The following is a 60,948-nucleotide window of genomic DNA, read 5'->3' on the forward strand; positions in this document are numbered from 1 at the left end:
TATTTTATTTAACCTCAGTAGGGCCCTGGCCTTCCTCGTCACTACCCGACCAAGGTTAGGCTTGTCACTTACTGAGTACTGATGTGGTGTACTCATGTCCCTTCTGCGCATGTTTTTCATGTGCAGATCCAGGTACTGCGACTCAGTTCTATCACCCGTGAGGCAAGGCGACTGCTCTAGAGACTTCGAGATACATCTGTCGCGTCCGCAGACCGAGGAGTCCCTTTCTATTCTAGCTTTTAACCATTTGCCCTTCTGTATTTCTTTCCCTTGTTGGATATTCTGGAGTTAGACATTGTAGATATCCAAAGGCTTGTGGTTCTGTGAGTTTCGGGGTTTTGGGATAGTGTACTTGATTCTGAGAATGTTGTGTTGTATATGCCGAGCGGCACTTTTAACACTGTTTTTATCACTTTCATTCTGTTTTAACTTGTTTTTATTCCGCATTTTGGTTATCTTCCACAATTTAGGCTTACCTAGTTGTAGAGTACTAGGTACTGTCACGATGGTTCACGGAGGGCGAATCGGGATCGTGACAACAACGCATAATCAATCCAGAAATCAAAAGCAGATACATTTAATAACAAAAACAAAGCTACAACTAGAGGGAGCAACGAGCATGATTCAGTAAGAATCTACGAACAATCAAAACGGTCAACAACAATAGAGTTTCAGCGGAGCAAGAGTCTTCATCGGAGTTTCGTTCTCTAGCCAGATCTGACAATATCAAACAAGTATTATATAAAATCCATCAAATTAGGCTTTTGCCTTTTGGCTGGATATGGTAATGAAGGTATGCAAATAGGAAAATAAGGAAGAAGGAGAAAACAGTGAAAAAAAGTTTTTAAGTAAGAAATACACATTTTAGGCGTCTGTATTTCACCACTTCACACGCATCTGGTTGTAACTTTTTAAGGGGTAAATAATTTTACTTTAAAATAGTTCAGGGGATAATAGGATCCCCGGAAGAAAAAAGGTGCAGATAATATGATCATAGGTGGGGAAGATTTTATGCATTATCCCTACATATTACATATTGTTGTTTGATTTAAATGAATTGTCTGTTTATAGTTTAGTGCATGTTTAGGATGAACTTTTTAAAATATAGTGTTTGTTTGTAACAAGCTTTAATTTGAAATTGTTATTCTGTTTGTTACAAAATTAAAATTGCATTAAATTTAGTTTTTTGTACTTTTATTTTTCACCAATTAAAACTATTTTAATATACTAACTAAATAATACTTATTGCCAATGCAAGATGTTAAAGTTATTTAAAATTTTGGTTATTTTCTATTACAAATAAGAATGTTAATCAAATAGAAAGTACATAAACTATATACTATTACTATGATGGGAGTACTATATTTTGCTTTGTTCACCTAGCCATCTCATATTCAGACAATATGGCAACAACTGTAAAATTACAAAATAATTAATGTATACTTATTAACAAAATACAAAAATATTCATCTGGCTGGGTAATAAAGATGCTTTTGTAACAAACGTTATTTAGCTTCCTTAATATATGTTTTCTTATTTGCTCAAAAAAAAATAGGTTAAGAGATTAAATAAATATAACTAAACTTTGATTGTTCCTCTTTCTAGATGAAAAAGATATCCAATCATCTAATTAAGCTGGATAAATCAGCAACCGTACAATCATTCGCACCGATCTCATTCACTACTTTATTTATTCATGTATAATAGTTTATTCAAAGCTTTTTCCAAAAATATATAATAATATCATTTTATAAAGTTATATTACATGACTCGACATACACGTGCAACGCACGTGCCGAGAAACTATCTCTATATTATAAATGAGAACACTCTAAGTTAAAGTTAAATTACAAATTTACCCATAAAAAATTAAGTTAGGATTTTGCCCTTACAATCAAATACTATTCCAACAACATTGGTGTACAAATAGGTAAATATACAATATAAACAATATTAAAAAAAGTTAAATTAGAAAACTTTCAAAGTATAGTGAATATAGCAGTTATAAACTTATAATTAAAACTAGTAAACTTACCCGCGCTTCGCACGGTAATAACGTTCACTAATCCACTACTTTTATTACAAATGGATTGTCTTAAATCATTTTATTAGATCCCTATAAAACAAAAGGATATCTAAAATTAAAATTTTGGTTTAGTAGCCTTTTTTTATATAAGCCAGTTAGTAGTTTGCATATTTTTATAGGTATTTCTGTCTGATACATGTCAAACACAATACCTTAAGAATAGTATGATATATACACCTATAAGTAATTAATATATATACATATAAGTTAATAAAATATTAGTAGCATTTACAATTTCATTTGCAAAAGTAAACCGTAAAAATATAACCGAAGTTTTTTAGACCTAAATTGAATTCTAAAGTCTTTCTAGCTTGATCTATAGAAAGATAATAAGGTGATCATCTAAAAAAGGCAATGATGTTATATGTTGTTTTATAAAAATAAGTTTTTGATTCCCTCACTCGATCTCTCTTCCCTCTACACTCTGTATTCAATGTTCATCCATTTTCCGGCTCCCTCTTCTGTTTCCTTCATTTTCTTATCCTCTTCACCAGATGCAACTATTTATAATCATTAGATAACACTAACATTGCTTCTCATTACAAAAAATTAGTAGAAGGAAAACTAATAACTGTTTGTAGTCATTAGACAACATATAAATGTTGTTTTTTTTTATTACAAAAAAAAAGAGGAAAATAACAATAGTGTAAACTCTTATTCTTGCAATAGGATTGAATACAAAATTAAAGAGAAACGTTAAAAATGAGGAAAACGATAAAATGGGAATATATCATGTTGAGTAATAATATCCTCTTGAGTACACAGTAATAGTAGTGCTAGTGCTACAAGAGAAAATATGATCAACAGGAGAGCTAAGCGATTAGTTCCATTGAAAATAGAGTTAACCTGCATACAAGAAAATATTTATCAATGAATGAAGACTGGACTTGGAGGGTGTTTGGATTGGCTTACTTTAAATGCTTATTGGCTTTTAAGCACTTTTTTTTAGTTTGTGTGCTGTTTGGCAATGATAAAAAATGCTTAAAAGCACTTACTTTTAGGCATAAAAAGTACAAAAATAAGCCAAAAGCTAAAAATTGGGTATTATCAACTTATGATTTTTGACTTTTAGCTTAAAATAGTACTTTTTATAAGCCAATCCAAATACCCTTTGAAACTTTAGAGTGTCTCATTGAGAAGAATAATGCATATCTCTAATTTTCTTTTAGATGAAGGAAGAATACTACTACATACTTTAATAATTAAATACTGCTTTAGGTATGATAGTGATGGCAAGATTATCATTAAGAGACCACATGGTGCAAACATTCTCTCTAATTATGTGTAATGGATGAAAATAGTTAAAATCAAACCGAATCAATCTGATCAATGCCACACGGGTGATTTTGCCACTAAATATGGATATTAAAACAAAGGAAGATGAAGGAAGAACTTGAGTACATGTGAGAATCTTTAAGAAAAAATAAAACGAAGAACAGAGCAAAACAAATTACGAAAAGCAAAATATGCTAGGTTAGAAATAAAAGTAAGGAACAAAAATGTACAAAAGAAAAACAAAAACAAAGAGAAAACGAAGGAAAGGCAGCTTACATGATTTGATTTTTGTTCTTCATTAAGCTTAAAGAATTTGGTTATGTGTGGGTAATATAAAGGGAAGCTAGGGTGATTCTTCAATGAGAATTAAGAGCAGAGGCGGATCCAGGATTTAATATTTATGGGTTCCTGCAATGACTTCGAGTAAATTTTCAATAGTAACTGGGTTCACATTTAAATATTTGTAGATATTTAATGAATTTTTAGAACACATTTATACTATTTGGACAAAAGCTACTGGGTTCACGAGAACCCGTAGATGACATGCTAGATCCTCCCCTGAATTTAAGAGGTACTATCGACCTCTTCATATTTTACCGTTTCAGAAGGGTACGTTATTGATTCAAATAAAAAAATTTGACGAGGAAACTAAAGAGAAGCTGAATCTTCTTCTTGATTAATACTGATATTTGGGGTAAATTGTTGCCTTTATTGGTATGTCAGTTTTTATTGCTATGAACATATTTAATAGAAGATTTACAGGGGAGGGGAAAAGTTTGAAAGAGGCAATAATTAGCTATTAAGGTATCTAATAAAGAAACGGTTATATGTAGTCTTATAAAGATTATTGGGCTACCAAAAATAAGATAAATGCAAAAATGAGGGGAAAAACTCAACAAAAAAAAAGAGAAAAAAGATAAGTGAGTTTCTTGGCCAAAGAGAGGTGCCACCTCACACTTCTATTTCCCACAATTATTGTGATGACCCAAAATGTCATCTTTAAATTAAATAATCATTTTGATATTTTTATGACCTTGAAAAGCGATATCAATAATTCCTCGACTTGTGTGTGCAGTCCGCATAATTTTCCGGAAGGTTTTTATGTGAAAAATGGATTAAATTGTGAACTAGAGCTTTAAAACTCAACTGAGTTACTTCGTCAATATTTTGAGCAAACGAACCCGGATAAAAGTTTTGACCATTCCGATAGTTCCGTATCGTGAATTGGGACTTGGTCATATGCCCGAAAGCAAATTTGGAGGTACCTATATCAAATTATCGTCATTTAACGGAATCTAGAAATCTAAGGCTAAAGATTTCTTAAGTTTGACCGGAGATTTGACTTTTTGATATCGGGGTCGAAATCCAATTCAAAATTTTTTTCATAGCTTCGTTATGTCATTTATGACTTGTGTGCAAAATTTGAAGTCAATCGGATTTGATTTGGTAAGTTTTTGCATCGAATATAGAAGTTGGACGTTCCTAGTTTCATTAGGCTTGAATTGGGGTGTGATTCATGGTTTTTAGCATTATTTGATGCGATTTGAGGTTTCGACTAAGTACATATCATGTTTTAGGACTAGTTGATGCATTTTGTTAAAGTCCCGAGGGCCTCAGGTGAATTTCGGAAGGTTAACGGATAAAAAAAAGCTGCTGAATTTTTCTCTTTGGACAATTGCTGATTTTTCTACAGCATGTGAATAGTACCCGTGTACAGTGACTGTAAACAGTACCCGTGAACAGTACCCGGTGAATAGTACCCCATGAAAAGTGTAGTAAATAGTATCGCGTGAACAGTACCGGAACGCGTGAACAGTGCCCCCGACATTTTCTGGACAGATTCTTAAGTTCTGAAAATGGGACTCGTCCCATTTTCCATTTTTATCAAATTGGAGCTCGGGGAGGCGATTTTCGGGCGATTTTCAGAGAAAACAATGGTGTAAGAGTTCTTAACTTAATTTTGGTTAGATTATTCGAATCTATTACTAGTTTTGGCATTAAATCTGTGAATTTAGTTGGAAGAGTTTGAAAACCCTCTCGGATAGATTTGAGGATTTGAGGGTCGAAATATTATCAAAATTTAGTAATTTTGGTATGGTTAGACTCGGGGTTGGATGAGGTTACATATTTCGCAACTTTAGTCGAGTTTCGAGACGTGGGCCCCACGGGCGAATTTTAGTGCAATTTCGGATTTTTAATGGAAAATGTAGAATTTCATATGGAATTAATTCCTATAATTTTTATTGACAAAATGAAATTTTTTATGACTAGATTTGAGAATTTCGGGCACGAATTCGCGAGGCAAAGGCTTGTTGGAATTTTGAATTGGTTGCAAAGTGAGGTAAGTGTTTGGTCTAACCTTAGCTTGAGGGATTAGGAGTTGTGTCTTATTTGCTACATGTTAATTGTGGAGTACGACGTATAGGCATGGTGACGAGTATCTATACGTTGGTGTCAGACATGCTCGTGAGTCTTGTATTATAATTGTTATGACTCCGTTGTGATTTATTGTGCTTCATATGTTACTATCACCATTGTTCCCTTGTCGGGATGTTTGTTTGATATTATTGTTCCCTTGCCGAGATGTTTGTTTTGATAGTATTGTTCTCTTGCCAGGATGTTGTTGAAATATCATTGTTCCCTTGCCGTGCCGCTGACAATGTGTTGAATTGGCAGGTTACCTGATGAAGAAGCTGGGAAGGTACCAGCTGCCTGCGTGGTGTTAAACCAAAATGCTAAAGAGAGCGAAGGGGAAATCATGAACTACGTTTCATGTAATGTAGTACACTATAAGAGAGTTAGAGTACTGCAGTGGACACAATTCAAAAATAACCTTAAGGAAAGGGCTTATATAAAATAAAGAGAAATTCAAAACAAGTTAGATGCTCGTGACCCACAACAACTAATAGGGCCAACATTTTAGAACTACTATTTTTATTTTTGCAACTACATACTTTCCTGGAATAAGAAAGCCTGAAGGTGACTTAACTACTTTTTGTTAAATTTTTCTAGTCTTCCAGGCGACCGAGTGCTCCATGAACAATGAGCGCTTCCTGCTCCGCCCGCAGCGCTTGCTGCCTCTCCTCCAAACCCTCTATGCGCTCTCTGGTAGCGCGAATGCGCGCTTCTTTCCTTGCAGGATCCATTGTTCTAACACTTCTCAAAAGGAAGTTTAGCACTCTACGGTGCTCTTGAATTTCATTTTGCAGTTGCCCCATTTCGGCAGCAATTGCAGAAAGCCTGTTTGCAGTATCCATAGCCATACGTGCTAGTACTCAATTTCTTTGAAAAGAATTTGATGAAGTGAAGACACTTATCGAGCCTCCATTTATAGAGTGGTAGAGTAATCTCGCCATGCGTCAAGAATTGGATGGCAGGCACAATTCTTACTAGTTCTCCGCACAACTTTTGTGCAGTTGAAGACTATCATGCCTGTTTAATGAAAAACTGGCTGGCTCTGACTACCTTGCGGAGCAAACAAAAGATCCCAAAATCACACTGCCTGTATGAACAAACAAACTTTGCACAACCAGCTTACGTAGAAAAGATTCCATATTCTATGCCAATAGATTCGTGACATCCATGTACTGAGTCGTCAAATGAGCCACGTTAAGAAAGCCCAAGCTTATACGCATTGGCCCACAGGGTGCCCCAATAGGGCCCGAATGAAAGACCCAAGCCTACATGAATGACATGAACCATCAAAGTCCTACAAATGAAGACTTGGCCCTATCAAGCCTGCTTTCCTCGATAAAAGCCCACAGAAGGGCCAAAGCACAACAAGCCTACTCATCATCAAAGCAAGTCCAAGCCCATGCAAAAATGACCTCATTGTCATGGGAGCCCTTTCCTTACTCCTCAATATAGTCGCAGGTTCTATACATTAAGATTTGCAGCACCTATTCAGGAGCTGGGGAATCGGCTTGCAAGGAAAATCTTGATTGAAAGTCCATATCTTTCTATTTTCCTCTATCTCCGGCTAGAAAAGAATGTATGCGTCAAACTTTGATGTCTCACTGGTTTAGATACGACGAGATAATCATCAAAGTTCGGGAATCTCAACTGGAATACCTCACTGCACCGGTACCGGTTATGAGCCACATTAAGCTAGCTGAAGATGCATAGAATGCCCTGTTAGGGAGAAGCCGATTCGCCACTTTAAGAAAGTATTTTCGAACTAATGCCACATCTTCTACTTCGACAAGGCAGGTGCAAAAGGAAAAGGAGTAAGGGCTTAGGAAGGTAGCGCAGTGGAAGCAGCAATCCCTATTTCGCATAGCCCTTTATTGGGTAAAGTGAATCAGAATAGGCGGGTTGACATTCAATTAGAATAACCGATGTTGTCTCTTTCCTGCTCTCCTCTGCTACAGAATCCAATGAAATGGGAGCGGGTGGTATTCCTACTACGAGATATAATGAAATGGGAGCGGGTGGTACGCCTACCACAAGATATAATGAAATGGGAGTGGGTGATACGCCTACCACGAGATATAATGAAATGGGAACGGGTGGTACGCCTACCACAAGATATAATGAAATGGGAGCGGGTGGTACGCCTACCACGAGATACATGAAATGGGAGCAGGTGGCACGCTTGCCACGAGATACAGGAAATGGGATCAGGTTGCATGCTTTCAACAAAATGTGAAAAGAAAGTGAAATCTGCTTTTGTTTTCCTTATTCTTGTTAGTGGTTGGATTTTGATTCCTTTATAATTCTCTTGATATTCTGTTTTTACCTTCTTCTTTTTTTATGTTCAATACTCCAAATTTCAACAATTGTTACATTTTTAACTCAATTGATATCTCAACTAAATTTTCCTTAAACCGTTTGAGGTTATACTTTACTTAAAAAGGAATTTCTACTATGTTTTGATTTATTGATTTCTCGTATTAAAGGTAATGATTCATTCGATATTGTACTTTAATTGAACAGGGTATCTTCTTTATCAAATGATTTCTAAAAATAACTTCATATTTTCTGTTGATTTCCTGATTGGGTTGGAAGCTATACTCTACTTTATGTTAAGTGAATGAGGCGTCACAAGGTGACCTTTACTCGAAAGAATTATATTCGAAAGACTCTTATTTGTAAGATATTTATTTGAAGGAAATATATTCGAAATATATTCATTAAAAAGCATATTATCTTAGAGATTATTACTTGAAAGATTTATATTTGAAGGACTTGAAAAATTGATTGCACTTGTATCTATTATTTGTTGAGAAACACTTAAGGTGTTCTTGTTGCCTGCTATTTATATCACTGGTTGATCATTGTTGCCATCATTGTTATCTGCTTCGTATTATTTTTGTACGCCATAACCCATAGGTTTATTTGGTAGTCTGGTCCTAGCCTCATTACTACTTCGCCGAGGTTAGGCTAGGCACTTACCATCACATGGGGTCGGTTGTGCTGATACTACATTCTGCACTGTGTGCAGATACTGATACTGGAGTGTTTGGACCGCAGTGAGGGTGCTGTCTTCAGCCCACACAGGCGACACGAGGTAGTCGTGCAGACGTCCGCGGGCCTTGGCATCACCTCCTATCTTTTCCTTTATCTTGTTTCCTTTACTCATTTCAGAAACAGTGTATATTTTATCTTTCAGACTTTGTATGTAGTATTATTATACTCTCTGTGAAGCTGTGATACTAAATTCTGGGTAGAGTTGTATTTAGACTTTCGCTGTTTTGTATTAAGATAAATTGTCAGATTTTGTCTTCCGCTTAATTATTTTTCGCTATTTGCATGATATCTACTCATCATTGATAATGGTTTAAAACTGGGAAAGTTTAAGTAATTAGGATAATTTGGCTTGCCTAGTTTTCACCAGTAGGCGTCATCACGGCTCTCGAAGGTGTGAAATCTGGGTCTTGGCAAGTTGGTATCAGAGCTCTAGGTTACATAGGTCTCACAGTTCATAGACAAGCTTAGTAGAGTCTGAGGGATCGGTACGGAGACGTCTGTATTTATCCCCCAGAGGCTATAGAGTTAGGAAAAGTTTCACTTCCATTCTTCTCTGTCGTGCGATTTTGTTCTCTCATTGCTAAATTGAAACCTCTACTCTTGTCCTTTCACGAATGGCAAAGTCACGTACCACTTCTTCAACCGAATAACAGCACAGACCGGTGATAGATCAACTACGTCTTCGGAGGCTTTGTGGAGGTTGGATAGGTTTCACCAAGCCCTTCGCTACCACTTTCAGCGGTGCATGTTTTGAGGACCCACAGGATTATCTTGACCGATGCTATGAAGTATTGCAGAACGTGAGAATAGTCGAAAGCGATGGGGTTGATTTTTCTGTGTTTCAGATGACAAGTAGTGGTAGTGGAAAGATAATGTATTTACTAGACCAGTTGTGGTTCCGACGGAAGATGCAGATGTATCAAGATATCACCTATGAATCATGTAAGGGTTCAACGTACCTTGACGTCTCATTGATTTATTTGAGTTGTGAAGGTCAAATATTGTGGATTATCGGATATTGTGACCTATGGCTTCGTGCCAAGTGAGGGGAGTCCACTATCAACGATCAAATTGCGGGGTCATGTGTTATACCAATTTTGGCCTGAGATGTATTTATGTGGTATTGAAAGGTTTTCCAAAACTTGTATATGATTAAGAGCTGATATTTGAATGTGATGATGATGAGACTTGAGATATTCCCGCGTCCTTAATAATTCTACATTTCAATATCAGTGGGGTCATGGAAACATATTCAGTATACTCGTAGTGCTTAAGTTAATCACAACACTCGTGTGGGGCAGTCATCTTTTAATGTACCAATGGCATGGAATTTCCTGCAATGGTTATTTAAGTTATCCGGTACAAACTCAGTATGAGCAGTCGAACTGCGGATGAGTTGCTATGAAAATGGTGATACTAGGAACATCCTGAGAAATTATCCTAGACTTGGGAGAGACATATTTCGTCAAAGCAGTCAGGCTACGTGCCCATTGCAGTTACTACTCCACTTACATGACCAACCATAGGTAAGTGTCAAGATATTAGAGGTGGAGGTGAGACTCCTAGAGGTGGAGACCCAGTCCGTTGATATATTTTCTATGGTATGGTTGAGGTTCCTACACCAGACGAATTGTTATAAGTGCGGTCTCGAATTATTATAAAGTCAAAATTTCCTTAACTTGATTCGTTTTGAGTATCGAGGAAAGTTCTCCTATTGTGCTCCATTTATGAGTAAGCTTCGTAATTCTTAAATCTACATATGTGAATACTTCTGTTGGGAGATTATATGGAGATAGTCATGTCTATCATTATGTGTTGGTCACTAAAAATAGTTGTGAGGTTAAAAGTGACTTTTGTGAATCAATTCAATGAGTTTGATGTAATTTCTAAATAATTGATTTTAGTTGTAAATTATATGCCCTACCGGTATGAGGGATCATTGTATGTTGTGATTTTGTTTAACCAAAATTATTTGAAGGAAGGAAGAAAGGAAATGAAAAATTTAGTTGGCACAATGTGAAAAATACTTGTGATTCAGAGTTGAGGATGAGATCCTCACATTTTTATATGATATGAAATATTTAAACCGGGCTACAAGCTGAGGCGGATGTTATATAAGGACGAGGTCCTGGTGGTGAAAATTTTATGTGTTTAAATTCTCCTTTTGTGAAATTAAAAATTTGTGCTATAGTACTTGTAGGGAGTCATCCCTATTAGGCTTATTTGAAAATTCTTGTATGAATATCTCTGTGCATAATTTGCCAAAATTATATTGTAACTATTGAGTTTTAGCCTACAAGGTGAGAGCCCAGGTGGCGTTAAATTGTGACTCGTTAATTCAGGTAAGTAATTATAAGATCTGCATGCCTTGTTGTTAGTAAACTGGAGGTTCGAAACGAAATTTTGTTAACATGAGATTAATTGGCGATGTTGTAATCTATTATGAACAACCATTAAGACCAGAGATGTGGTTATGGTCATACATATTATGTGTTTTATGTCAAGATATCATTGTGATAATGTCGTGCTTGTAATGCGGAGATTAGTGTTATTGATATATACGTTGTGGTGCGTTATTGGGTTGTGGACATGTTGTTAGGAGTTGTTTTGGTGTTACTCTGACAGGTGGATAGGCCCAATTACAGGAGAGACTCTGCCGAAATTTCTGCAAAATTTGGGAGTTAGAAAAATTTGGGATATTGAAATGTGCAAAGAAAGAGATAAGTTATATTATGTGTTGGAGGACAGACTCTACTTCTCATTTGAGAACGAATGACCCGAAGGCGGGGAGAATTTAATACCCCGTATTTGATGGGTACATAAGCACGAGTTGCTATAGCCATTCGAGACTAATATCATGTGTTGACGTGAAAATCAGACATTTCTGAAAATGATTGGAGTGTAATAAATTTGTTCTTCAAGTTTACAAATATGGATAAAGGAAATAATCTCAATTGAAATGGTGTTGTCGGACTTATGTCTAATGCGGTGATGTGGGATCAATCGCGAATATTTGTGTAGAAGTAAAAGCACCAATTTGGTTACCTGAGAATAATTCTTAGTACGTTCGAGGACGAACGTTTGATTTAGAGGTGGTGAATGTGATGACCCAAAATGTCATCTCTAAATTAAATAATCATCTTGATATTTTTATGACCTTGAAAAGCGGTATCAATAATTCCTCGACTTGTGTGCGCAGTCCGCATAATTTTCCGGAAGGTTTTTATGTGAAAAATGGATTAAATTGTGAACTAGAGCTTTAAAACTCAACTGAGTTGACTTCGGTCAAAATTTTGAGCAAATGAACCCGGATAAAAGTTTTGACCATTCCGATAGTTCCGTATCATGAATTGGGACTTGGTCATATGCCCGAAAGTGAATTTGGAGGTCCCTATATCAAATTATCGTCATTTAACCGAATCTAGAAATCTAAGGCTAAAGATTTCTTAAGTTTGACCGGAGATTTAACTTTTTGATATCGGGGTCGAAATCCAGTTCAAATTTTTTTCATAGCTTCGTTATGTCATTTATGACTTGTGTGCAAAATTTGAAGTCAATCGGATTTGATTTGGTAAGTTTTTGCATCGAATATAGAAGTTGGACGTTCCTAGTTTCATTAGGCTTGAATAGGGGTGTGATTCATGGTTTTAGCATTATTTGATGCGATTTGAGGTTTCGACTAAGTCCGTATCATGTTTTAGGACTGGTTGATGCATTTTGTTGAAGTCCCGAGGGCCTCGGGTGAATTTCGGAAGGTTAACGGATAAAAAAAAGCTGCTGAATTTTTCTCTTTGGACAGTTGCTGATTTTTCCACAGCATGTGAATAGTACCCGTGAACAGTGACTGTAAATAGTACCCCGTGAACAGTACCCCATGAATAGTGTAGTGAATAGTATCGCGTGAACAGTACTGGAACGCGTGAACAGTGCCCCCCGACATTTTCTGGACAGATTCTTAAGTTCTGAAAATGGGACTCGGGGAGGCGATTTTCGAGCAATTTTCAGAGAAAACAACGGTGTAAGTGTTCTTAACTTAATTTTGGTTAGATTATCCGAATCTATTACTAGTTTTGGCATTAAATCTGTGAATTTAGTTGGAAGAGTTTGAAAATCCTCTCGGATAGATTTGAGGATTTGAGGGTCGAAATATTATCGAAATTTAGTAATTTTGGTATGGTTAGACTCGGGGTTGGATGAGGTTTCATATTTCGCAACTTTCGTCGAGTTTCGAGACGTGGGCCCCACGGGCGAATTTTAGTGCAATTTCGGATTTTTAATGGAAAATGTAGAATTTCATATGGAATTAATTCCTATAATTTTTATTGACAAAATGAAATTGTTTATGACTAGATTTGAGAATTTCGGGCACGAATTCGCGAGGCAAAGGCTTGTTGGAATTTTGAATTGGTTGCAAAGTGAGGTAAGTGTTTGGTCTAACCTTAGCTTGAGGGATTAGGAGTGTGTCTTATTTGCTACATGTTAATTGTGGAGTACGACGTATAGGCATGGTGACGAGTATCTATATGTTGGTGTCAGACATGCTCGTGAGTCTTGTATTATAATTGTTATGACTCCGTTGTGATTTATTGCGCTTCATAGGTTACTATCACCATTGTTCCCATGCCGGGATGTTTGTTTGATATTATTGTTCCCTTGCCGGGATGTTTGTTTTGATAGTATTGTTCTCTTGCCAGGATGTTGTTGAAATATCATTGTTCCCTTGCCGGGAAGTTGTTATATTGCTCTTGTTCCCTTGCCGGGATTCCTTGTGTTTATTGTTGGCTTGTAACTGCGAGCGGGTGGTACGCCTACCACAAGATATAATGAAATGGGAGCGGGTGGTACACCTACCACAAGATATAATGAAATGGGAGCGGGTGGTACGCCTACTACGAGATATAATGAAATGGGAGCGGGTGGTACGCCTACCACGAGATATAATGAAATGGGAGCGGGTGATACGCCTACCACGAGATATAATGAAATGGAAACGGGTGGTACGCCTACCACAAGATATAATGAAATGGGAGTGGGTGGTACGCCTACTACGAGATACATGAAATGGGAGCGGGTGGCACGCTTGCCACGAGATACAGGAAATGGGATCGGGTTGCATGCTTGCAACAAAATGTGAAAAGAAAGTGAAATCTACTTTTGTTTTCGTTATTCTTGTTAGTGGTTGGATTTTGATTCCTTTATAATTCTCTTGATATTCTGTTTTTACCTTCTTCTTTTTTTATGTTCAATACTCCAAATTTCAACAATTGTTACATTTTTAACTTAATTGATTTCTCAACTAAATTTTCCTTAAACCGTTTGAGGTTGTACTTTACTTTAAAAGAAATTTCTACTATGTTTTGATTTATTAATTTCTCGTATTAAAGGTAATGATTCATTCTATATTGTACTTTAATTGAACAGGGTATCTTCTTTATCAAATGATTTCTAAAAATAACTTCATATGTTCTGTTGATTTCCTGATTGGGTTGGAAGTTATACTCTACTTTATGTTAAGTGAATGAGGCGTCACAAGGTGACCTTTACTCGAAAGAATTATATTCGAAAGACGCTTATTTGTAAGATATTTATTTGAAGGAAATATATTCGAAATATATTCATTGAAAAGCATATTATCTTAGATATTATTACTTGAAGGATTTATAGGCGAAAGATTTATATTTGAAGGACTTGATAAATTGATTGCACTTGTATCTATTATTTGTTGAGAAACACTTAAGGTGTTCTTGTTGCCTGCTATGTATATCACTGGTTGATCATTGTTGTCATCATTGTTATTTGCTTCGTATTATTTTTGTACCCCATAACCCATAGGTTTATTTTGTAGTCTGGTCCTTGCCTCATCACTACTTCGCCGAGGTTAGGCTAGGCACTTACCAGCACATGGGGTCGGTTCTGTTGATACTACACTCTGCACTGTGTGCAGATACTGATACCGGAGTGCTTGAACCGCAGTGAGGGTGCTGTCTTCAGCCCACACAGGCGACACGAGGTAGTCCTGCAGACGTCCGCGGGCCTTGGTGTCACCTCCTATCTTTTCCTTTATCCTGTTTCCTTTACTCATTTCAGAAACAACGTATATTTTATCTTTCAGACTTTGTATGTAGTATTCTTATACCGTCTGTGAAGTTGTGATACCAAATTCTGGGTAGAGTTGTATTTAGACTTCCGCAGTTTTGTATTAAGATAAATTGTCAGATTTTGTCTTTCGCTTAATTATTTTTCGCTATTTGCATGATATCTACTCATCACTGATAATGGTTTAAAACTGGGAAAGGTTAAGTAATTAGGATAATTTGGCTAGCCTAGCTTTCACCAGTAGGCGCTATCACGACTCTCGAGGGTGTGAAATCCGGATCGTGACAATTATACATATATATAGATTATATATATATATATGTTATTCATAGTTAATGGGTGTGAGAAAGAAATTTTCGTCTTCTACTAATTAATGTCAGCCTTTCTCTCCTTTTTCATTTTTTGGCCGTTATTTAAGAAGTGGAAGAGGCGTTATGCCTATATTTATGACTATACGAGTGTTACTCCGTAATTGAAATCATTACACTACCTTAATTTGTGACCATAATTATTATTATCTCGAAGTAGTTCAATGTTGAAACGGTGCAAAATAACTAATGAAGAAGATTTATTAGCCTTTAACAGATGGACACTATTATGAAATCATCCAAATTAAAGAATGTTGAGACTCAATCTTTCCCTATATATTTTTATAGACATATATACTTTCAAAATAGCATGTATATATATATATAAGCATGCACAGAGTGTTTATAATTTTTCTATAATTTCAAAGGCTTTAAAATAATTTAATTCTTTCCTTTTTACTTATAAAATTTTCAATAATTATCCTTAAATTTATTGTTGTGGTAATTTAGCCATATAAAATCTATATTTATGCCAAAATAGTGCTTAAGTATTTTTAGTGCATTTTTTATAATTGCATTTGCATTTTTAAAAGTAATTTGCATATATTTGCAATACTAGCCCTATTAACGCATAATTACATTTATATGCATAAATGATCTTCTATTTTTTTAAAATGTTAAATATCTATTTTAAATTATTTTAGTATAGGAAATTATTTTTTAGAAATCATATATTATTTATTATAAATTATATAGGTTTAATTGGCTATTTAAAACTACGCCAAATTGTATTTCAATTTTAGCCTAATTTCAACCCAACACCTAGCCCAATTCTTAATTAAATTACCCGACCCAGGCCCCCTAACCCTAATCACTTCTCTACATCCACCGCCCTAAAATCCTCTGCTCTCAAAATACTCTCAACCTAACCCTAATCTTCAACCGCCGACCTCCTATCTCCGGCCATCTCCGGTGACCTCTCATCGTCTCTTAAGCCTCCAATGGCTTCTCTCATGTCATGCTTGCCTTCTCTAAGGTTTTCAAGGGCCCAGGGCCATGACGACTTGCATCTAGGGTTCATCTCGTGCCTGTTATTGGCTATTCCAGTGTGATTTCAAGCAAAATCATTCTATATTTGCTACGATCTTTGGGTTTCTGGACAGGTTTCTTCATCTCTATATGGGTTCTTTCGAAACCCTAATTTCTTTTCTACACCTCCTAGATCTGTAGGGATTTAGGACGATTTGAGTTTGTTTCTTGAATGTTTTACACTGTCCTTGAGGTTCTTTACAAGAATCATATGATTTCAAGTGTTTTTCATCTTCTTCTAAAACTAGGGTTTTCGGAACTTCTTTTTAAAACCTTGTTTAACTGATTCTTTGTGTTTAAACTTCTATTTCTCACATATCTTGACTGATTCTATGAGTTTACTACATCTTTAACTCGTCTATGTTGAAAGCCCAAATTTTTTAGGGTTCTTCATTTGGTTCTGTGTATCAGCATGACTGACCGGTTCTCGTTTTTGAGTTTCTGTGATTTCTAGTGACTATCTTGCCTTGATATGTTTCTACTGAGTTTCTTAGCCTGAATTTACACTGATTCTATATGCTTATGTTCATCTTGACTGTTCACATCAAGACTTGTATCTTTCTCACTAAATCAGTATTGTTTAACTTTCATGTTTGCTAGAGTTGCATGTCGACTCTTGACTATCCAAGTCTTACTTTATTTATATGCTAAACAATGACTCATAACTTTCTTTTTGATTGATTCTGAATTCCCTGTTTCTTGGTCTGATTTGAACACTGTCCTTTAAACCTTCGATTCCTACCTTTCTACTCAATTTGATTGATTTTCTTACCTTGTCTGCATTGGTACTTGATTCTTACTGACTATCTCTTTAATTAGAGTTTTTTGAACCTAGCCCTAATTGTTTACTCTATGCCTACTATGTTTGAATTATTTCCCTTGTTTGTTATGCTCCAGTTACACATTGATTTATTTCCTTATTTGTTACTTGTTCTTACCGTTTGAATTGATTCCCTTAATTAAGGGAGTAATTGTACTAATTTTACTCTAATTGGTTTTGAGTTCCATAATTACTATACAATTGTGATTCTTGCCTTATTTTACCTAGTTTCGAACTACTATATATATGCTCTCTCATTAACAATCAAAGCACACGAACATATTGGTTCAAAAAAAACTCTCTCTCACACACTCAAAACTTTCTGCTCTCTTGTGTGTTACTTACTACTATTCTAAGTTAGCCGGCTGCAAGCCAAGGCTAACTATTAGGCTCTCTTTCACGTTGTGCTTGCTGTTTTCTTCACTGGTATGTGCTGATTTCGATTCCAGTTTCAAAACAATATGTTTCTTCTACTACTTCAGTTTGTCATGTTTCTAATATGCTTCTGTCTATGGTCTTGTTGTTCAACCTGCAACTAACATGTCTACTTCACTGTCTTCTTTACTGCATGCTTCTGAATATGTCTAACCCCCTTAGGATTAGCCTGCTCATGAATCCCTTTCTAGTATACCCCCCAATGTGACTCTTCTTTACTTATGTTTCTCTGATTTCTGGCATGCACCTTCCTGTGTAAAGTAGTTGGCTATCCTAAGTCTGTCTGATTCTGTATTAATTCTGAAGTTCATGCTATACCTTAATCTCTAGAACCCCTTTCAGGACTTCTCTGATTTTGTACCTATGTGCATCTTTGCCTACTATATGCCCTTTACTTGCCCCAAATCCCCCATTACCCCTGAGTGAATGTTTGTACCTGTTTAAGTGCTGATGAACCTCTTCTGGTTTTGTGTTTGGTTTGTTGTTTGTTGATCACCTTACCTTTTTTAAAATTGTCTTATTGAATAACTCCCTATGTTGTTTTTACAAAACTATTTCAAACAAGTATCTTTTAACACTGTTTTCTTACTAAAACCCTTTCAAACTATGTTAAGCACCCCACTCTACTCTTAGGTCCTTAAATTTTGCCCCTCCAGTGTGTGACTACCTTGGGATCCCTATGAGATTCCTCTGAACTCTAACACACTGGATCTGGCTCTTCCACACTACACTTACTCAGTTTTGGTTATAAAGTCTAGATGTGAGCACTGCCCGGGATCCTTGAGATCCTTAGGGAACTCTGACGTACCTAGACAATGATATTGTCTATGGAATTTGGCATCTGAGGCTATTGAAGGTTTGGGAAATCACTTGGGCCTGCTTTAGGCTCCCTATAGTGTAACTTCTTCTTTTTCTTTTATCTATTTATATAATTCATTCATCTGGTTTGTAATAATTATTTGTAAATAATTATTTGGGTGATTAGTGAAAAGTGGTGGGTAGTTACATATCTGTGGGGTAGTATGGGTAGAAACCATGCCTATAGAATTTTATACTTGTTATATGTGCTTTACCATGCTAGAAACCATGCCTATAGGACCATATTAATATACTTGTTATGTTTGCCTTACCATGCTAGAAATCATGCCTATAGGGTCTTGTAACGATCCGATCAGTCATTTTGAGCTTTTGCACTTTGCTCGCCAGTTCTCGGGCATGACTTGCCCCGTGTGATGTATTATGACTTATGTAAATCGTTGGTTTTGATTTTCAGGGTAATCAGAATGAATTTGGAAGAACAGTTCTCAGTTTGAAGCTTGAAATTTGAAAGGTTTGACCAAGATTTGACTTATTAGTATATGATCGCGGATCGGAATTTTTATGATTTAGATAGCTCCGTTAGGTGATTTGGGACTTAGGAGCATTATTGGAATGCATTTTGAAAGTCAGTGGAAGGTTTTGGCTCGAATTGGCAAAATTAAGATTTCAGCATTTTTCGGTTGATAGGTGAGATTTTGATATAGAGATTGGAATGCAATTCCAGAAGTTGCAGTTGTTCCGTTGTGACATTTGGATGTGTGTGCAAATTTTCAGGTCATTCGGACGTGGTTTGGTTGGGTTTTTTATCAAAAGCGGGATTCGGAAGATTTTGGAATCCTAGGCTTGAATTTGATGTGATTTTGGTGTTTTAATGCGGTTTTGAGCATTCTGAAGGTTGGAACGAGTTTGAATAAGGTTATGATATATGTTTGTGCTTTTTTTGAGGTCCTGAGGGCCTCGGAGTGATTTTGGATGGGTACTGGAAGGATTTGGAATTGAGTTTTGCAGCTGAAGCATTTGGTTCTGTCATAATCGCACATGCGGTTGGGAGACCGCAGGTGCGATGATCGCAGAAGCATAAGGCAGCCACAGATGCGGCCAATGTGAAGTCCTTCAAGAACTGCAGAAGCGGTCTCGTGGGCGCACCTACGATAGCGCAAGTGCGAGTTTTTAACCGCAGATGCGGTGGATCTGGTCGCAGAAGTGGAAAATGGACCTCAGGTGCGAAAATGCCTGGGTCAGAAAGTATAAAAGGTTCTCTTCACGATTTTGAGTGGGTTTTCACCATATTTCATTCGGGAAAAGGCTTTGGAAAGATAATTGAAGAGGGAATTCAAGAGGGTTTCGTGGAGGTAAGATTTTTGGATCTTAAAATTGTTTCTATGATGATTTTAACATTGTAAGCTTGAAATCTATGGGGAAATCAGTGCAAAAGTGGCTAATTAGGGCTTGAGATTAAGAGACCTTTGAGTGGGGATTTGAGGAATCATTCGAGGTCCGATTTTGATGTTCTTGAAATGTATAGACTCGTGGGAGGATGGGGATTCTATTGATGTTAATTTCGTCGAATTCCGAGACGTGGGCCTGGGGGCTAGATTTGAGCAATTTCGGGATTTTTGATGTAAATTGGATATTTTTGAGTGGGCTTTGTTCCCTTAGCATATTTTAATGGTTATGTACTGATTGTTGCTAGATTTGGAGCATCCGGAGGTCGGTTCGTAAGGGCAAAGGCATCGTGGGCTAGAGTTTGGACCGGATTGAGGTGAGTAATGATTGTAAATGATGTTCTGAGGCTATGAAACCCCAGATTGCACATCATTGTGCTATATTGAGGTGACACACACGCTAGATGACGAGCATGGGGTCGTGCACTATTGGAGATTGTGACTTAGTCTGTCCCGAATGACTATTTTACCGCGTATTTGACTGAAAATATATTTAATATCATCATGTTTTGGGCTGAATGTCATACTTGGGCTTCGTGTCAACTATTAGAACCCTTAGGGGATTTTATTGATATTTCCTCACTATCTTGACTTTATACTTGAACTCAGTCATGCTATATTTTATTGTTTTCATAACTCGGCCATGTTTACTCTGTTTTAATATATCAAATAATATTTTGGGCTAAGTATCATGTTTTACTGTTGCTCGAGTGGCTTATGTGATTTTGACTGAGTAAGGCCGAGGGCCTGTGCTGTGAGGATACTTTTGGGTCGAGCTGCACGCCGCAACGGTAATACACTGATTATGATTATGAGGTCGAGGGCCTGAGATATGTATGCCCCGAGGTGGCTTGTTGATATGAGGCCGAGAACCTAGTGATGATACCACGAAATGGCTTGATATTGCGCTTGGGCCGAAAGGAGCCCCTCCAGGAGTCTGCACACCCCCAATGAGCGCGGGTACCCATTGTGATGTGAGATATAGCCCGAGGGGCTGGTACTGTTGACATTGTGCCCGAGGGGCAATCCTTTATATGCTTACCTGTCTTATTTGTCTGTCATTTACCTGTTTAATTGCGTATTTGTGCCCGAGGGTCGGATTTTCTGGGCTTATCTATTCTAATTGCTTTGCATTCAATTGCTTAATTGTTGAAAAGTCATTTTTAAAGAAGTTTAAACTAAGCTAAGATGCTTTAAGAGATTTCACAGCTTCATTGCTTTCTTACTGGTTTTGTACTACTTCTATACAGCATATTAATGTACTTTTCGTGATTTCCTATCACTCAGTCTTTAGTTATGATTATTACTCACTGAGTTGGAGTACTCACTTTACTCCTTGCACCCCGTGTGTAGATTCAGGCATTGCTGATACTTTTAGTGCGAGTTGAGAGCTCCCGGCAGACTTCGGAGTCCACGAGGTAACTGTTTGGCGTCTACAGTCCCGTATTTCTCCCCCTTTATCATTTCTATTTCTTTATCATACCTTTTGTAATAGCTTATAGACTTTTCCAACTTGTATTAGGATTAATAGATGCTCATGACTAGTGACACCCCGGTATCGGGCTGTGTTGGGTTGTATTCCGCAAATTATGCTATTATCTGCTACTTTGAGGTTCTATTTATTATGCTTAGACTTATTCCTTATGGTTTAACTGTTAAAAATTAAAATGGGAAGTGTCGGCTGGCCTTTTCTTCATGAGAGAAGCCATCACGATCGGGTCCGGGTTTAGGGTCGTGACAGGTCTAAGTGGTTCCAATAATAGAAATCATGTCTATAGGTTTAAAAATCAACTCCTTAAGTAGATACCATACTTATAAAATGTGATCAGGTTCAGTTTCTATTACCACGGGTATTTACATTTGTTTTTAGTAGATATCATGCCTATAAGTTTCTAACATCAGTTCTTAACAATTAGATACCATGCCTATAGAAATTAAAAATCAGAAATCCTGCCTATAGAAATTAAAATCAATTTAGTTATATAAGTCAGTCCAATTCGTGTTATTGGTTTAATCAATTGTTTACTTCTTTAATCGATCTTTTAAACATTGCATTCATTCACTACTGCTAAAAAGCATGCCTATAGGAACTCAAGAGTCTTATCATGCTCTTAGGACATCACTATTCTGCGTTTAGGCAAGCCTATAGGGCGATTTTAAATTCTGCAACTCTGATAACTGTATCTTTTTTTGCTATTTAAAGTTGTTCAGATTTAACAGGTTTAAACTCAGTAGGGAAACCGATTAGAACCTTACTGTCAAGTTTATAAAAAACAAGTTGCATACTTCTATGCATTGACACCCATTTAGATGTCCTGTTTAGGTCTTTTCTCTAATAAGAACTGATCTTGTTTGTGTTTAAGATGTGTTGCTTATGTGCATTACTTGTGGAGGTAAACCTGGGCCTCTTAACTATTTCTTTCTTTATTTAGTTGTTAAGTCCTATATGTTCTTGCATGTCGCCTAGAATTTTCTCCTTTTAAAACACCTTAGGGGTTGTCTAGAACTGCCCTGATTTAGAGGTCCTAAAATACCTCCAGGGACACAAGGAAGGGACGGGTAGTGCACGCATAGGCATTGTTAAAGTTATTAGAATGCTTTAGGCTATGACCAAGGGGAGGGACTTGGGTAGAACAGGATATGATGACTACGCGTTAATGCCACGTGTAGCCCCTCGTTGAGGAGTGTTTACCGGGCATTGCGTGGGGTGATCTTGTAGGCTAACCAAACTAGGACCCATATTTCCCAAATTCCCTTTGCTTAAAACTTTACTTTCTTTTTTATGCACACAACTTGTTCAAATTCTGTGTCTTATTATTTGAGTCATACAATGTCTGACATGCTTTATTTGCAATTATTTGTTTCAACTATATATTTGTTAAAGGACTAATTCATAAATATAAGTTCGGTCGGGACCAACCGTTGTGGACTGAGAGGGGTACCTAACACCTTCCCCTCAAGGTTATTTCGAGCCCTTACCCTAAATTTCTGGTAATGCAAACCAATCTAAGAGTTAATCGCTCTAGGTACCCTAACGCACCATAATCCGTTAGGTGACGACTCTTCAATATACCCAATTCCCAAAAAGAAATGAGTTATTACCCATAAATGTCAAAAAAGGGAAGGAAAGGAGGGGGCTCGACAAAGAAAATATTTCAACTCATTTTGGAATAATACTTTCTGATTGAAAAAAAGAGAAGAAATAGAAGGAAATCATTTGTCATGGATGTACAGTCCTCTATTTGATTATCGATAATATAGCATATGACTCTGTTATATTCTTCACCACTAACTTATTTTGTTTTCTAATTTTCTCTCTAGATTATCTATGGCTACAAAAGCAAAGAAGGTTGTTGACAAGAAGCTAGAAGAGGACAAGTGCGAAAGTTCAAAAGAAGAAGAAGAGAAGAGCTCTTGCAATAAAAGAGTCAATATTTAGCAATCAAATCAGGTCAATCAATTTATTCTTTGGTAATCCATTTCACTAGTTAATTCTCTTTCATTACTAGAATTAAGCAGATGCACTGTTACTTCGAGAAAAGTTTGGTTTTACTCACTATATAATTGAATTTTCTTATTCATACTTGGAGTTAAGTATAATGGTCCCGGAAAGCTATGCAACCCATATTTTAAAAGTAATTCTTGTATCATTTTGGCATAGTTGTGTTCACTTTCTTTTGTTTTTAATTCTTTTTTTTGTGTTTTTAATTCTTATCTACTATTTTATGCATAATAGACAAATACTGGATTAAGTTTATTGGCTATCTGACGAGTACTTCATTTCACAATAAGCATTTTCCTAAAGAAGAGCATTCTTTACTTACAATTGGTGAGTTCCTGGCTATAGTATTGCGAGAGGTTAAATGCTCGTCCTGGTGATAACTTTCATTTTTGGGCATTTTGGCTATTTTTCCCCGAGTCCCTTTTTTATCCTTTTTATTGCTATTGAACTATAAATCATGCCAAGAACATTACTAATATTTGTACACATAGTAGCTAAATTTCATTTTGTTTAGGTTTTAGTAATATAAATCAGCTAAGTTTGGTTAAGTCTGTTATGTGATATATTGGTTTTTGTATTTACAAGATTATTCTATACATGGATTCATGTTTACCTTTTACCCTTACTTATACAATTGTGTCATTCTTAAACTATGTTGCTCCCGATCGACCTCTAACATGCCATACTATTTGATTTAAGGATATTAAGTAAAGTACAAGACGAAACAATTCTAATATTGAGTTGTATGTTCCTCAACAAATTTTCTCACACTGACAACTATATACTTATTGTATTTTCAAGAGGGATATCACCGCCGACAATAAGATTTTTATCATGACAAGCAATTGAAATGTTATAATAGAACATACTCCAAGAATAACATTTATAAAAAACAATTTGGGTATGCTATATCATATTACATATTTGTATCTCATAACATTAATTTATAAGAAAATATATATACATATCCAATTATTTTAAGTTCAACACTATATTGCGTATGCAAATCATCATTTTCAGCTAGCACTTTTTTGCTTTATTTTAGCCCCTTTAAGATATTTGTGACAAGAGATAGAGATACACGTGTAACGCACGTGTCCAAAAATTAGTCTCTCAAAAAAAGATAATATTAACCCATCTGTAATAAAACAATAAAAGTAGAAGAATAATATTGCAGAAAAAGAGAGAGTAATTCTTATTAAATTTTTGTATAATTTACAATGGAGTAAGACCCATCTACTTATAGGGGAAAAATGACTTAGCCACAAAGTAAAACTCTCTAAAAGAAAGACATTCACTCTAATTACAATTCTATTCATAACACTCCCCCTTGAATGTCTACTCAATAAGTAATGTGCCTCATTAAAACATTAACTAAAATAAAACCCAATGGAAAACAAATTCTAGAAAAGGAAAAAGAGTACATGTATCTAACAATACGCCTTTTGGTTGCCTCGTTAAAAACCTTGCAAGGAAAATCCAATGGGACAAAACCTTGTAAGGGAAAAAGGGTGTAACGAGTATTAACTCCCCCTGATGAGTGCATCAATTCACATCATTGAGCCTTCGCATCCCGATCTTGTACACTAGCTTTTTGAAGGTTGACACCGGTAGAGACTTGGTGAACAAATTAGCTATATTATCACTTAAAAGAATTTGTTGCACATTAATATCACCATTCTTTTGAAGATCATGTGTGAAAAATAACTTTGGTAAAATGTGTTTTGTTCTATCTCCTTTTATGAATCTTCCCTTCAATTGGGCTATGCATGCTGCATTGTCTTCATACAAAATCGTGGGCAGTTTGTCACACTTCAAACCACATTTGTCTCGAATAAGATGTATTATAGACCCCAACCACACACATTCTCGACTTGCTTCATGAATAACAATTATCTCAGCATGATTAGATGAAGTAGCCACAATTGATTGCTTGGTCGATCGCCAAGATATGGCAGTGCCTCCACAGGTAAACACATAACCTGTTTGAGATCGAGCCTTGTGTGGGTCAGATAAATACCCAGCATCGGCATAATCAACAAGATCGGGATTGTAATTATTGCCATAAAATAAGCCCATATCGGTAGTTCCTTTTAGATACCGCAATATGTGTTTGATTCCATTCCAATGTCTCCTTGTAGGAGCAGAGCTATATCATGCTATGACATTGAGTGAAAATATTATGTCAAGACTTGTAGTATTAGCAAGATACATTAGTGCACCAATTGCACTAAGATATGGTACTTCAGGACCAAGTAGCTCTTCATTCTTTTCTTGAGGTCGGAATGGATCCTTATTCACATCAAGTGATCGAACAACTATCGGAGTACTTAACGGATGTGCTCCATCCATGTAACACCGTTTCAATACCTTTTCTATATAGGCAGATTGATGAACAAAAATTCTGCTTGCCAAATGTTCAATTTGCAAACCAAAAAATAATTTTGTCTTTCTGATGATAAGATATAATTGCGTATTTTAGTCACTTATTACACTCTAATTTACTGCACTTTAATTGAGTTGAGCTTTAATCGCTAGTGTTTTGCACTAATAGTGTATTTTATGCCTTGTAGGAGTGATTTCGAGCTATATAGATGTTATAGAATGAATTCAAGTAATTTGGAGCCTTTAAGTCTGAGTAAAAGCCCATAGAATTAAGCTGGGATCGTGTTCGGGGATCAACGGATGATAGTTAATAACGAACGACGAATCGAGTAGGCATATTGCACACTGTAAAGTAAAATGCACACAACTTTTCGCTCAGAACCCATTTGGGCTCCAAAATATATGGTTGGACATACTTTTGACACAGATTCGACCTAAGGAGGCAGAGACACAATAGGAGCAAGGCGGAGAATTCTTCTACGAGTTTTTTCCTTCCTCTTCCTATTTTTTCATTGTTGGTTATGACTTTTAGTATTGTAGTTTTACATACTATTATGAATAGCTAATTTGTTACCTAAGGTTTTGATGGAACCTTTTGTAAGATAAATTCTTTTTATGTTTTTATATGATTGAGCCGTTCAATTTCTCTACTTGTTCAACTACGTGTTTATTGTTGTTGATTGAATGGTCATCGATTGACTGTGCCTATTTATTATGTGTTGCTTGAGAAAGGATACATATTTAGGTGTTGTTGAACAACGTCACTCCCAACGTATGTGAGAAATCAATACAGCGGGTTTAAAGGCAGGCTTAGAAATAACAAAATCTTAACGTGGTCATAAGGAGCGGTTAGATAAAGCCAACTAGCGTAGTTCGAGAGAATATGTTTAGTAAATTGTTGTAGTTGCTCGAGAGAGAATTAAGGCACCTAAAGTGCTCAAGATCAATAGAGAATACATACGCAAAATTGCAGGGAACATAGGGGGAAGGATTTCGACAGTTAGGGAAATCATAACTCTAGACCTCCTAACTTTAATCTCCAACTGTCACGACCCTAAACCCAGACCCGGTCGTGATGGTGCCTATTGTGAAGACAAGGCCAACCAACTATCCCCAATACGATGTTAAATAGTTAAATAGAAAGAAAATAGTCTAAAACACGAGTTAATAATACTGAGTAGCAGATAATATCATAAGAATGTGGAAGAACACCCATACACGGCACGATACCGGGGTGTCACTAGTCATGAGCATCTATAAGCCATAATACAAGTCTGGTAAATCCATAAACTAGTACAAATGTCTAAAAGGAAATAGAAGTGATAAAGGAGTAGAGACACAGGGCTGCGGACGCCAACAGCTACCTCGTGAACTCTGAATGTCCGCCTAAAGCTGGAGGGTCAGCACTCGGGAGCGGAACCAGCTACGCCTGAATCTGCACACAGGGTGCAGGGAGTAAAGTGAGTACTCCAACTCAGTGAGTAACAAATGTAAATAAATACTGAAAGAAAGAAAACACGTAAAGCACAAGGAATTCTATAATGAAGCAGTAAAACCATTTGAAAACAGTAAACCAGTGAAAAGATAAGAAAATCCTTTTTCAACAAGTAAATAGGTAATTGACAGGCAAATTAAGGAAAAAACAATTAGAAGTTCGCCCCTTCGGCACTGTATCAACAAAACTGCCCCTCGAGCAAAATCTCAGAACAATACCAGCCCCTCGGGCTCAATCTCACATCACAATGGGTATCTGCGCTCACTGGGGGTGTGCAGACTCTTGAAGGAGCCCCTTACGGCCCAAGCTCAATATCAAGCCATCTCATGGCATCAAAACTAGGCCCTCGGCCTTATATCAATCAAGACACCTCGTCGCACACATAGCTCAGGCCCTCGGCCTCAAATCAATATCAGTGTTTCCTCACAACATAGGCTCTCGGCCTTACTCAGTCAAAAATCCTCACAAGCCCCTCGGGTAATAGTAAAACAGTGTATCTCAGCCCAAACATCATTTAAAATAATTTAAGTCTTAAAACTGAATAAATATGGCTGAGTCGTAAAACAGTGGAAAATAACATGACTGAGTTCAAGTATAAAGTCAAAACAGTGAGGAAATATCAATAAAAAGCCTTGAAGGGTTCAAATAGTTGGCACTAGGCCCAAATATGGCATTAAGCCCAAATAATGATAATAGCAAATTGTTTTCAATTAATTACGCGGTAAAATCATCAATCGGGACGGACCAATTCACAATCCCCAATAATGCACGACCTCACGCTCGTCATCAAGTGTGTGTCTCACCTCAATATAGCACTACGATGTGCAATTCGGGATTTCAAACCCTCAGAACATCATTTACAATCATTACTCACCTCGAACTAGCTAAATCTCTAGCTCGCAATGCCTTTTCCCCTCGAATCGGCCTCCACTTGCGTCGAATCTATCCAAAATCAGAACGAAGACGTCAAAATATGCTAAGGGAATGAAGCCCAAGCGAAAACAATCATTAAAGGACACAAATCCTGAAACTACCAAAACCAGACCCCCGGGCCCATGTCTCGGAATTCAATAATTTTTTTGCCAATAGGTTCCTTATCTCCCCACGAGTTCATACATATCAAAAGTTCTCAAATCCGACCACAAATAGTCCTTCAAATTCCCAATCAAAAGTCTAAATTTCCAAGCCTTAGTTCTTCAATTTTTAGCTTAATTTCCATGATTTCTAGGTGGAATTCACATAATAATCGAGTTTTAAGTCCAAGAATCCCACCTCTACATAATTCCCCTTGAATCCCTCTTCAATCTCCTTCAAAAAGCTCCAAATAGGACCAACAATGGAAGAAATAAACCCAACCCTCGCGGACAAGACGAGTTTAAAAACCTTTTGCTCAGGCATTAATTCCTTCTTCGCTAACGCGGTCAAAGCCTCGTGTTCGCGAAGCACAAAAATAACTTTGACCAAAATCCTCTTACGCGAATGCGATATGACCCACGTGAACGCGATGCTTTACCCAGACGAACCTTCGCGAACGCGTTCCATCTATCGCGAACGCGATGGGTTAATTCCACTAAAGCTCAGCCTCTCGATTCCTTCTATGCGAACGCGACTACACGCCCACGAACGCGGTGCACCATCTCGCAGCCCTTCACGAATGGATAACCTGCCTCACGAACGCAAAAGCTAGATTTCTACCTCCCTCATCTGACTTTTTGCGAACACGAGTATCCTCTCGCGAATGCAAAGAGTAAATACCTGCAACTGCTGAACCTGCAATTCTGCAACTTTCTTAACTTCAAAAATGATCTGATTGACCCCCCGAAACTCACCCGAGACCCTCGGGACCTCAACCAAAGGCACAAACACATCCTAATACCTTAGTCAAACTTATTCCAATCATCAAACACCTCAAATAACATCAAATCACCCAAAACACATCGGATTCAAGCCAAACTTTTCTAAAATCTTCCGAATTCCCTTTTGATCAAAAACCCAATCAAACCACGTCCGAATGACCTGAAATTTTACACACACATCCCAAATGACACAACGGAGCTACTGCAATTCTCGGAATTTCATTTCAACCTCTATATAAAAATCTCGCCTATCAACCGGAAATCACCAAAATATCAACTTCGCCAATTCAAGCCTAAATCAACTCCGAACCGCCAAAACTCATTCCAATCACACTCCTAAGTCCCAAATCACCTCCCGAAGTTAACCGAACCATCGGAACTCACATCCGAGATCTCTAACACATAAGTCAACATCCAATTGACTTTTCCAACTTAAATTACCTTAAAAGAGACTAAGTATATCAAACCTTATTAAAATCATTCCGAATTTGATTTGACCAACCCGATACCACAAAACACGGATAACGAAGCATAAAGAAATAGAAATGGGGAAAATAGAGCGGTAACTCATGAGACGACTGGCTAGGTCATCACATCCTCCCCAATTTAAACAAACGTTCGTCCGCGAACGAATCAAGAAACATACCTAAAGCCTCAAACAGGTGAGGATATCTGCTTTGCATCTCCCGCTCGGTTCGCAGGTAGCCTTCTCAATGAGACGACCTCTCCACTGCACTTTCACTAAAGCTATATCATTTGACCTCAATTTTCCAACCTGACGACCCAAAATAGCTACTAGCTCCACATCATAAGTCAAACCATCATCCAACTGAACCATGTTGAAATCCAAAACATGAGACGAATCCCTAATATACTTCGGAGCATAGAGACATGAAATATCAGATACACGTTCGACAAGCTGGGTGGCAAAGCAAGCTCATAAACCACCTCCCCAATCCTCCGAAGCATCTCAAAAGGCACAATGAACCGAGGACTCAATTTTCCTTTCTTCCCAAATCTCATAACACCCTTCATGGGCGAAACCTTCAACAGAAGCTTCTCGCCAACCATGTAGGACACATCTCGAACCTTCCTGTCAACATAACTATTTTATCTCGACTGTGCTATACGAAGCCTCTCCTGAATTACCTTTACCTTTTATAAGGCATCCTGCACCAAGTCTATCCCCAATAGCCTAGCCTCACCGGGCTCAAACCAACCAACTGGAGATCTACACTGCTTCCCATACGAAGCCTCATATAGAGCCATCTGAATACTCGACTGGTAGTTGTTGTTATAAGCAAACTCTGCAAGCGGTAGAAACTGATCCCATGACCCTCCGAAATCAATGACACAAGCACGCAACATGTCCTCCAATATCTGAATAGTGCGCTCAGACTACCCGTCCGTCTAAGGGTGAAAAGTTGTGCTCAACTCAACCTGAATACCCAACTCTCACTACACAGACCTCCAAAACTGCGAAGTAAATTGAGTGCGCCTATCTGAAATTATGGAAACTGGGACACCATGCAAACGAACAATCTCCCGGATATAGATCTCTGCCAACCGCTCTGAAGAGTAAGTAGTACACACAGGAATGAAGTGCGCGGACTTGGTTAGTCGATCCACAATCACCCAAATAGCATCAAACTTCCTCAGAGTCTGTGGAAGTCCAACAACAAAGACCATAGTGATCCTCTCCCACTTCCACTCAGGAATATCCATCTGCTGAAGCAAGCCACCCGGTCTCTAATGCTCATATTTCACCTGCTAACAATTGAGACACCGAGCTACAAATCCCACAATATCTTTCTTCATTCCTATCCACCAATAGTGCTGCCTCAAATCCTGATACATCTTCGCAGCACCCAGATGAATGGAATACCCCGAGCTATGGGCCTCCTCTAGAATCAACTCCCGAAGCCCATCCACATTGGGCACGCAAATCCGGCCATGCATCCTCAACACCCCATCATCACCAATGGTCACATCTCTGGCATCATCATGCTGAACTCTCTCCTTAAGGACAAGCAAATGTGTATCATCATACTGGCGCTCTCTGATGCGATCATATAAGGAAGACCGACAACCACACAAGCTAATACCCGACTGGGCTCCGAAATATCCAACCTCATGAACCGATTGTCCAAGGCCTGAACATCAACTGCAAGAGGTCTCTCCCCAACTAGAATATATGCCAAACTCCCCATACTCACTGTCTTTCAGCTCAAAGCATCGGCCACCACATTGGCCTTTCCCGGATGATACAATATAGTGATATCATAATCCTTAAGCAACTTCAACTATCTCCGCTGCCTCAAATTAAGATCCTTTTGCTTGAACAGATGCTGAAGACTGCGATGATCAGTGAACACCTCACAAGATATGCCATACAAGTAATGCCTCCAAATCTTCAATGCGTGAACTATGGCAGCCAACTCCAAATCATGACTGGGGTAGTTCTTCTCATTGGGCTTCAATTGACGAGAAGCATAAGCTATAATTCTACCTTCCTACATCAACACACAACCAATCCCAACTCTCGAAGAATTATAATACACGGTATATGAATCTGAAGCTCATGGCAAAACCAACACTGGAGCTGTGATAAAAGCTGTCTTGAGCTTCTAAAAGCTCTCCTCAAACTCGTCTGATTATACAAACGAAGCACCCTTCTGAGTCAACTTGGTCAAGGGCGATGCGATATATGAGAATCCCTGAACAAACCGGCGATAATAGCCTGCCAAACCAAGAAAGCTGCGAATCTTTTTGGCTGAGGACGGTTTAAGCCAACCCTGAACCGCCTCTATCTTCTTCAGATCAACCTGAATACCCTCGCTGGACACCACATGCCCCAGGAAAGCCACTGAACTGAGCCAAAACTCACACTTGGAGAATTTTGCATAGAGTTTCTCCTCTCTCAATCTCTGTAACATAACTCTCAAATGTTTCGCGTGCTCCTCCTGACTACACGAATATACCAGAATGTCATTAATGAAGACTATGACAAACGAGTCAAGATAAGGCCGAAACACATTGTTCATCAAATGCATGAACGTTGCTGGGGCATTGGTCAGCCCAAAAGACATCACCAAGAACTCATAATGACCATATCGGGTCCTGAAAGGTGTCTTAAGGATATTCGAGTCCCTGATCTTCAACTGGTGATAACCTGAACGGAGATCAATTTTAGAGAACACTCTCGCTCCCTAAAGTTGGTCGAATAAATCATCAATGCGAGGCAAAGGATACTTGTTCTTAATCATTACCTTGTTCAATTGCCTATAATCAATGCACATCCTTATAGTGCCATCCTTCTTCTTCACAAATAGAACCGGCACACCCCAAGGTGACACACTAGGCCAAATGAACCCTTTATCAAGGAGTTTCTAAAGTTGCTCCTTTAATTCCTTCAACTCCTCTGGTGCCATACGATATGGGGGAATAGAAATGGGTTGAGTGCCCGGCACCAGGTTAATACCAAAATCAATATCCCCGTCTGGTGGCATGCCCGGCAGGTCTGCAAGAAACACATCTGGAAAATCCCTCACAACTGGGACAGAATCGATACTAGGAGCCTCAGCTCCGACATCCCTCACAAACACTAGATACGAAAGATAACCCTTCCCAACCATACGTTAGGCCTTCAAAAAAGAGATCACTCTACTAGGAACATAATCAGTCACACCTCGCCACTCGATCTGTGGCACATCCGGCATAGCCAATGTGACTGTCTTAGCATGACAGTCCAGAATAGCACGACACGGAGATAGCCAATCCATACCCAAAATGACATTGAAATCCACCATACTCAATAATAACAGATCCACTCGGGTCTCCAGACCCCCAATAGTCACCACACACGACCGGTACACACGGTCTACAATAATAGTATCACCCACCGGGGTAGATACATGAACAGGTAAAGCAAGAAACTCACGGGGCGTACCCAAATAACGAGCAAAGTATGATGACACATAAGAAAAGGTGGAACCGGGATCAAATAATATAGAGGCATCCCTGTGGCAAACTGAAACAATACCTGTAATGACAGCATCTGAAGCAATAGCATCGGGTCTGCTTGGAAGTACATAGAAACAGGCCTGACCGCCCCCTAATTGACCTCTCCCTCAGGGACGGCCTCTAGCTGACTGACCCCTACCCCTAGCTGACTGGATGGGTGGTGATGAAGCAACTGGCGCTGAAGCCAATGACTGACCCCTCTACTGAGATAAACTAGCAAGACGATGAGAAAACTGCCTCCACATGTGGCCCATCTCTCCACACCCATAACAACTCCCAGGTGTTGGAGAAGGAGAATGAAGGGAACCCCTCGCACCGGAGTGACTAGCAGATGCACTCGACATAGAAGAGCCCTGAACTGATGGAGCACGGGATGAACTCTAAGTTGGAAGGGCACTAAGTGATGACTGGCCCTGATGAGAACTGTGAGAACCATGACCCGATGATGCCCCACGATAACCTAGGCGAGCTGGTTGAGCATGCCTGAATGGACGGCCTCTGCCCAGCTGAAACTAACCTCTCAAAGAAGTACCACTGTAACTACCAGATCCTCGAGGCCTCTTGGCCTCCCTCTCCTCGCGCTCCTGGTGACAAACAGACTCAATCTCCCGAGCAATGTCTACAACCTCCTCAAAGGTATCACCAATCACCCTCTCCCTGGTCATGAGAATATGAAGCTGATAAGTGAGGCCATCAACAAACCACCTAATCCTCTCTCTATTTCGGAACCATCCAAATAGCATGACGAGCTAACTCAGATAACCTTATCTCGTACCGCATCACAGTCATCTCTCCCTGACGCAACCACTCAAACTCCCTACGCAACTCCTCTCTACGGGACTGTAGCACATACTTCTCCAGAAAGAGAACGGAGAACTGTTTCCAGGTAAGTGGTGCTGCACCAACAGGCCTACGCCTCTCAAAAGCCTCCCACCAAGTAATGGCAGCTCCAGAAAACTGATAAGTAGTGAAAGCTACCCTGCTGGTCTCCAGAATACCCACTGTACGAAGTATCCTCTAGCACTTATCTAAGAAACCCTGGGCATCTTTGCCCTCTACACCACTGAAGGTCGGAGACTGAAGCCTACCAAATCTCTCCAACCTACGTTGCTCATACTCCGGCATAGTAGGAACTACATAGTCCTGAGCAGCTGCAACCAGCTGGGCTGGATGTGCCCTCGGCGTCTGAAGTCCCTGCACGACCTACTTAGGTGTGCGAGCGATAGGAGTCTGATTGCCTCTCCCGGCCTGAGAAGTAGTTGCGGTTGTACTGGCTGAAACCGCCTGAGTTAGGCCAGTGCAAATTGATAAGATCTAATCCAAGGCCTCCTGAAGACCCGGAATCATAATGGGCACAGCTGGTGCCTGAGCTGGTGCTGTAGGAGCGTCTATAACTAGGACCTGATCCTAAACTGGGGCAGCTAATGGATCTGCAGGTGCTGCCCTAGCTGCTCTGCCCCTATCACGACCACGGCCGTGTCCTCGGCCTCTAGTGGCCACAGCTAGTGGTACTAGTGGTCGTCCATCCTGGCCGGTAGCGCGTGTCCTCACCATCTGTGAGAGAATAAAACAACAGAAGTTTAGTACTCGGATCAACAAATTCGCACGACAAGGATTTAAAGAATATAAAGTTTTTCCTAAAGGTTCTGCAGCCTCTCGAGGATAAATACAGACGTCTCCGTATTGATCCGCGAGACTCTACTAAACCTGCTCATGACTCGTGAGACCTATGTAACCTAGGATCTGATACCAACCTGTCACGACCCTAAACCTGGATCCGGTCGTGATGGCGCCTCTCGTGAAGACAAGGCCAGCCAACTATCCCCAATACGATGTTAAATAATTAAACAGAAAGAAAACCATCTAAAACACGATGAGTAGCAAATAATATCATAAGCATGCGGAAGAACACCCATACACAGCCCGATACCGGGGTGTCACTAGTCATGAGCATATATAAGCCATAATACAAGTCTGCTAAATCCATAAACTAGTACAAATGTCTAAAAGGAAATAGAAGTGATAAAGGAGTAGAGACACGGGGCTACAAACGCCAACAGCTACCTCGTAAACTCCAAACGTCCGCCTGAAGCTGGAGGGATCAGCACTCGGGAGCGGAACCAGCTACGCCTGAATCTGCACACAGGGTGCAGGGAGTAAAGTGAGTACTCCAACTCAGTGAGTAACAAATGTAAATAAAGACTGAAAGCAAGAAAACATGTAAGGCACAAGGTATTCTATAATGAAGCAGTATAACCATTTGAAAACAGTAAACCGGTGAAAAGATAAGAAAAATCATTTTTCAACAAGTAAATAGGTAATTGACAGGCAAATTAAGGAAAAATAAACACTTAGAAGTTCGCCCCTCGGGCACTGTATCAACAAAACCGCCCCTCGGGAAACATCTCAGAACAATACCAGCCCCTTGGGCTCAATCTCACATCACAATGGGTACCTGCGCTCACTGGGGGTGTGCAGACTCATAGAGGGGCCCCTTACGGTCCAAGCGCAATATCAATCTATCGCATGGAATCAAACATAGGCCCCTAGCCTCATATCAATCAAGCCACCTCGTGGCGCACATAATTCAGGCACTCGGCCTCAAATCAATACCAGTGTTTCCTCAAAACATAGGCCCTCGGCCTTACTCAGTCAAAAATCCTCACAAGCCCCTCGGGCAATAGTAAAACATTGTTTCTCAGTCCAAACATCATTTAAAATAATTTAAGTCTTAAAACTGAGTAAACATAGCTGAGTGGTAAAACAGTGGAAAATAACAAGACTGAGTTCAAGTATAAAGTCAAAACAGTGAGGAAATATTAATAAAAAGCCCCAAAGGTTTTAAATAGTTAGCACTAAGCACAAATATGGCATTTAGCCCAAATAATGATGATAGCAAATAGTTTTCAATCAATTACGCCGTAAAATCATCAATCGGGATGTACCAAGTCACAATCCCCAATAGTGAACGACCCCACGCTCGTTATCAAGCGTGTGACTAACCTCAATATAGCACTACGATGTGCAATCCGGGGTTTCAAACCCTCAAAACATTATTTACAATCATTACTCACCTCGAACCGGCTAAATCTCTAACTCGCGACGCCTTTGCCCCTCGAATCGGCCTCCACTCGCGTCGAATCTATCCAAAATCAGAACGAGCACATCAAAATATGCTAAGGGAACGAAGCCCAAACGAAAACAATCATTAAAGGACAAAAATCCCGAAATTACCAAAACCCGGCCCCTGGGCCCATGTCTAGGAATTCAATAATGTTTACACCAATAGGTTCCTTATGTCCCCACGAGTTCATACATATCAAAAGTTCTCAAATCCGACCCCAAATGGTCCTTCAAATCTCCAATCAAAAGTCTAAATTTCCAAGCCCTAGTTCTTCAATTTTTGGCTTAATTTCCATGATTTTCTAGGTGGAATTCACATAATAATCGAGTTTTAAGTCCAAGAATCTTACATCTAAGTGATTCCCCTTGAATCCCTCTTCAATCCCCTTCAAAAAGCTCCAAAAATGACCAACAATGGAAGAAATAAACCCAACCCTCGTGGACAAGACGAGTTTAAAAACCTTCTGCCCAGGCATTAATTCCTTCTTCGCGAACGCGGTCAAAGCCTCGCATTCGCGAAGCACAAAAATAACTTTGAACAAAATCCTCTTACGCGAACGCAACATGACCCTCGCGAACGTGATGCTTTACCCAGACGAACCTTCACGAACGTGTTCCATCCATCACGAACGCGATTGGTCAATTCCACTGAAGCTCAGCCTCTCGATTCCTTCTATGCGAACACGACTACACGCCCGCGAACGCGATGCACCATCTCGCAGCCCTTTGCGAATTCATAACCTGTCTCGCGAACGCGAAGACTAGATTTCCACCTCCCTCAGTTGACTCTTCGCGAACGCGAGTGTCCTCTCGCGAACGCGGAGAGTAAATACCTGCAACTGCTGAACCTGCAATTTCTGCAACTTCCTTAACTTAAAAAATGATCCGATTGACCACCCGAAACTCACCCGAGTCCCCCGGGACCTCAACCAAAGGAACAAACACATCCTAATACCTTATTCAAACTTATTACAATCATCAAAACACCTCAAATAACATCAAATCACCCAAAACACATCGGATTCAAGCCAAATTTTTCTAAAATCTTCTGAATTCTGCTTCTAATCAAAAACCAAAACAAACCATGTCTGAATGACCTAAAATTTTACACACATATCCCAAATGACACAACGGATGAAACTCTCGGAATTCTATTCCAACCCCTATATAAAAATCTCGCCTATCAACCGGAAATCACCAAAATATCAACTTCGTCAATTCAAGCCTAAATCAACTCCAAACCTCCAAAACTCATTTCGATCACACTCCTAAGTCCCAAATCACCTCCCAGAGCTAATAAAACCATCGAAACTCACATCCGAGCCCTCTAACACATAAGTCAACATTCGGTTAACTTTTCCAACTTGAACTTCCTTAAAAGAGACTAAGCATCTCAAACCTTACCAAAATCATTCGATCCGACCAACCCAATACCACAAAACCCGGATAACGAAGCATAAAGAAATAAAAATGGGGAAAACGGAGCGGTAACTCATGAGACGATTGGACGGGTCGTCACACCAACCCTTAGTATCTTTAGTTGTTAATTTACTGATTATTTTCTTAGTTAATTAGTTAGATATAAGAATCTTAATCTTTATAACTTAGAAATTTATTCAAGCTTGTCTTCGTAGCGATATTGAACAATTATAGCGAAATCTTAGTTCTCTGTGGGATTAGACTCCAGACATTTAGACCAGATTATATTTGCAGCGACCGCTTATCCTTTTTAGGACTAGAGTTGGGTGTGATCAAATTTTGGCGCCGTTGTCGGGGAACTAACGGTGTAGTTGTACCTATATATATTGCTAGGGTTCAAGTTTGAACTTTTTTTTTGTTTTTTTTGTTTTTTTATATAACTGTTGATTTGAAAACATGACATCTTGGAATTATGGTAATTTGGGTGTAGGTAATTCTACTATTGATCTCCATACATATTGTGAAGGAAACCACCCGTGGCAAAATTTTCAAAATGTTCCTAAAAGCGAGTTATGTGCACCAACTCAATCTTATTTGTGAAATGTGTATGATGTGTGTGGTGGTAAAAATGGTCACTTTTATGGTTGTGCTTTTATTTCTTATCTTCCCCCAATCCCTTACTATGATGGTTTTACCTTTTCTTGTGAAGTTAACATGAACAAAGAACCTAGGGATGCAGATCTAAAAGAGATCAAGGATATGTTAAAGTACCGTCTGAAACAAAATAATGAAAAACAATTGAAGATAGAAAGGCAAGAGGCAACTATTCGCAAGTTGGAGGCTCAATTGAGTCAAGTGGTTGGAGCTTTTAATGCTCAACAAGCCAATATTGAGGATAGCAGCCAAGAAGAGCATGAATTTGAGGTGTTAATTGGGGAGGTCATAGTAGAACATCAAAAACCTAGCCAACTACAATTTGAGGATGTCAATGTTGAAGAAGTGAGACTAGAGCCAGCCAAGGACTTTGAGGATATAAATTTTGTTGACTCTAGTATCATTAATGTTGAGGATGTTGAAAGTCCTGAAGTTCATGTGTTTGAGCACATTGGTCCACACTCCAAGCATTTTTCCACATTATGTTTAGATCATGATATGGAAGTAGAGTCATCCGAACTAATTGAAGAGTCAAGGAATGAGGAACAAGGTGCATATATTCTGGAATTCTTCTTACCAGAAAGTCGGGATTACATACCTCATACAAAGGCCAAGGAGTGCAGAATACTACATTATTTTCTTGGGCCAGTTAGATTCGTTCCACCTCCCCATGACCATAATCATAAGCTTGAATCAAAACTTGGGGTTCAATTCATAAGCTTGAGGTGGAGGCAAAAAGTGATTCGCGTCGTGCCGCGATGTTAAATCAAGCACTTGTTGGGAGGTAACCCAGCTTTATTGCTTTCTTTTACTTTTATTATTATTTTTTTTAATTATATTATTTTTGTAGTGTCAATTTTTTATTTTCTAGGAGCATGAAAAACAAAGCTATTGGAAGGATGCAACAGCAAACAAGATGGTTGGAACTAAGCGTGAGGGACCCGCATGAAGGACCAAGCCTGGGAGAAGTCTAAGTATCCCATGAGCTGCTAATGCTTCGGCATTTGGCCTACCAGGGAGTTTCTCTTACCCTCTTATAGTTATGATATTCATTGGGGATAATGCATAATTTTAAGTATGGGGTGAGGAGATTGTTTGGGTGACTTTTCATACTACTTTAGCTGTGTTAGTTTAATTAAATAATATTTTTTTTAAAAGATTGGACTTTTCCCGAAGATGGATCTATTAGAAAATTTTCTTGAGGGATTTAAGTCTAAAGAAAAAAAAAGACAAAAAAAAGATTTTCTTTTGTTAGGTAGTGTAGCAATTACCCCTTGATTTTTCTTTGTGTCGCGGTTCTTTTCCAAGAGTTTTGTTTGAACCGGGTGTAGTTATTTTTTTTGGGAGTAGGAGTCATTGTGTTGTGTTTTGAATTAAAGCAATATCTCTTGACTTTATTATACCTTGAGAATAGTGAGTACTTTGGTTGTGACGCTTAGGCTCAGTTTTTGACTCTTGCATAAGTATCTTAAATTGTATGTTCTTAACTTTGCTTAAATGCTTTGACTATAATATCTTGATGATCCAATCTTGAGTGAGTCATGTGCCATGTGCGTGTGAGGGTTGTTGTATTCTGTGCATTGCATTTGAGATCTAGAACTTGCCCCATGTTTGCAAAGCAAAATAGTAGTTTTGTTCAGTCTTGGAAGTGATATACACTTTCTTTGTTGAGCCAAATATATATTTTACCCGCTAATTGTTATGTATCATAGTTAACCCCTTTGAGCCTGTAATTCTGTCTCTTTGGCAACCACATTACAAGCCTTACCCAATTGTTTGAATTAACCATCTATTTGAACCTTTTCACCTCTCATGTGCACTTGAATTATTATGAACTTTGTAAAAGTTAAAGTGTGGGGTGGTTGGTTTGGCTTTTGAGTGGAGCTAATGAAATAAGGAGAAAGGTGCATTGTTTTGAAAAAGTAAGAGCTACTTGAATTGGAAAAGAAAAAGAAAAGAAAGAAAAAAAATAGTTGTATTGTTGCAAAAAATTCCTTTGATAAGTGGTGACTCTTGATGTAATTGTGCTTAAAGAAGTATGGGGTAAAATACATTGATGTGAAGGAGGAGTTTGGTTTGACATAAGTATGGGGTTTGAATATTAAAGTATATGTATTAAAGTGCTAGGGAGGTGTAGTCACTCTTATATCTAAATGTATCATACCCGTCCCGCAGCCTACATTACAACCAAATAAAGTCCTACTTGATCCTAGACTGAATGAGCTCGATTAGTAGAGTAATACACTACGGGCAAGCCTATGGTGCATCTTTTGTGGCATATGAATGTTATTTCTGAGAGTGAGTGAATTCTTTCTATCTTGAGTTCCTAAGTGTTCTTAAATTTTATTGGGTGGAACTACTCTCTTTCGTTGTGTGAGGGCACTTGATTCATGAAGAAAAGATAATGTCAGTGACTCTATGATAGAGTAAGTGGGTGAGTTGTGAATAATGTGTGGTACTTGTGAGTCAAATCTTGAGGTGAAGATGTTACGCTTTTGTGCTTAGTCTATTTTAAATACTCTTGGTGTGATGAGTTAGGAGAATTGTTTAAAAAGGTCGTGTCTATATAAAGGGTAGTTTGATTACTCGAGGACGAGCAATGGTTTAAGTGTGGGGTGTTGACGATAGGCTATAATTGCGTATTTTAGTCGCTTATTACACTCTAATTTACAGCACTTTAATTTAGTTTGAGCTTTAAACGCTAGTGTTTTGCACTAATGGTGTGTTTTATGCCTTGTATGAGTGATTCCGAGCTATATAGATGTTATGGAATGAATTCAAGTGATTTGGAGCTTTTAAGTCTGAGTAAAAGTCCATGGAATTAAGTCGGAATCGTGTTCGGGGATCAACGGATGATAGTTAAGAACGAACGACAAATCGAGTAGGCATATTGCACACTGTATAGTAAAATGCACATAGCTTTTCTCTCAAAACTCTATTTGGGCTCCACAATATATGGTTGGACATACTTTTGACACAGATTCAACCTAAGGAGGCAGAGACACAATAGGAGCAAGGCGGGGAATTCTTCTACGAGTTTTTTCCTTCCTCTTCCTATTTTTTCATTGTTGGTTATGACTTTTAGTATTATAGTTTTACATACTATTATGAATAGCTAATTTGTTACCTAGGGTTTTGATGGAACCTTTTATAGGATAAATTCTTGTTATATTTTTATATGATTGAGCCGTTGGATTTCTCTACTTGCTCAACTACGTATTTATTGTTGTTGATTGAATGGTCATCGATTGACTGTGCCTATTTATTATATGTTGCTTGAGAAAGGATACATATTTAGGTGGTTGTTGAACAACGTCACTCCCAACGTATGTGAGAAATCAATACATCGGGTTTAAAGGCAGGTTTAAAAATAACAAAACCTTGACGTGGTCATAAGGATCGGTTAGATAAAACCAACTAGCGTAGTTCGAAAGAATATGTCTAGTAAATTGTTGTAGTTGCTCGAGAGAGAATTATGGCACCTAAAGTGCTCAAGATCAGTAGAGAATACATAGGCGAAATTGCAGGGAACATAGCAGGAAGGATTCCGACAATTGAGGAAATCATAACTCTAGACCTCCTAAATTTAATCTCCAACCCTTAGTATCTTTAGTTGTTAATTTACTGCTTTATTTTCTTAGTTAATTAGTTAGATATAAGAATCTTAATCTTTATAACTTAGAAATTTATTCGAGCTTGTCTTCTTAGCGATATTGAACAATTATAGTGAAACCTTAGTTCTCTGTGGGATTCGACTCCGGACTTTTAGACCGAATTATATTTACAGCGACCGCTTATCCTTTTTAGGACTAGAGTTGGGCGTGATCACTTTCCAAGATCTTTTATCTCGAATTCTTTCTTTAAATAATCAATTGCCTTTTGGAGTTTTGTAGGAGTTCCAATAACTCTGATTGGATTGCTTCTTGCCCAAAAACTTCACGTTTTGCAAGTGAATTCAACTCTGATTGGATTTCTTCTTGCCATTTTGTCCAATCACGTCTTTGTCGACATTCTCCAATAGATTGAGGTTCAAGATCCTCACTATCTTGCATAATGCTAGATGTAACATTATATACAAAGACATAATCCACCACTATATCCAATCAATTTAAATTTGTCTCAATATAGATTGGATTTATTGATAGTTCCTTATTTTCTTGAGTCTCAGGCTCAGTGATTTCCTCATGAATCTCAAGATTGGTTAAATCGTGGATTTCTTCATGAGACTCTTTCGTGGTGTCATCTTGATCATTTGTTTTTCTTTTTCTAGGATTTCAATCCTTAGAACCTAATGGTCTGCCACGTTTTAGGCGTGCTTTTGACTCATTAGTTGTGACATTAGAAGATTGTCCAATAGGGATATCAATACGGATTGGAACATTCTTTGCAGGGATATGTGATTTTGTTATCCTTTTCAGATCCATAAATGCATTTGGCATTTGATTTGCTATTTTTTGCAAATGAATAATCTTTTGTACCTCTTTTTCACAAATAGAGGCACGTGGATCAAGATAAGATAATGATGAATTTTTTCACAAAAATTTCCCGTTTGGTTTCACCATTTTCTCCCCCTAATTTTGGAAAAAGTGTCTCATTGAATCGATAGTCTGCAAATCGTGCAGTGAACAAATCTCCCGTTAATATTTCAAGGTAGCGAATAATGGAGGGCGATTCAAATCCAACATATATTCCTAACCTTCTTTGGGGGACCATTTTCATGCGATATGGCGGTGCTACAGGCACATATACTGCGCATCCAAAAATTCTTAAATGGGATATATTAGGTTCATGACCCAAAACCAATTACAACGTGGAATATTTATGATAATTTGTCGGTTTGAGACGAACTAGCATGCTGCATGAAAAATGGAGTGACCCCAAACAGAAGTGGGTAACCTCGTTTTCATGAGTAACGGTCTTGCTATCAATTGCAGACGTTTAATTAAAGACTATGCAAAGCCATTTTGAGTATGAACATGAGCTATAGAATATTTCACTTTTATCCCAATTGATAAGTGATAATCATTAAATGCTTGGGATGAAAACTCAGCAGCATTATCAAGTCTAATAAACTTAATTGGATTATCGGAGAATTGCACCCGTAATCGAATTATTTGTGCCATTAATTTTGCAAACGCGAGGTTGCGAGATGACAATAGGCACACATGAGACCATCTAGAAGATGCATCTATTAAGACCATAAAATATCTAAACGACCCACTAGGTCGGTGAATAGGTCCACAAATATCCCCTTGTATACGTTCTAAAAATGCAGGGGACTCAATCCCAACATTTGTTGGTGATAATCTTATAATTAACTTGCCTTGATAACAAGAAGTGCAAGAAAATTCATTATTTAAAAGAATCTTTAAATTCTTTAATGGATGCCCATTTGAGTTTTTTCTAATTAATCTCATCATAATTGATCCAGGGTGTCCCAATCGATCATGCCAAAGTACAAAAGTATTGGAATCAGTATTCTTTTGGTTTACGGTAGAATATGCCTCAATTGCACTAATTCTTGTCCAATACAGGCCACAAGATAAAGATGGGAACTTTTCAATAACCCTCTTTTGGCCAGAGACATTCTTGGTAATGATGAGATATTCAAGATTATTCTCATCTATTGTCTCAATATGATATCTATCTCGGCGGATATCTTTAAAACTCAACAAGTTCCTCTTGGACTTGGAGGAGAACATTGCATTCTCTATGATAAGTATGTTCCCTTAGGCAGAATTATAGTAGCTCTTTCAGAGCCTTCAATTAATTTACTACTACCAGAAATTGTAGTAACAACTGCCTTACACATACTTAAATGAGAGAAATATTTCTTCTCTTTGAATATTGTATGTGTCGTACATGAATCAACTAAACAAATATTTTTACAATTGGACATTGATCCAAGTTTGCTTTGTGAGATATTCATATTTGTTTTCCATAGTTTGACATACAAAAGAAATATACGAATAAATATTAGTATATTCTTGTCGATTAAATATATTCATGAATTTGTTCAAGCATTTAACAAAGGAGCTAATAATAAGAAAGATAAAGACATTTAGTAGAAGTAAATACCATACATCTAAATAATACAATTAACACAGAATGAAATTGCAATTATGGAAGAAAAGAAAACAAACTAATTTAAAAATTAGTTTTACGAGCACACATTGTATGAAAAAAAAATATTTCTATTTGTTTCTTGGTCAATCACTTCTGTATTTTGGTTGTGGCTTTTAAGTTCAGTGGTCATTGCATGTTGGACTGTTTCCTTACAACTCATGTCTTGACACTACAGATAAAGCTTGCCTTGCATTCAACATAAATCCACCGATCTTGAACAAGTTGTATATACAAGTCAGGGAAAATTCAGAAGTGGGAAAAGATATGCCATATGAGTAACGACGCGAACTGTATGGGCGTGATCGCACGTGTCCTTAATTATATATACTCAGATACATAATACGTACATTGTCCAATGCAAAACAATCAATTGATTGTATAAAACAAATATTAGAACTATATTTAATCAAAACGAACTAACACTATTTCATAAATCAAATAATACTAACTGATATTAATGACTACTACTCATGTAAAAATTATAATTACATGATGTTTATTCATTGACTACTACGAATAAGCAAAAATAAAAAATGAATTACTCAATCATCTTTAACCACGGATCCCTCACCGATCAAGTGGTCTATTTTTCCATTAGGGTGCTCAAAAAAGTCTGTCACATCCAAGTGGGTGATGTCAAAATCATTGTCAGAGACAAAATTGGCTTCAGGACCTTTATTCTTTAGAGATGCTTGATAAAGCTCAACCAAATATCTTGGTACACGACAAATATTTACCCAATGTCTTTTTCTACTGCAACGATAACATTCAGTTTCTGAACCATTTGTCTTTGGCTCTCATCTTTCCCTTTCCACTTTTGGCAGTTATTTTTCTTTGGAGGGTGATTAACACCAGAAAAAATTTATTCCTTGTCCACGGCCACGACCACAACCATTAATAGGGCCACGGCTTTTTCCAAGCTTAGCATAATGGGAATATACCTCATCCACTTCAGGCAATACTGTAGACCCAGTGGGTCGATTTTCGTAATTTCTCATGAGCAAGTCATTGTTTCGTTCAGCCACAAGGAGAAGAGAAATCAACTCAGAGTACTTCTTGAAAACTTTCTCTCTGTACTGCTGTTGCAGGACCATATTGGAAGCATGAAACATTGTAATTGTTTTTTCAAGCATATCATAGTCAGTGATAGTATCTTCATAGAGTTTCAATTTAGAAGTAATTCTGAACATCGCAGAATTATATTCAGAAACAGACTTAAAGTCTTGGAGCCTCAGATGAGCCCAATCATATCGTGCGTGTGGAAGAGTGACCAACTTTAAGTTGTCATATCTTTCCTTTAAGCCATTCCACAAAACAAGTGGATCTTTGACTGTGAGATATTCTATTTTCAACCCTTCATCAAGGTGATGGCACAAGAAAATCAAGGCATTAGCACAGTCTTGGGTGGATGCTTTTGTTTTGTCTTTAATAGCGTCTCCAAAATCCATTGCATCTAAATGGATTTCAGCATCCAACACCCATGTCATATAGTTCTTGCCCGAAATTTCAAGGGCAACGAACTTTCTTTTCATAATGTCAGTCATAATTAAAAAGAGGAGAAAAGTTATACTTTAATCTTCTCAAAGAGCTTCTAGAGATGGTAGAGTCTCGTGCTGATAACATGTAATAAAACAATAAAAGTAGAAGAACAATATTCCAGAGAAAGAGAGAGTAATTCTTATTGAATTTTGGAATGATTTACAATGGGGCAAGACCCCTCTATTTATAGGGAAAAATGACTTAGCCACAAAGTAAAATTCTCTAAAAAATAGACATTCACTCTAATTACAATTCTATTCATAACACCATCTCCTTATTAGATATATATAATATAACATGCGAATACCGCTCCTAGTTGTTTCTCTTTATCGTGTTTTGTTTTAGTGCTACATTTACTCATTTAGAATTCCTTAACATAGACACCTATGTCTAATACAATACCTTCTTGTTGTGAACTCAACGCCTAACCAACATGGCATACATCATTCCATCATATGATATTTTTCTAAACTTTTGAGGCAACTGAACCAACATTCTGAGTTTGTGGACAACAATGTATATAATGCGACAAAAATGCTTTGACAACAACAAGCGTTTGTAGTCCAACGGTTAGGATAATTGCCTTCCAAGCAATAGACCCGGGTTCGACTCCCGGCAGACGCAATTGAATCTTTTGATAAGTTTCGCAATTGTTCATTTTTGCTTTCCAGATAAGCTAATGTTGCCCAAAAAAAATATGTTCATTACAGGTTGTTAACTTTATATGAGCGATTTTCCCTGTCTTGGAGGGTGGACAGTGAATTACAATATCACTTGCGTAAATAGTTTACCATGTAAATTGTCCTTCTTATTCTTTGCCAACTAATTTTTGCAATAGGCTATTCAGCACACTGGTTAATCAAAAGGTCCCTGTATTTGAATATCAGTACCTCGTTGTCACAGTAGAGGAAAGTGTCGCAACAATACTGTATTATACATGCATGCTTCCTTCTTGTTGGATGCAAGAAGCTGGTTATTTTGTTCTTTTTTTCAATGTTAGATGCTGGAATAACTTTTAGTGAACACTGTTGAGCTATATGAGTGAGAGATAGAGAGAAGCATTCTGTATAATACAGAATGCTAGCTTAAAAAAATTGATTACTTGGCTATACATACATGTATCATCAGTATGGTACATGTCAAGTGTTACTCCTTGTGCAGATGATGGAGAATATACAAGGAAGCAGAAGATAAAAAGATACACACTGAGTAGCTCAACAGATCAGTACCAGTGGCTATAGTGACCATCTTGCTCCTCTCGAACATCTTGACAAGAAGGATCATGACAATTACATGTCCCACCTTGGTTTTTAGTTCATCGAGCGAACTGATCTTCATCCATTTTGGCCTCTCCTACATAGCACAATCAACTGATTCAAACAAGAGATAAAACAAAAAACTCTATACCTACAAGCGCACATGTTTCGTGGTTGATGTATGCCAGATGCATTCATCTTCACAAGCTTACATGTTACCGCACCATTTTTTGCTCATCCACAAGCTGGGACTAGGATTTCAAATCTCTAACGCATGCACATATAGAGGATCATAACTCATAACAGTAATAGGTACGAAAGAGGGAATTTCATGAAACTTATGCTTCTTATGATTACAAAATTAAAGTCTTCAGGAATCCGTCTTGTTTTAGTCTTTTGGGAGATACTCAGAATTTTTTGTAGTCCTGAGAGTACCACAATCTTCAGCAGACTGCTAGCAGGGTTAGATGATACAATGATACTTTAGAAGTTTCATTTGGCTATACTATAGGAGCCTATAAGAGTGGAAAATGATCTCAGAGATTCATTGGCATCTATCCTATCAGAACTCTGGGATTCATTGATATGTGAAGCTAAGTATAGATAAACTATTTTCCTGTAGAATCAAGGCTTCTCTGGGCATTGCTGCTACATTAAGAGTAAAACCTTGTTTGTAAATACATTATGGTTGAAAAATACACGATATTAGATCATGTGAACTGAATGCAATTCCAGCTTAGACAACTCTCTTCAAAATAAAGTAATTTTCCTTTTGAAAGATCACCATCATTTTTGGCATCTACAATTTCCATTCCAGGAATGAATAGTTGAATCCACTTAAGTTTACGAAGAAAGCAACAATGTATAGCGGAAGTATAAGATTGGCAAACAGAAATATGGTATATAAGTGAAGAAGATCCAGAGTGCGACTACCTTGAGAGCAAACATCCCAAACAAGGAAGAGTGCTTGAGGGCACGGTCAGAAGTTGGATCCACATTAGCAGAGAAATTAGTGATAAATAATCCGTACAAGCCCATCCCAAATATGAACATCACAGTCCCAGCAAGATAAACATCTGCATTACAAGGATAATAAACTCAGAAACACAAAACGAAGATACTAAGCGGCAAGGATTATATCACCCAACTTGACATTTTAGTAAGAAATTCTGCAACTTCCATATAAGCGGCAACTAAGTATTCTTTTACAATAGCCACAGAGTGAAGTACGTCCAAGTGTACACCAACAAAAATAGAATAACAAGTCGTATATTGAAGCACCATAGATGACTCACTTTAAAGAGAGAAGGATTTTCTACCCATCTTCTAGAGGAATATCTCATACAGTTCTAAAGTGTTGATAAGCTTTCATCTCGACTGATAAATTTAGCATATAATCTTCCACTAGAAAGTGAAACTAAGCTAGACGACTGAGAGTAATCCAGATGAAATGGCAGAAAATAACTCTAATGTTAAGGAAAACTACCAACGAAGGTTAGAATGGGATAACATTTACTGCGATGTGGATGCAAAAATAATTCCAAAAGGCCAGTGGTCATCAAAAGATGGGTGATTAAAGATCCATTGAAATGCAACCATCGAATGATGATCTTGAAAATATCAACATCATGCAGAAACTCACCTATAGCTTCAACCAATCGCAGAACCATTTGTCCTGTGTGAATTCCTTTGACACAGCTCGTCCAATAAACCTTGTAAGCGTCAATAATGTAGACACAACCCTACAAAAGAGAATTTAACTGTTAAAACAACTGATAGAACCCGTAAAAATGGTATTACCTCTTATGTGATGATTATACTATGTATTAAAAGGATTAAGCGCATGAACCAAGATCAATGTTTTATGCCTTAAAGCACTAGAGAAAGACTTTGACTAAAATAATGTACCTAAACAAATACTATACTGCACCTAGTAAACCATTGACAGAGAATTAACTGATACTGTAGAGGTTAAGATAGAGTTGCAAACCAGATGAAGGATACAGTTTATTGCATCTGCAACTTGTTATTTGATGAATTGGTATTATGAGCTAGTGATGAATTAGTATAGGACTTCAGCAGGAATAACTGACTCCTGTAGATACTATGTTTCTATCAATGCAAGTGATGATTACTGATAACAATGGATTAATCTTAATCTGATTCTCAACAGGCCATTTTCATCATATACTAAATTAAAAAGAATTCCTGAAGTTGCTCAAAGCAATAAGTTTCACATATCCAATCACCCTAAAGCATGTGAAATCATATAAGATCTATGAACCAACATCTTGCCGGTCTAAGTTTGTAGATCATATATGGTCTAAAAAATAACAAGTGCAATAAAGTAATCAAGTTTCTGTCTTCGTACAGACTTAAACACAAGCCTTGCCGTCATAAATTTCCCCCGGAAGTACTACAACAACAACAACAACAAACTCAGTGTAATCCCACAGGTAGGGTCCGGGAGGGTAGTGCGTACCCTACCTTGTGAAAGTAGAGAAGCTATTTTCCTTGGAAGTACTAAGATATAAAATTTAACCACCTATAGTATATGATAACAATATATTTTCATACATCACATTGAAAAATAAGGTATGCTTGAAAAAGAAATTACATTGAGGAAGCAGAGCAGCGAACCAGCCAATGAACCTCCGATAGCAAGGAATGCCAGAAAACGGAAGTCAAATATTGCCTGCTCAAAAATAAGTAAGCAGTGAGCAACAGATATGTGCAGCATATATCAATTTATTCATATTGAGCAGATATCAATATTAGAACTCTGTCAATTCTTGATAGCACCCCAAATGATTGAAGAAACCATATCAGTCTCCAATTCTCAAGAATTAACTGCTGCTTCACACACTAACATGCTTGGAATCCCGGTCACAGGTTCAAGCCATCTTGTAGTGATTCTATGTTTTGTGCATATAGACTTAAAACCTCATATTAATTCTATAACCTATGTATTAATTCTTCATACCACCAAAAAAAGAGCTTATAATTAAAACCACAACATCCTCTAATCCTCAAGAAGTAGATAGCAAATAAACAAAGAAATAGTAAGTAATAACAATAATAAGTACTATCAAGAAAGAGCAAAGAAGTCAAATTTGTACCCTTTCAATAGTTGATTCAGTGTGCTGAACAAATCTAAGAACAGGGTTTCCATTAGGATTAGCCAAAGCATAGTTGAAACCATTTTCGGGGGTTTTAGAGGACTCAACAAAGGGCACTTTTGGTGGAGAATTAGTTGAGGATAATATACTCCCACTTTGTGTGGATAAAGATGATTCGTGGGAAGGTGTAGCTGATGCTGATGCAAATAAGGTAGGCAAACGTCTGTAGTTACTTGGGATTTGAGGGTTGGATATGGAAAATGATACGTGCGCTACTGAAACTGAACTTAATGCAGCCATTGAAGCTTGATCAAAGATATAAATTTGAGATATTTTTTGTGAAGCAGAGTAGGGAACTAGCTAGTAATAAGAGCAAGAGCCAATTGGTTTGTAGTCCCGTTTTCTTTCTTTGTTGGACCACGTCTCTCAATCAGTTTTTTGGCGCTAGCCGTATGAAGACAATAACAATAGTAACATTTTTTTTTCATTTCTTCGTTAGATATATACCATGTGAATCCCGTTCCTAGTTGTTTCTCCTTTTCCTGTTTTATTTGTTTTAGTATTATTTGGCTTTAATAAAACCAGTAGCTTGATGATATCTAGTTATGTTGTGAGGTAGAGTCAGGATTTTCAAAATGTGGTGTGCACCACTCGATCGAGATTTATCGTTTATCAACAAATTTTAAAAAATAAGAAAAATTTAATATTCTGGATCAAACAAATTGAACACCCATGTATCTTAGTTTACAATGAAAATGAAGCCAATGAAAAAACTGGGCAAAAATACAGTATCAATGCCGCTGATGACAAAACTAAGAAAATATAGATCGAGTGTAGTAAAATTATATTCTCACAATACAACTTCTTGTTCAATGACTTTTTACTTAATTAGTACATATATATATTATGTATCAGCTACCTATAAAGTACATTCTGACTGCTTCAATGAATTTGCCGTAGAAACCCTTATTATTAGCAGTAACTATCTTTTTCTGCATCATGATATTAACGTGATTCTTGAGCCATTCATGTTGAGCAAAGAAGTCGCCGCGGGTGTCGGGACGTGTTTCTCCAATTAGCGTATTGTTAACACCATGAACAAATGAAGGCTGTTGTTGATCACCATCAATTGTGCCAATAATAGTTCCAAGACTACTGGAGAAACCATTTTGTTTGTACAGCGACTTAAACGGACATCCTTTCGAAGCGTGAGCGCCAACACAAAATAAAGAGAGAATTCCGACAAGAAAGAAGAAGCCTACTTTTGTTGGGGCAGCCATCTGTGTAATTAGAACGTACAAGTGATGGAATAAGGTGTGTTGAGAAGTAATTTTGGTGTACAATATATACATATAGAGAGAGAAGGGCAGAGCTGAACCTATTATATTCCTAATTCTAATTGGATTCTTATTTAGAAGTTACCCTTTTCAAAAAAATCTCCTAAATTTCTCTATGACTGAGATTTTAATGAATTAATACAGACTATATTTTAGGTTTCTATCCTGTTATATAAACTAGTCTACGTGCACTTCAATGATGATTGATGCAAATTTGTACCTCAAACGATAATATTTTAAGTGCTTATGTTATTAAAATTAATAGAAAATTTTAGTAAAATAAGAAAGTGCGTATTTTGTATTGTTTGTCCTTTTAATGTGAAATTAGAAAGTTTTAATAAAAAACTGATACTTTTAAAAAAAAGATTTATTTGCTTTTATTATGTCAATATACAAGGGAAAAAAATAATTAATTGAAAAGTTACCGCATTCCTAATTTCACAATACTAGAAAAAAATAGGTTCTTTTAATAATTATATATGTCAAATTAAACAACAAGTAACGGGAAACAATTCAAATTTTAATTTTATCCAACATAAAATATATTTTAGATGATAAGATTGTCAACCAATATTTCACTTGAAAACATGACTACGTAGGTGCAGTGTGCTGTTTTTCTAAGCAAATATTTCCTTAAAATAGTATTGATATATAAATAGATTTAAGTCACAGCACTAACTAACTGAGTCAGTAAAATCTTTCTTGTCAATTGCCATAATCATATTCGATCCTTTTTATAAGGCAAAATAGCCTAAATGACATTTCTACTTGTCCCCCTTTGTCATCCCGATCCCGATACTCTACGAAGTTTCATCTAGACACTCGTAATTTTTAAAATACATTACTTTAAACCTTTCTGACCGTTGACCAAGCCTATGTGGCAACTTCATAACGGAGTTGGATAAAATACGCGAATTTCACACGCATAACGAGAGTAAACATAAAAAAGTTAGACTAAAAATGATTAAAATAAGAAGAAAGAAATAAAAAGAAAAGTAAAAGCAAGAGACAAAAAAAATAAGAAAATATAAAATATCTCTGTTCTTTCTTCTTTCCGCACCCCCACCCCCATTTCTTTTTTTCTTTCTATTTCCTCTTTCCTGTTCTTTCCCATCCATCTCCCATTTCTATTTCTTTATCTCTTTCTTCCCCTCCTCAAAATAGTAAAATTTAAAGAAAGTAAACTAACCCTCTTCCCGTTCTTCCCCAAAACTCATCTCCATTTCTATTTCTTTTTCTCTTTCTTCCCCTTCCCGTCTCCCCCCACCCCTACCCCCACCCCCTGATGAGACTAACAACTGTAACATATCTTGCTTTTTTCTTTTTTTCTATTTCTTTTTGTGCGTATATGTCATCAGCAGCAAAGTTAGTTCATTATAACACTACAAGACTCTTAGAATTGAATGAACACTACAAGATTTTTAATGGTGTTCTTCGATGACCGGAACAATTTTTCGGCGATGGCAGTGGAGTTGTTGGTGGTAAGGAGAAGAGATGGTGGAGTAAGGAAAAAATGAAGATAAAGTCAATAATTTATTTTCTTTTGTGGCATTAGTAATGATGTGGCATCCTACGTGTAGGAGATTGTATTACACGCACACCAGCCTTCTATTATAAGCGTTTATTATACATGATTTGAACGAGTGTAAGTGTTCAATTGGCAAAATGCTAAGTTTGGGGACCGACATGACAAAGTGGCACAAGTATAAGTGTCATTTAGGCTATTCTGCCTTTTTATAAAGGTAGAATACTTAACTAACTCCCAAACTTGACGTGATTTATTCAGTGTATTTTTTGTAGGTAGCCTTTACTTCCAGATGTTGATGTGACATATAGATTGAATGCACTTCTTATTTATCACTAGATGATGATTGCCCGTGCCAGCACGGGCCCAACATGAGGGATGCAATGGTATAAATTATGTCGTTGAAATTAACAAAAAATTTCAAGCAAGTAATGAAGTTGAATATGACAAATTCATATGCAGCAATTGAATAAAAAATAGAATATTAGAGATACAGGTGTGAAACTATATAACATAATGCATTTGATAAATATTACAAAATGAATATTTTGCCAACGTAGCTCACTCTAACTTAATATTACAATGAAAAAAGTTGATGTCATTCTTCATCATTGCCATTCCTCTTTGAGGTTTAATTTTGTTAACCGCCTATAGTGGAAACTGGAAAGTTACATTTTATTAGCAGGCAAATATTTAGCTCAACAATCAGGAGCTACAAAGAGAAGTGGTAACATATGCCAAAATCACGCTGCCTTATAGTCTAATTTGTAATAAGTTTGATGTTAAGAGCGAAATATTATAATCCATCTTTCGGAAGAAAGATTAAAAAAGAAGAAACCATTTATCCTTTCTGACAAATTTAGAAAAACAATATAAAACTATCATCCTTCAAAGGAGCCAGAAGTTTAGCTTCTATAGATCGCTGCAATACTATTTATGTCATTACGTCTACGATATATTTTCTTATTGAAAATTTATTTAGAAAATAAATACAACATTTGAAATTTTAATCAAGGTAGACAGTATGGTGTTAGAAAGAGCAATAACCATGGAAAATGGCTGAAATTTAAGCTTATTGAGAGTTAACTTTTTAAAAGATTCGGAAATTTTAAGCTTTTAACCTTTAGTACTTCGGCATAAACTTCATCACCTATCTCTTATTTTTTGTCCAGTCAAAATTATGCTAATTTGCAATATAGTCATTATTCCTTTTCCAATCTAAACAGGAATAGAGGGTCAAACAACTTTGGCTAATGCTAAGCAAGGAATAACTATTATCATGCTCCAGTCAAATGGCTAGGAAAAAGATGCTAAATTACCTTTAAAAGCATGTCTTCTAAAGTAATGTTAGCATACATTGTCATGTCCTTAGGATATTCAGGAATAGCTTTGGCAACCTGGAAATAATAACATACAACAACCTATATTAGACTCAATCTTTCACTCACAACAAATTATCAATATTTTTCTCTATAACTACTGTATAGCATAAGTGAGATAATACAATAGTTTCCTGAAAAGTAGGAATAGGGGAAGGAGAAGTGAAGGGAGGTGTTCAGAGCACCTCAACCCAAAGGAACATATCTGGAATGTTGGGGTAATCCAAGTGGCACCGACAACCTATCTATATGCTCTTACTTTGCCAAGTTGGTACCTAAACATCCTTATTTATGAAAGGACCAACATGTATGAGCTATTAAAGATAAAGCTTTATAGTGAAAGTATGAAGAACCTAATACCTATCATGAAAGGACCAACAAGTATGAGAGCTATCGAAGATATAGCTTTAAAGCAAAAGAATGAAGAACCTAATGCCAACTGAAATAAGCAATGTAAAAGATTTTTTGTACCTAAATCTTAAATGTGAAAATAAACAGAACCATAACAATTGAGGTGAGATGTCAGGCAAGATAGAGCACCAACGATCAATTTTAAACTGAGATTAAGAAATGTTGGAGTTCTCCTGTATCTAAATCTTATATGGAAGCAGAAAAATCATATTTCAGAGAGAGAAAAGATTTGACATGGTATCTACTCACACAATCACGTCAAAAAAATTAATTGTTTCGAATATGTTCTCCCCTATTCTTGAAAAGGCCATATACACCTTGCCCTTTTTGACTTTTCGTTCTTTCTGCAGCAATTGTTTAGCTATATTCTCAAGGATTTTTTTCAAGTTCCATAGATGAGAGGCTTAAAAAAAGAAAATGGTTGATACTTTTCCTAGTAGAAGGTGACATCACCAACAAAAAAGAAAATTATTGTTCTCCGAAGGTCGACTAAGACTTATTAAACACGTTCTAGTCTTCCAGTCACGTGTGAAAGGATTTTTCTGAATTAGCACTTCGGCTACTAATAATGTCTAAGACCTAGGAAAGATTTGACATGGTATCTACTCATATAAACCCGTCAAAAAAATTAATTGTTTTGAAACCCCTTATTATATACTCCCCTGTTTTTCTGAAAGACTTATTAAACATGTTCTAGTCTTCCTGTCACATGTGAAAGGATTTTTCTGAATTAGCAATTTGGCTGCTAATAATATCTAAGACCTTACTACTATATAGGCTTAATATCAAATTTTAGTTCAATACAATGAAACATAAGTGGAGCTCTGCAATTCACTTAAGTCTTTCGTCTTATTCCTAGGTTTGGTACTTCGATTTATGATGCATTTCTTGGGACTTTCATCGAATAGGTAGTGTACATCGTTCTTTTTATTCAGATTGATGAGCAAACTAATTCACCATCCTTACTTTATCTTAAATATCTTATTAACTTATATGAAGTAGATGCAAATAAAAAGACATAATATTTTGAGAGGTAAGAAGAATTGACAGAATCAAAAGATAACATATTTTGAGAGGTAAGAAAAAGTAACATATTCAAAGCCCAAAGGGGTAGAAATTGAGCAAATAAATTTTCTATCACACCTAGATTACATGGTAAACTTCAGAAAGATGAAGAAAATTTAGCTGAAAACCCAAACCATGGGAAAAAGTCCACCATTATTTTTGGTGAAGAGCAATTCATACCAGAGTAAACAAAACTGAAAGTCAGATCAATGAGAACCATACATACAAATCAAGAAAAATAAAAAAAATTATGTCCAAAAATTGAAAGAATAACTAACCTGAAAATTTGTAAAACTAAGCCGAGAAACCGGAAGATGAAGAGCGTATTGAAAGAAAGAAAAATGGAGAAGTCTATGCAAATATAATATGTTGTCTTTATGAGTAAAAGCCACGTATACTTCTCTTTTTTTTCTTAAAGAGACATGTCTAAACTGATATTTTAAAATGTCCAGACGTAAGCTCAGATTTAAGGCTGAAATGTCAAAATTGTCCTCGGACTTGAATTGAATTCCAAGAAGCAGCCAGGTCGAAACCTTTGCTCTTCTTATATATAGAAATGTGAAAGTGTAAAAGAATTGGAAAATCAACTTTCATTTATGGTATTTCCCAACGTTAATTTGCCACATCATTATATGAGTCTGAAACCTAAATGACAAGTTTTTGGACTTAGAATACATTTCTACTCTCTAAAAAAAGATACTTTTCTATATATAATGCAGTATTATACCGCGTTATATATAGCGCGGTATTACACCGTGCTATATCTATTAAATAAAGAGCCCTTCTTCTTCCCACGACAGAAACAGAATCGAGCCCCATTTTTAAAAGAAAAGAAACAGCGGTCCCCCTCCTCTTTTTCTCCAAAAAAAAAATCCGAGTGGACCCCACCCATCACACGAAAAGATAAGATTGTAGGTTCTGCATCCAACCCAAGCCTTCTATTGTTATGGTTTCCTCGTTTCGGGCTCAAAATTTCAATTTTTCGAGTTTTCTAAAAACATAAATCGAGGTATTCCGATTTAGTTTATGTCGAAACTCGTATAATAATGCATATTAGTTGTCTTGAATGTGTTTCTATGTTGTTTTGTATTTTGTTTGCGACTAAACTAGTATGTTATTTTTATCCGGATTAATATATTAGTGTTTTAAAAAATAGTTAAAAGTTGAGAAATAATTTTTTTTGTTAATAAAAATGTTCATAAATTTCTTTTACTGTTTTATATCTAATTTCGTGAATGTTATGCTATTAAAATATATTTGTTGTTTTTATTTAGTTTAGATTATTTATTTGCTTAAAGACTAGTGCCCTTTTAGCGTAATAAAATATAGAGCCTTTTGGCGTAGTAAAATATAGAGTCTTTTAGCCTAGTAAAATGTAGAGTCTTTTAGCGTAAAATCTCTGTAGTTTAATTATCTACTATATTGATAGATCAAACAAAAACTCTATTCAATTACAATTTACAAAAATTAATTATTTAATTTATAAAACAAACACACAAAATTATGAAAAATATTGAAAATGACACACATAGAATTCAGGATAGCTTGGTTCTACTGGGCCTCAAATATCGAGCCTGAAACCCATAGGTATATACTCTGTCCAATTAAATATTTAAATAATTAAATATTTATTATTTACAAAACAAAACAAACACACAAAATTCTAAAAATATTGAAATTGATACACATAAGAATTCAGGAAAGCTTGGTGCTACTAGGCCTCAAATATCAAGCCTGAAACCCATAGATATATATGTTGTCCAATTAAAAATTAACTATTTAATTTTTAAAACAAACACACAAAATTATAAAAATATTGAGATTGACACACATAAGAATTCAGAAAAGCTTGGTGCTAATGGGCCTCAAATATCGAGCCTGGAACCCATAGATATACACTATCCAATTAAAAATTAATTATTTAATTTTCAAAACAAACACACAAAATTATAAAATATTAAAATTGACACACATAAGAATTCAGGAAAGTTTGGTGCTACTGGGCCTCAAATATCGAGCCTGGAACTTATAGATATATACGTTGTCTAATTAAAAACTAATTATTTAATTTTCAAAACAAACACACAAATTTCTAAAAATATTGAAATTGACACACATAATAATTCAAGAAAGCTTGGTGCTACTGGGCCTCAAATATCGAGCCTGGAACCCATAGATATATGTTGTCCAATTAAAAATTAATTATTTAATTTTCAAAACAAACACACAAAATTATAAAAATATTGAAATTGACACACATAAGAATTCAGGAAAGCTTGGTGCTACTGGGCCTCAAATATCGAGCCTGGAACCCATAAATATATACGATGGCCAATTAAAAATTAATTATTTAATTTATAAAACAAACAAAATTATGAAAAGTATTGAAATTGACACACATAAGAATTCAGGATAGCTTGGTGCTACTAGGACTCAAATATCGAGCCTAAAACCCATAAATATATACTCTGTCCAATTAAATAATTAAATATTAATTATTTACAAAACAAACACACAATTAATATTGTTTAATTTATAGTAGACGGCATGGACGTGCCTCCTGTGCATCCTAGACCTTTCTCCGATGAGCTATTAGTGTTACAAGGCGATCATAGGTCCGCCTACGTACGGGAGGGAGAGCTACTGGACCATACTCTCCGCGCCAGGAGAGTGGACGATTTGTGGGACTTTATGAGGGACAGAGATTTCCATCCCCGTGTAGTCCAGCGCCTGCGGGATACAGGCTTCTATAGGATTTTTCAGATTGGGCGGTTGCAGCTCGACTCGTCTCTGATTACAACCTTGATAGAGCAGTGGTGATCGGAGATGCACTGATATTTTATACTTCAATACCACACAAGGGGGGGGGTGATTTGTGTGGTACCCAATTTTCGCTTAACTTGATTATAGAAGAACTTGGTTCTTCTATGTGTTCCAATTACTACTGTTGCGGAATAATAAATACAAAAAATAAAAACACAGAGATTTTACATGGAAAATACCTGGCTCAAAAGGTGAAAAAACCACGACCTACCTTCTAGTAGGATTTTCCCAAACTCTCCACTAAAATCACTGAGCCAAAAACTTTATTTACAAAAAACTCTTTTGTAAACCTAGGATTAACTCTAATCCCGTTGTGGCACACAACCTCAACTGTTGTGACAACTTCAAGTTAACTTTAACTTGAAAACTCTAAGTACCTAATACAATTTCTTCTAAATAAGCTGAAAGGTACAATGTAAAATCACCTACTACAATTGAACTATAATAAAAGATAGACACTTGGAACTTATTCTTCTATCTGGTTCAAGTAACTTCAGGTTTGCACGCTTGAATCACACATAAATTGCTTGCAAAATTGCCCTGCTATTTTGCTCTCAATTCAAGTTTAACTTCTGCTTATGTGCATTACCTATAAAAGAGAACAACACTAATATTTAAGGAGTTATCAATTAGAGATTGACTAGGATACTGATGCTACTCTTCCATGGTGGAAGAGTTCTAGTTTATCTCATACGCTAACTCTATCCTTTTCTTAAACCGTGTTCTCTTTGTATAAAGAGTCTTTCTCCTTATCTAATATGCAACCTTTTTTATCATGATCAGGATATATCACTTCTGATATGTTAGGTTTGTCTCTTTCACGTGCATGTCACATGTTTGAGTTAATCATAACTGTGCTTCACAAGATGGACCGGGTCCATGTCTGAGTTCCTTTTTCAGTCTTCAAAACTTCACATTTACTTAGGCCAACAAATTTCCCCTTTTTGATGATAACAAACTCTGTGTTTTTCACTCACTTAGGCCCTATCATAACTCAGCTTATTCATCAATACAAAGTTAGAAAAATTTACTTATCATCAAGGACCAGGTTCATTAGGTTATAAATATCACTTATTCAGAATATATAAAGCACAATATATTTTCCCCCTTTTGGCATCATCGAAAATTTGCATAAACAAAGTGTGAGTCCTAGAATTTTAATAGTTACTCATGGCCACTGGGGCAACTGCAAGTGCAATCATGGATTAATCATCAGTAATCAAGCAAACACATTCAAACTATCAAGGAAATATTAACAATCAACAAGATCAAAAATATTAGATTTCATTGATAGAAGATATGTTGCTACCACAATCCACAAAAAGAAAGCAAAAATATTTAAAACATGAGCAAAAGAAAGAGAAATCCTTAATCTGGGTCACTGGTGGTACTAGACAGGTTCAGGAGATGAAGGCTAGAAGTCCTAAGGTTTGGGAGAGCTAGAGGGTTGGTTTTGGGCTTGGAGAAGGTTCAACATATTTTGAAGAATGCCATCACTCTTCTCCTTTTCCTTGGTGAGCTCAGTTCTGAGAGCATCCCTCTCAGATTCAACCTCTGGTAAGCGAGCCTTCAGCCTAGCTATCTCAGTATCCTTGGCCCCACTTTCCTGAACTAGAACCCTGACTTTACTATTGATAGGTGTCTTCTTGGATGAACCAGGTTCATTGGGAATGGCATTGACTAGATAGTCATAAGAAATCAAAGTATTAATTCCAAAATGGTCCTTGCTTGTGGCCATTTACCACTTCTTCAGAGGCACCTTGCACCGATCCAGAACAGTAGTCAAAATAAATCCATAAGGGGGTGGCATGGGCCTTGGAGCCATTGCTAACCCTGTCCAGTAGCTTGATGATGAATGCAGGCCAGTTGATTTTCCTTCCACTTTCAAGATACTCCATCAGAACTAAGTCCATATAGTTAGCAATGTGCCTTATTTCCTACCTGGGCAGTAGGCACTTGTTGACAAAATCAAATAGGACTTTATGTTGTGGCTTCATTTCACTCGTGCACAAACTTGGCCTCATTCACTTCTTCAACATCACAAAATCTCCTAGTGATTTCAAGGGCAG

General features: G+C 37.1%; 2 protein-coding genes and 1 non-coding gene across 3 annotated transcripts; 1 reads left to right on the plus strand and 2 right to left on the minus strand.

The window, feature by feature from the left end:
* Nucleotides 1-44,967: 44,967 nt before the first annotated feature.
* LOC138878081 (uncharacterized) lies at nucleotides 44,968-45,969 on the minus strand. Its single transcript, XM_070157738.1, has 3 exons — nucleotides 45,779-45,969; nucleotides 45,278-45,607; nucleotides 44,968-45,178 (listed from the first exon to the last, which is right to left on the minus strand). Exons 1-3 carry the CDS (start codon nucleotides 45,967-45,969, stop codon nucleotides 44,968-44,970), a joined length of 732 nt encoding a protein of 243 aa, XP_070013839.1.
* A 547-nt stretch (nucleotides 45,970-46,516) lies between these two features.
* TRNAG-UCC (transfer RNA glycine (anticodon UCC)) lies at nucleotides 46,517-46,588 on the plus strand. The gene has a single exon. It is a non-coding gene; the product is annotated as a tRNA-Gly (tRNA).
* Nucleotides 46,589-47,013: 425 nt separating this feature from the next.
* Nucleotides 47,014-50,716, minus strand: LOC104230199 (uncharacterized). Its single transcript, XM_009782939.2, has 5 exons — nucleotides 50,340-50,716; nucleotides 49,838-49,915; nucleotides 48,863-48,962; nucleotides 48,154-48,296; nucleotides 47,014-47,317 (listed from the first exon to the last, which is right to left on the minus strand). Exons 1-5 carry the CDS (start codon nucleotides 50,637-50,639, stop codon nucleotides 47,111-47,113), a joined length of 828 nt encoding a protein of 275 aa, XP_009781241.1. The 5' UTR covers nucleotides 50,640-50,716; the 3' UTR covers nucleotides 47,014-47,110.
* Between the last annotated feature and the right edge of the window lie 10,232 nt (nucleotides 50,717-60,948).

The sequence above is a fragment of the Nicotiana sylvestris genome, chromosome 9 (genome assembly GCF_000393655.2).
Source record: "Nicotiana sylvestris chromosome 9, ASM39365v2, whole genome shotgun sequence".
NCBI classification, from domain to species: domain Eukaryota; kingdom Viridiplantae; phylum Streptophyta; class Magnoliopsida; order Solanales; family Solanaceae; genus Nicotiana; species Nicotiana sylvestris.

Coding starts and splice junctions, on each gene's coding strand:
- LOC138878081 (XM_070157738.1), bottom strand. CDS start 45,969: ATGACTGACATTATGAAAAGAAAGTTCGTTGCCCTTGAAATTTCGGGC. Junction 45,608..45,778: donor TGCCATCACCTTGATGAAGG/GTTGAAAATAGA, acceptor TGCGATGTTCAG/AATTACTTCTAAATTGAAAC. Junction 45,179..45,277: donor CAAGGAATAAATTTTTTCTG/GTGTTAATCACC, acceptor TTATCGTTGCAG/TAGAAAAAGACATTGGGTAA.
- LOC104230199 (XM_009782939.2), bottom strand. CDS start 50,639: ATGGCTGCATTAAGTTCAGTTTCAGTAGCGCACGTATCATTTTCCATA. Junction 49,916..50,339: donor CTGAATCAACTATTGAAAGG/GTACAAATTTGA, acceptor ATTTTTGAGCAG/GCAATATTTGACTTCCGTTT. Junction 48,963..49,837: donor CGCTGCTCTGCTTCCTCAAT/GTAATTTCTTTT, acceptor TCTCTTTTGTAG/GGTTGTGTCTACATTATTGA.